The sequence below is a fragment of the Bos taurus genome, unplaced genomic scaffold (assembly GCF_002263795.3).
Source record: "Bos taurus isolate L1 Dominette 01449 registration number 42190680 breed Hereford unplaced genomic scaffold, ARS-UCD2.0 Super-Scaffold_1723_ScbfJmS_2085, whole genome shotgun sequence".
NCBI classification, from domain to species: domain Eukaryota; kingdom Metazoa; phylum Chordata; class Mammalia; order Artiodactyla; family Bovidae; genus Bos; species Bos taurus.
The window spans coordinates 8,511,949-8,584,037 of NW_020192292.1; the positions used below are offsets into that span (position 1 = coordinate 8,511,949).

General features: G+C 40.3%; 1 pseudogene; it reads right to left on the bottom strand.

The window, feature by feature from the left end:
- Positions 1-13,016: 13,016 nt before the first annotated feature.
- LOC112445818 (adhesion G-protein coupled receptor G4-like) lies at positions 13,017-57,663 on the bottom strand (annotated as a pseudogene).
- Positions 57,664-72,089: the final 14,426 nt, after the last annotated feature.

Sequence of the window (72,089 nt, forward strand, 5' to 3'; positions counted from 1 at the left end):
TTGCCTATTGTGATGAATAAGAACATTTCTGTTACATTAACATGAAATTAACAAGGATACAATGCCAAGAGCATCCATCAAACCAAATTAAACTTAGAGTAAAACTCCTACCAACTTACTGAAGAGCTAGGTATGTCACTATTGCATGGTCCCAGGAAAATGGAGGAGATTCCACATCCGATGTAGTTATAATCACTAATATCTGTTCGTTCACTGCATCCACTGCAGACCTGGATAAATCCTAGGGAATGCAATGTGTTGTATTTTATACATTTGGCTAGGCAAGTTTATTGGTAAAAAGTTTCCAGTGCCCACTAACAGTAGCTTCCCAGATGTACAAGCATCTCTGTTAAAGCTCTTATAAAACCAGAGTATGTAGATGGATATACAGTAAGACTGTATGTTGTTCATTGATTATGCCCTAGTGCAACTTACTGTGCATGGGGCATGGAGAGCCATCAACAGCACTGGAAGAAACATTTAGTCCTTGGTTTTATTGTCATTAACATGTTCCACACTTCAAATATAACCAAACTATAGATGTGAATTTGAGATACACTGTGAATTATTATCTGAACTGAGCGTTCCAAAACATTGCACAGAACATCAAAAAAATGTTCCTTTCCCTTAGACCTTCAATAATTTCATAAAATTAAAAGACAAAGTGGACCTTAGAGATCACATAAACCTGTTAATTTCTTAACCTGAGAAACTATAAAAGACTTGAAATGGTGTGCAAATTACTTGAATATATTTGAATATATTTGAAATTCAAATTATTTGGAATATATTCTGGGAAGACGGTCCATACTTTCCATCAGATGGCAATGGAGCTTCGTTGACTCCTAAAGGTTAACAAATTGCTGGTCTACTCTGGTAGTTCTCAACTGGACACAGTTTTACCCCTCCCCCTGGGTCATGTGGCAATCGTCCGGGGACATTTTTGGTTGTCTCACCTGAAGAAGGTGCTACTGGCATCAGTGGGTAGAGACCAGCGAATTGTCCTAAAACAACCTTGAATGAACAAAAACAGCACCGCACGGACAATAGAAATCATATGGCCCAAATAGCAATAGCAGCTAAGGTTAAACATCCTCATTCCCACTCCAATCTTTCACATTCCAGAAGACAAATTTAAAGATCCAAACAAGTGAAACAACCTGACCAAGATCACAATAGAGCAGCTAGTAACGAGAAGCTAGACTGTGGAACCATGGGCTTTTGACTCATGCTGTAGATGATCTAACCAATTGTGCAGGTGTTGGGTAAACAAAATCTTGACAGTTCAATTAAGTATCAATGGGTTTATACCTCTTATTGTTGAGTAGACATGGTTAAAAAAGAAAGAAAGAAAAGAAAAAGAAAACTATAAAACAGACTCTTAGCCCTCAGGGAGTTTACCATTAGTAGAAGAAACAACTCATACACAACATATTCATATACAGTATATAATATATAGCAGTACAGTAACTTAGGAGAACTAAGAAAGCAATTCAAGGGTGGGTAAAGAAGAAGGAAATGCATTTGAGCCATTTTGAAGGAAAACTCATCAAGTCCTGATGTTAGGGAAGACCAAAGGAAATTGAAGGAGGAAGGATTAACAATTACTCCCAAGGCTCTAAGCCTGGATATGCAAGTTGATCAGAAAAACTCTTGCTTGGTTAACTATCGCAAGTATTAAAAATTAAATATTTCTTTCTTAACACTGCAATTTGGCAATAATATTAAAATTTAATTATTCTAATTGGAAGCAATTCTACTTCTATCAATTTATTCTATAGAAATACACCAGTATTCAGATCAGTTCAGTTGCTCAGTCATGTCCGACTCTTTGCGACCCCGTGAATTGCAGCATGCCAGGCCTCCTGTCATCACCAACTCCTGGAGTTCATTCAAAACTCATGTCCATCGAGTCGGTGATGCTATCCAACCATCTCATCCTCTGTCATCCCCTTCTCTTCTGCCCCCCAATCCCCACCCAGCATCAGAGTCTTTTTCCAATGAGTCAACTCTTTCGCATGAGGTGGCCAAAGTACTGGAGTTTCAGCTTTAGCATCAGTCCTTCCAAAGAACTCCCAGGACTGATCTCCTTTAGAATGGACTGGTTGGATCTCCTTGCAGTCCAAGGACTCTCAAGAGTCTTCTCCAACACCACAGTTCAAAGCATCAATTCTTCAGCACTCAGCTTTCTTCACAGTCCGACTCAGACATCCATACATGACCACTGGAAAAACCATAGCCTTTGACTAGATGGACCTTTGTTGGCAAAGTAATGTCTCTGCTTTTGAATATGCTTGCTAGGTTGGTCATAACTTTCCTTCCAAGGAGTAAGCATCTTTTTAATTTCATGGCTGCAATCGCCATCTGCAGTGATTTTGGAGCCCAGAAAAATAAAGTCTGACACTGTTTCCACTGTTTCCCCATCTATTTCCCATGAAGTGATGGGGCCACGTGCCATAATCTTAATTTTCTGAATGTTGAGCTTTAAGTCAACTTTTTCACTCTCCTCTTTCACTTTCATCAAGAGGCTTTTTAGTTCCTCTTCACTTTCTGCCATAAGGGTGGTGTCATCTAATGAATAAAAATGTGTACTATAGCATTATTCATAATGGAGAAAAACAGTAACAACTCAAATGCTTACTGTAGCAGATTGGTTAAATTCCACTGTGTTAAATTCACACAGTGGAATACCATAAAAATATTTTTTAAAAATTTAAGTAGGTAGACATATATTTGCCTGAAAGGTGTCCAATATATATTGTTAAGTGAAAAGCAAGTGGTAAAACCAGTATGTATAATTTGATCCCATTTTAAAAAACCAAAAGATATATTAATATATGTATATAGGAAAAGAATCTGAAAGAACATATATAAAGGTGTTAATGTGATTTCTTTGGAGGGGGGTTATAGGGACCTTTTCTGTAAAGTTTGAATTTTGAGAATTGGCATTAATTTTACAAGAAAAAAATAAACATTCATTTCAACTTGCTCTACTTTGAATGAACAAGGTGGGCGGCTTTCTTCCACTTGCATGCCACTTTTCCATAACTTAATTCATACATATATTCCTAGTCTGTAATCTAATAAAAGTTGTCAAACTCTATTAAAGAGTGATTAAGAGGCAACCAGGCTTCCCTGGTGGCTCTGACTGTAAGGAATCTGCCTGCAGTGCAGGAGACCTGGCTTTGATCCCTGGTTTGGGAAGATCCCCTGGAGAAGAGAATGGCTACCCACTCTGGTATCGTTGCCTGGAGAATTCCATGGACAGAGGAGCTTGGTGGGCTACAGTCCATAGGGTTTCAAAGAATCCAACATGACTGAGCGACTAACACTTCACACACTGAGACAACTCACCATTAAGACTCCAGAATGGGTAAGGTGATCACATTGACAGTTTGTGTAACTTACATTTGTTTCCTTCACGTTACAGTCTGATGAGTTCCATCCACCTTGCCTATCTGCAAGTGACAGAAGGGAATTTCAAAGCAGTTTTTCTTTTCTCAGAAATGTTTAACTTTTCATTATATGTACCTTTCCAATGTGTGCTATGATTAGTATTGTTTGTTAAGACAGCAGGATAGCAGTATAATTGAGCCTGAAATTAAATTAATCCTAATAGGCAGAACTGACTTGTGGAGGACTTCATAAATGGCATAACTTCTTTGGTCCTCACTTTTCCTGTTCTTCTACAGATTAGGACAGACTTTAACGATGAACAACAGTCCTGCCACTATGTTGGAGTGACAGTAAGGACTGTTTTTTTTTAAGTAGCACAAAGAGGAAACAGATCTAGAACTTTTTGAAGTGTTTGAGCTATGGAATACAGATGACGCGTGGGGTTCCTCAATGGGACTGGAATAAACATTTGAAACAACCAGCTCAATCTAGAATTCAAATGGTCTCAAGTGTTTTGCATTCAAGTCAAATTATGGTCTAGAACTCCTTCAGATCAGTCATTCAGTCGTGTCTGACTCTTTGCAACCCCATGAATCACAGCATGCCAGGCCTCCCTGTCCATCACCAACTCCCGGAGTTCACCCAGACTCGGAACTCCTTAGGGCCAATTAAAGCCCCTGGTCTACTTGATACCTGCCTAGTTTCTCACTCCTGAGCACACTCAGGCTTCTAGAACTAAGCCACATACCTTGAGAACTTGTAGATCTTGGGTACTAGATGACATTTAGAGTTAAACCTCTAGAGTAGTACTAGAGCAGAGGGGTTCTCCTAGGGCAGCCAGCTAAGTGTGGTTAAAATTTGTCCATCCAGGATAACACTAAGAGATTCCAGAAGTTCTAGATACATGGACAGGGGGTGGGGGCAAAATATGACCTGGAACAAGCCCATTAATGGATATTAATGAACACACAGATCAGCTTATTGAGGCTGTGGGGGACAAAGCTTATCATTTTACAGAAATCTTACCGTGAACGACTTGAAGGGGACCAGGAAAGGACAGTGATATCTCTGTTGTAAGAAAGTAGTATTATCTTCCCCCACCCCAGAATTTCAAGGATACTAAAAAAGGAAACATCCCAGACAGAGTTTCTACAGGTGGAAGGACTGCTCCCAGAGACACTCCTGGCATTCCAGGAGCAATTGCTTCTGTGCAGGAATTTTCTGAGATTGGGCTACATCCTTACAGATTCCAATGGCAATGGCAAGCTTAAGAGGAACCCATTCAGCAATCCCTTTCCATCATCCCTTCTCTCTCTTTTTTAAAATTTTTATCAGAGTATAGTTGATTCACAATCCGTTAGTTTCAGATGTGCAGCAAAGTGAATCAGACATACATATACACATATCCACTCTTTTTTAGATTCTTTCCCCATATAGGCCATTACAGAGTATTGAGTAGAATTCCCTGCGCTATACAGTAGGTCCTTATTAGTTAACTATTTTATATATAGTAGTGTGTATATCAGAGAAGGCGATGGCACCCCACTCCAGTACTCTTGTCTGGAAAATCCCATGGATGGAGGAGCCTGATGGGCTGCAGTCCATGGGGTCGCGAAGAGTCAGACACGACTGGGCGACTTCACTTTCACTTTTCACTTTCCTGCATTGGAGAAGGAAATGGCAACCCACTCCAGTGTTCTTGCCTGGAGAATCCCAGGGACAGGGGAGCCTGGTGGGCTGCCGTCTATGGGGCCGCACAGAGTCGGACACGACTGAAGCGACTTAGCAGCAGCAGCAGTGTGTATATGCCAATCCCAAACTCCCAATGTATCCAGCTTACCCCCTGGTAACCATAAGTTTGTTTTCTACATCTGGGACTCTATTTCTGTTTTGTAGGTAAGTTCATTTATAGCCTTTTTTTTTAGATTTCACATATGAGTGATACCATGTGATATTTCTTTCTCTGTCTGACTTCACACATTTAGAGCTTCTCTTAGTCCATCTATGTCGCTGCAAATGGCATTATTTCCATGACTCCTTCTCTTACGGTCTCCAAAGAGTCATACTCAATCAAGTAGGGAGGGTCCTTAGAGACCAACCAGAATGTCTTATCCCCTCCATGAAAAGATAAAAAGACTGAAGCACCTAGAGAGTAAACGGACCACTCAAGGTCACACAGTCAATATAGAAGAGAAGAGGGAAAACAAGGAGACAGTAGGCCTGGCAGATCTCATGGGAAAGCTCAGATAAAGAGCCAGATCTTCACTCCTCAGCTTTCTTCAAACAGCTCAAGGCTGCTCTGTACTGCTGTCTTCCAACTTTCTTTCTTCCAGTTTGCTGAGTTATGTGCTTTCTTTCTAATCTCCCAAATAAGTCTTTTTTCAAAAAGAAAGTTTTAAAAATGAAACCCCCATGCCCTAATTAGATATGAAGCATATTCATATCTTGGTCATTCGGAGTTCCCTGTAGGGTCTGTTAAGACAGTGGCTTCAGTACAGCTTGCTCCCACGTAACGCCCAAATAGCAACAGGGTCAGGGACAAAGTCTCATTGAGAGTGAAAGCCAAAGCTTGCTATGAAAATTACTGTTATTCCCAAAGTCCCAAAAGGCACAGCGAACTTGATCATAATTCTAGAAAAAAGAAAAATCAGAGGCAAATAGCTTTCCTTGCGACTGTCACCAAATAATGACAACTACACACAAGTCTTTTCTTCTTCATGTTTTCTTAAAGAGTAGACACACACACACACACCATTTGTAAGCTGGTTTTAAAATAAACTCCAAGTATCTTGGGGTTTACAAGTGAGTAACAAAACAATATGTTACTGCTTCATAGTGATCTGGTATATATCCTTTAATATCTTTGGTAAATGGAGAATTTGCCAAGTCTTCCTGGTACAAGACCCAGGAGGAGGATTGGAGTGGCTCTGATGTGCAGTAGGTGCTACTTGTGAAATTCTGGAATTTGGGGCTCATAGCTGAGATCAAGCCTTATGGATACAATATTCAGATGCCTCAGGCTTCCTTGGTGACTCAGGGGTAAAGAATATGCCTGCCAGTGTGACACGGGTTTGATCCCTGATCCAGAAAGATTCCACATGCAGTGGAGCAACTAAGCCAATGAGCCACAACTACTGAGCCTACGCTCTAGAGTCCAAGAGCCAAAACCAAGCCACTGCAATGAGAAGCCCAAGCACCGACTAGATAGTGGCCCCCACTCACCACAGCTAAAGAAAAGCCCACACCACAACAAAGACCCAGCAGAGCCAAAAATAAAATAAATAAATTTAAAAATAAAAAAAGATTAATCCACCTCCTCATCAGGTCTAGTGAGCATTCCTGAAGCCTCACCAGCTCCTGCAATCTCCAAGGAGCTGGATGGCAATTAGAAATTGGTTACTGGGGATGCCTGGAGAGCTGTGGCCCCAGCCAGAATTAAGAGATCTTAACCGTTAGATATATTTCATTTGGTATCTTTTAAAAAGAACTCCTTCTCCCACTCTTCCTTTTTTCCTTCTAGAGTTAAGACCTGTGAAAAATATGCTGTACCATATGGTCTTTTAGATTGGCAATGAAGGAAGCTATTAAGACTCCACACTGGACATAGATTAACATCAAAGAACGGAGTAGTAGTTCATTCTTATATCATAGCTAAATTTGAGCATTTAGTAATATATACCTTATGTTATGCCATATGACTATGGTTTTAATTCTTTGGTGATAATTAATACATATTTTAATGCTCTTCATGGAAATTCAAAGGATAAAAATGTTTCACTATGTTGAATTAACTTGTTTGACTTTCTCAAAAATAAATGGAATTAAATATCATTTAGAGTGATGGGAAAACCAAAAGATCCACTTGCCCCCAGTCACTCCCCTGCCAATCTGCCACAGCACTGGAAACCTGCTGCTACTTATCCCTTTGGACTAAGGCGTTATTTCTAAAGTCCCCAATTACAATACACCTCTGCTACCTGGAAGGGAACAATCTTCATTATATCTTGGAATCACATCTGTTAAGTAGCCAATTATTTTTAACAGTAGAATCAGGGAGGGGTTCTGAGGCCTTATATTTTGAGATGAAAATGGATATGTTACCCGGTTTCTTTGAACATGCTGCAGAGTAATAACCACTGGGTCTGCCAAGTTTTGAATGGATATATCAGAAATGCTGGCACTCACGACATATGTGGTTAATGCTTTTGTGATGTTTTTGGTCTGCAGATGAAACATACAAGGAAGAGTTCAGGTCCTGCCTTTCTAATTTCTGGCATGTTAATCATCAGTCTAGAATTCTGAAGCACTGCATGCATTAGGTACAGACATGTGGAAAATAAAATCACAAGCTAAGAGGGAAGTTTCAGAGATAATTTAGTTCATCTCCTGTCTTCACATCAGGTCTAAATTATACACAGCTGGACCAATTTCCAGCCATATACCCAAATATCTATCCTATAAGCACTGGTTTTGCACCTGGAACAAAGTTCAGCTATTGCCTGCTAGTGCCTTCCAGACTCTGACATGACGCTGCTGCTGCTGCTGCTGCTGCTAAGTCGCTTCAGTCATGTCTGACTCTGTGTGACCCCATAGATGGCAGCCCACCAGGCTCCCCCGTCCCTGGGATTCTCCAGGCAAGAACACTGGAGTGGGTTGACCTGACGCAGTTTATCCCAACTCTAACCCTCACCCATCCTTACTTTCTTTGAGAGAGCCTCTCATTGGTGCTTTTGAACTGTGGTGTTGGAGAAGACTCTTGAGAGTCCCTTGGACTGCAAGGAGATCCAACCAGTCCATTCTAAAGGAGATCAGTCCTGGGTGTTCTTTGGAAGGACTGATGCTAAAGCTGAAACTCCAATACTTTGGCCACCTCATGTGAAGAGTTGACTCATCGGAAAAGACTCTGATGCTGGGAGGGATTGAGGGCAGGAGGAGAAGGGGACGACAGAGGATAAGATGGCTGGATGGCATCACCAACTCGATGGACATGAGTTTGAATGAACTCCAGGAGTTGGTGATGGACAGGGAGGCCTGGCATGCTGCAATTCATGGGGTCGCAAAGAGTCGAACGTGACTGAGCGACTGAACTGAACTGAACTCCTTATAAGGAAAATCAACTCATCATGGGTTAGTTACAACCTCTTCCTGTTGCATCCTCATTGGCAATGGAAGCTGGTTGATTATCATCCAGCTTGGAACAGTGTCCTCCCAGGACACCGTGACCTCTTAAACATAGGCACTGTGTGTCCTGGTGTCCCCTGCATGGCCTAGCACACAACAGGGGTTTTATCTTGTACCTACAGTAAGCCAGTTACTTTGTTAAGGGTGTTTCACATGCATTGTCTTCAGTTCTCACTGGAACAATGTAGGCATTTTTCAGGTATACTGGGGCTTGGGAAGGCTCAAAAGCTTGGACAAAGTCACACAGTTGGTGAATGATAGAGCAGGGATGCGTCATAAACATTGGTCTAAAGGAAATGCAGCCAGTGAGATGCAGAGCTTGCTAATGCAGAGCCATTGAGATGGGCCTTGGCCCGTGTGCCACAGGCCAAGGTTCTAGGCGGCCAGGCAGCTGGGAAGGAGCTGCTTCTGGGGCTCACCTGAAGAGATGAGAGGTGAGGCGGGTACAGGACAGGATAGAGAGGAAGCAGAGCCTCTGAGGACTCATCAAGAAAACCTAGAAGTGGGGTGCCCTGATGATGTCTCATGAAGAACCTGCTGGGCCACTTTTAGAAGATGCCAAGCCCTCAAATTTCTTCAAATTTTCCAAAATCACTGCAGATGGTGACTGCAGCCATGAAATTAAAGACGCTTGCTCCTTGGAAGAAAAAGCCATGACAAACCTCAACAGTGTATAAAGGTCCATGTAGTCAAAGCTATGGTTTTTCCTGTAGTCATGTATGGATGTGAGAGCTGGACCATAAAGAAGGCTGAACACTGAAGAACTGATGCTTTTGAACTGTGGTGCTGGAGAAGACTCTTGAGAGTCCCTTGGACTGCAAGGAGATCCAACCAGTCAATCCCAAAGGAAATCAACCCTGAATATTCATTGGAAGGACTGATGCTGAAACTGAAGCTCCAATACTTTGGCCAGCTGATGTGAAGACCTGATTCATTAGAAAAGACCCTGATCGTGGGAAAGATTGAGGGCAGGAGGAGAAGGGGATGACAGAAGATGAGATAGTTGGATGGCATCACTGACTTAATGGACATGAGTTTGAGCAAGCTTCGGGGGATGGTGAAGGACAGGGAAGCTTGGTGTGCTGCAATCCATGGGATTGCAGAGTCAGACACGACTGAGAAACTGAACAACAAATCATTTCTGAGCCCTTAAGCCACTGAAAAATGAGGAATTATGAACACAGCCTGGGGCTCCCTAAGGAAGCTACTCACTTTCTGTTCGTGACCAGCTCTGTTCAACCAAAGCCAGCCTGGTGGGTCAGTGCTTCCCCTCCCAGAGGAATCCCCCTGGGCAATTCTTATGTAGAGGAGGGTTTGCAGCAAGATCCAGAGGAAAGGGTCCTGGCTGATGGTCAAAAAAAAAAAAAAAAAAAAAAGTCCTAGCCCAGGCCCTCTTGTTTCTTGAAAGTCCCTTCCCCTTTCTGGGACACTGGCAACATGAAGGAAGGTGGACCAAATACCTAACATCCCTCCCAACTTAGTCTAAGAGATGTGGTTTTCTGTAGTGAGAAGGCCAAAGGGGGAAACGCATAGTGACTTGGGACTGAATTAACCTACTTTCTGGCTTTCTTTCCTTGACCTACAAAGTGGCAGCCATTCAGGGAAAGGAACTAAACCCTTGCTGACTCTTCTGCCCTCTAGTTCTAGGCTCTGATTGGACCGATTTCCACTTCTGAAGCTTTACAGAAGCGGTTTCCTCTGCCTGAAACAGCCCTCCTCCTTCTCCTCACCCTTTTAAATCTTCTAGCTGGTACTCGACCTCCATCTCAGCTGACACCTCTCCTACAGAGGCCTTTCCTGAGCTCCCAGGCAGCTGGGGTGCTGGGGCTCTGTGCTTCCGGAGCCCCTAGGCCATATTGAACTTGCCTTGGGCTCTGGCCCTCTCCGCAAGAGCCACCGCTAGTGGAAGGGTGGAAGAGGAGACACATGTTTTCCAAGAGTGGTGTCTTATTAACAATATGGGGCTTCCCTGGTGGCTCAGACAGTAAATATTCTGCCTGCAGTGCAGGAGACCCAGGCTTGATCCCGGGGTTGGGAAGATCCCCTGGAGAAGGAAATGGCAACCCACTCCAGTATTCTTGCCTGGAGGATTCCATGGACAGAGGAGACTGGTGGGCTACAATCCATGGGGTCTCAAAAAGTTGGACACAACTGAATGACTAACACTTTTACTTAAGGTAATATGTTGCAATGACAGTTAAGGTTTTGACCAAAAGATGTTAGAAGAAATAGTGTGAAAGCAGAGCTGTGAGACTTGGAACTTGGACGGGGGAGGGTTTGTAGTTAAACTGTGGCATTTCTTGTATGTGCTTACTCCCCCAAAATGAGTGGCTCAGGTCCCAGCCTCAGGTCACCCCTTTGCATGTGAGAACCCTCTCCCATACAGCACCACACAATACACATAGTAGGAATTTAATAAATATTTGCTAGTTGAATAAATAACTGGGTGAATAAATGAATACACTGTGTCACCTCCAGCAGGTCCCTTCTCCTCTCTGAGTCTCAATATCCTCATTGGTAAAATGAGGAGATGGGACACAATGAATTATAAGGACCCTTCCGGTTCTGAAATTGATGGTAGGTTACTTCTAATCCTTCTTCATCTGCCACTGTGACGTCTGAAGGCTAATATTGGCAAAGATCTTTAATCTTTTTCAGTAGAAGGTGTTAGTGAATAAAAATGACTTATTAGGTGTGAAATTTATGCTAAACAGGTTTATCTTTTATTTTACAAAACAAGCACACCTCTCTGAAGAAAAGAGAGAAGCTAAGACCAAAATAATGGCATCTAAGGTGACAGAAATTACAAGCTTGCCAAAAGGGTTTGAGTGCTATGAATCACATTCTTAATTTTTATTATAATTATTTGTTCATTAACTGGCTTGTCCTGGGTCCAGCTATTTTTCTCCATTAAAAATGCCTAATAAATATATAGCTGGTGAAAGCATGTTGAGTACCTAGCCCTATGATAGGTGCTATGAAAATAAAACACGTCTGAGCCATGACACATGCCACAACCTCCTTGGGAATACCAATCTAGAAACTAGGCCGAAGTGTAACACAAGAATACAAGCACAGGGTAAGGAAGAGAACAGAGGTTCATGAACTTTAGGCAAACTTCCTGGGTAGAATTTGAGCTAAGCCCATAGGAACAAATAGAATTTATACATAGAGGTGAGCAATTACAGAATTCCAGGAGAACAGCATCCTGGAGATATAGCTGGAGATAATGTTATAATGAATTGATATGCAGTATGTTTAAGCTGGCTCAATACAACCGCCTCCAAATAACTGTGGAAATTTAACCATTAGAAATTCATTTGTTTGGATAGTCTTTTTTAAAAATATGCACACCCAGGCACTAATGCATGAACCTCATAAATACTTGAACTTTGGAGTCAGATATCCTGGATTTGATTCCTAGCTATGCCACTTCCTAGCTGTGTGACTTTGGGCAAAATTACTTAACCTCTGTGTCTTAGTCTATTAGGGCTCCTATAACAAAGTCCAGATTACATGGCTTATAAACAACAGAAATTTATTTTTCACAGTTCTAGAGGCTGCAAGTCCAAGACCAAGGTGCCTACATGATTGGATTCTAGTGAAGGCTTGCTTTCTGGTTGACACCTTCTTGCTGTATTCTCACATGGTGGAATGGGTGAGAGAACTCTCTGAGGCTTCTTCCATAAGAGCACCAATCCCATTCATGAGGGCCCCATCCTCATGACATAATCACCACCCAAAGGACTCACCGGGTGATACATCACCTTGGGGGTTAAGATTTCAAACAAGAATTTTGAGAGGATACAAATGTTCATATCAGAGCACTCTTTGAGTCTTGGAGTATAAATACTAACAATTAAGAGTGATCATCAGCAACATCATGCCATCTCTGATTGCTCTCTTTCCAGCGGCTAGATGGGACAGAGCAGGCTGAAGAAATGGGCTTTTCATCAGGCAGAGCCCCAAGATAATCAAATAGTAAAATCAATGCAAACACTTACATGGTGTTAATGTGTACAAGGCACTATTCTAAGCATTTTATATGTATTAAGTCCTTTAATCCTTCAACAGCCCAGTGAGGTACTACTATCCTCCTGTTTACATAGGAAGAAACAAAGGCACTGGGCGTTGAAGAATTTGCCCACGAGTTCACGTGGGTGGACAGTGGCACAGCCAGCTTTAAATTCTGCATCCGGCCCCAGGGTCCCTGCTGTTAACCACATCCTACTTCCTCTCTGTTTAATAACAGGTGAGGACAGAAGCCCTTAGAGAAAGTTCTGTGGAGGCGGTGGGGAAGAGCAATGATGTCTGCACGCAAGTGTCCTACTGGACACCACTCAGCTTCAAATAAATTGGCCTGAGAAATGTGCATGTTGGCTTTGAAGATACAGGGGAGATATGGGAGGGGAGCACAGATAAGCTGAAATGGCATTTCATCAGGAGAACTCGCTGTTCTTTTCTGGTTTTGAAACATCTTGAGGCCTCCGTTTGGTCACCAGATAATCCTTAAGGTCCCTTCCCAAGCTGAGAAGCTGTGAAAATGAAAAACTGAGGAACATCATTAAAGTAGACGTTGATTCATGCTGAGAGCCAGGGGTTGTGCTGGAAGATTTGCAGAATAAATCAGAGAGCATATTTGAGAATAAACAGCACATCATGAAAATAACAAGAGTTCATAATTACAGTGAGTCACCATATGTCAGTTCATGACAGTTACCAGAGGCAAGAACTTACCTTAAAGAGTGAAGTTTGGCCAAAAAAATTTAAACAAGATGGTGTGTAAGCTGCTAAGAGGAATTCTCTCCCTCAGTGACTTAGGTAAATATATGGAGGCCAAAACTCTCCCCAGAGGGACCTTGTCTAGGGAAATCTGTCAAGAAAAAACAGGAAATAAAAAACAGAGTCATCATCCATCAGCTTGAAGTCCTCCCCACTTTCTGCCCCAACCCCAGCCTTAGCCCTGGAGGATCACACAGAGGGCTGAAGGGTGAGAACTAGCTCCACCAGCTATGCAAATCTTTTACTGAGTGGACCAAAAAGCTCCTTAAGGTTTTTGAACAATGTTATTGAAAAACTTTTGTTGTGGCTGAACGAACATTTTGGCCAACTCAATACATGCACACACTCAGATTACAGGCCAAGATGTGACCCGGGGGAAACACAGACCCACAAACACACACGCACATGCACACACACCACTTTTCCTTTCTTGACCTATCCTTATTTCTATCCCTTCGATCTGCTTCCACCTGGGTATTCGTAGAGGTGGAAGAGGGATGATAAATAAGGTGATTTGCCATAATTCTCAGGAATAAAGGCCCATCTTCAAAAGCAGGCTACCTTCTCCCATACAGTTCTGAGAGAGGAAGAAAAAAAAAAAACCAGAAAAAAAAAACCCAACACAGTGACATTAGGCATTGTCTTACAGTTTCTTGAGCAACACTTTTCTTAAAAAGTGGGGCAGGGAAGTGAGGCATTAGGCCTTAGGAATTAGAGGCTCACTATTAGAAGAGTTTGCTGATTTGATTGGTGCGTGTGAGTATATTAAGTCGCTTGTCCGAGCATATTGTCTGACTCTTCGCAACCCCAAGGACTATAGCCCGCTAGGCTCCTCTTTCCATGGGATTCTCCAGGCAAGAAGACTGGAGTGGGTTGCCATTCCCTTCTCCAGGGGATCTTCCCAACCCAGGGATTGAACCCAAGGTCTCTTATGTCTCCTGCATAGGCAGATAGGTTCCTTATTACTAGCGCCCCCTGGTAATAGTATTTGCTAAGTACAGGTATATTTTTGAGAGTGAAAGAGGGCTTTATCAATAATTACACTGGAACCACAGTTGCAAACCTGGGCTCTCCCAGGAAAAACAAGGGTATATGAGACACTTACATGCATCCTGTCATTGAACCCCCTCTATTGACTCTGAAAGATATGTAGTATTATATCAGGAAATGAAGGCTCAGAAAGGTTAAGTGACTTGTCTAGGGTCACACAGCTGGGATGAAGCTGAACAAACATAAATGTAATCTGCACCCACATTTTCCCCATTATCCATTTTGCTTTTCAAGGAACTATTATCTTGCTGGGTATATCATGGGGAGATGAAAGTTTGTAATATTTCTGAAAATGAATTGTGAGCCCAAAAGCCATATGGCTCTTCTCCTGGCACAAATGAATTTTGCTACAGCAATCAAGTACTATGAAGAGGTGATGATTTAGCTTCAACATGCGAGCGATTTTGGTACCAAGAAGTTCATTGGGGTTGCTTGGCTTTTTTCTTGACCAGGGTCTTTAATAGAAAACCCTATATGTAAACAAAATGCAGTGGGAAGACATTTACTTCCAGTATGGTTGAGTAGCTCCAGATGGACTCAGCCTTCCTACATATAACAACTATACAGAATACAATGACTTGAAGACACTGGAAAATGAACAAAACCAGGCAGGTTCTGAAGAAGAGTAGACACTTGGGAAAAAGTGGCATCACAAGATGAATTAGCTGTTTTTACAGCTGTTAGCCAGATGGCAGCCTGAAACAAACACTGTGAAGGACACTCAAAATTCTGATAGAAAACCTTCAGTCTTTGTGGCATGAAGAACCAGAAAACAAAGGTCAAAGTAACTACAGCCATCTCCCCTTGGGAGGTCAAGAAGAGATCTTGGAAAGGAGAGAGCTAGTGATGGGCAGCCAAAATTCTGAGTGTAAACTGAGCCTGACCTCGGAACCACATACATATAGGACAGACTTCAACTAAGGATAAAGGAATTTAACCCACATTTGAGCTGCCATCCAAGAGATGGAATCTAGTTTGACTCCAACCATGTTAATTGTCTGGTATAACAAAAACAAATACTTTTCAGAGAAATACAGAAAAATCCAGAGTTTCCAAAATATACCATTCACAAAAGCCAGGACATAATTCAAAGTTACCCTATATGTTAAGAGAAAATGAAAATGACCCATTTTCAAGTAAAGACAATCAATGGAAATCAATCTTGAGATTACTCAGATGTTAGAATTAGCAGACAAAGATTTTAAAGTAGTTAGTATAATTATGCTCAAGTGTTTAAACATAATTTTTGCAATTATGCTAAAAGAGTAAATAACAGAGAAACAGAAGCAAAAAAGAACAAAATGGATATTTTAGAACTAAAAATACAATATTGAAATTTTTAAAAATTGCGCTCAGTGGACTCAGTAGTAACATGAAGATGACAGAAGTCCGTGAACTTGAAGAGAAATAAATAGAAATTATACTGCTGCTGCTGCTGCTAAGTCACTTCAGTCGTGTCTGACTCTGTGCGACCCCATAGACGGCAGCCCACCAGGCTCCCCCGTCCCTGGGATTCTCCAGGCAAGAACACTGGAGTGGGTTGCCATTTCCTTCTCCAATGCATCAAAGTGGAAAGTGAAAGTGAAGTCGCTCAGTCGCATCCGACTCTTAGCGACCCCATGGACTGCAGCCCACCAGGCTCCTCTGTCCATGGGGTTTTCCAGGCAAGAGTACTAGAGTGGGGTGCCATTGCCTTCATACTATCAGAAGACTAAATAGTAAAATGATTACAAACATGAATACAGTCTCAGGGACCTGTGGGGCAGCATCAAAAAATCTTACATCCATGAAATCAGAATCCCTAAAGGGGAGGAGAGAGAGAATGGTGAAAAACCAATATTTAGAAAAATAATGGAGGCAATCTCCCCAAATTTGGTGAAAGACATAAATTTACAGATTCAAGAAACTCAGCAAACTTCAAATGGGAAAAATATAAAGAAAAACATGCCTAGGCACATAATAGTCAAACTGCAAAAAAAAAAAAAAAAAGAGAGAGAGAGAGAAAATATTGAAAGCAAAGAGAGAAAAATGACATATTACACATCACAAATAGAGAAACAAAATTCAAATGATTACTGATTTCTGATCAGAGAACATAGAGGCCAGAATAGAATGGAACAACATCTAAAATGCTGTCAATTCAGAATTCCATAGTAAGCAAAAATACCCTTCAAGAATAAAGGCCAAAAAAACCAAAACATTTTCAGATAAATGAGAGCCAGGAAAATTCATTATCATTAGACCATATACTACAAGAAGTGCTAAGTGAATTTCTTCAAATTGAAGGGAAATGTCACCAGACCTTCAGGAAGAAATGAAGAATATTGAAAATGATAAACATCTCGATAAGCATAGGGCTTCCCTGGTGACTCAGATGATAAAGAGTTTGCCTGCAGTGCAGGAGACCCGAGTTCGAGCACTGAGTCAGGAAGATCTGCTGGAGAAGGGAATGGCAACCCACTCCAATATTCTTGCCTGCAGAATCCCGTGAACAGAGGAGACTGGTGGTTTCATGGGGTCACAGAGTCAGACACAACTGAGCAACTAAAACTTTCACACTTTCCCTGGTGACTCAGACAGTAAAGAATCTGCCTGCAATGCAGGTTCAATCCTTGAGTCAGGAAGATCTCTAGGAGAAGGGAATGGCTACCCACTCCAGTATTCTTGCCTGGAGAATCCCATGGACAGAGGAGCCTGGTGGGCTATAGTCCATAGGGTCACAAAGAGTCGGACACAACTGAAGTGACTGAGCTTGCAAACATAAAAGGCTACATTTACTCTCAACTTCATAAGACCCTTTAAAGCAATGATTATAACACTGTCTAGTGGTGTTTCTGATCTTGTTACTAATAACACATATGACAACTGTAACATAAAAGACAGAGGGTATAGGGACTTCCTTGGCAGTCCAGTGGTTAAAACTCTGTGTGTCTGCTGCAGAGGGTGCAGGTTTGATCCCTGGTCAGGGAACTAAGAGCCTGCATGCCATGCAGCCAAAAAGAAAAAAACAGAAACAAAAAGAGAGAGTGAGAGAGAAAATTTCTTGAACTGAATAAAAATGAAAATACAACATATGAACCTAAAAGCATTTTTAAAAAGACAGAAGGTGTATATAGATATGTATGGTTAAAGTTTCTACATTTTCCATGAAATGGTACAATAGTACCTCTAAGTAGACTGCAAAAAATATAAGGATGTATACTGTAATCTCTAGAGCAACCATTAAGAAAATAATGCAAATAGACATAACTAAAGAGGCAGAAAAAATTAAAATTCAATTATAAAAAATATTAAATCAAAAGGAACAAAAACCAGAAGGACAGATAGAAAATAAAATCAAATGGTAGTCCTAAATACAACCATATCAAAAATTATGTTAAATGTTAAAGAAGTACACACTCTATTAAAAGGCAGATACTTTCAGATGGATAAAAAATGAAACACAAACTGTGTGCTATCTATAAGTGCACAAATACAAAGTAAGTGGTTGAAAATATATATTATATATGTACACATACAGTAAGTATAAGAAAGCTAGAATGACTATATTAAAACCACTTAAATAGATTACAAGACAAAGTATTATTTGAAATAAGAAAAGCTATTTCATAATGATAAACAGGTTAGGATTAGAGGTATAATCAGGAAGACATGACAACATAAATGTATATTCACTTCATAAACAAAGTAAAATTTGATGCAACTAAAGGGATAAATACACAATTTCACAATCCAAGTTAGAGATCTTAGCACCCCTTTAAACTAGGGAACAACTAAGAAAAAATCAGTAAAGATGTAAATGATCTGAACACTATCAACCACCTTGAGATCTAATTGATATTTACAGTACAGCATATCCAACAACTGTAGAATGCACATTTTTTCAAGTGCACACGAAGTACCAAGGTTTTCAAGTGTATGAAACACCAAAATAGATCATACACTGGGATATAAATCAAATGTCCATAAATTTAAATGGATTGAAGTTATACTGAATATATTCTGTAACCAAAATGAAATAAACATGAAATCAACAGAAATAATATATCTTAGATATATCCCAAATATTTGGGACTTAAGGAATACACTCGTGGGACTTCCCTGGTGGTCTAGTGGTTAAGACTTTGCCTTCCAATGCAGGGGGTGTAGGTTTGATCCTTGGTGGAGGAGCTAAGATCCCACATACCTCATGGCCAAAAAACCAAAACATAAAGCGGAAGCAATATTGTAACAAATTCAATGAAGGCTTTTAAAAAATGGTCCACATCCAAAAAAATCTTTAAAAAATAAACAAAAGAATACACTCCTGAATAATTCATGGATCAAAAAAGAAAGTAGGAAATATTTTGAACTGCTGATGACGAAAATACAATGTATCAAAAACTGCAGACTACAACTTAAAAGCAGTACACAGAAAGATATTTATAGCTTTTTATGACTACATTATTAATAGAAAAGAAGAAAGGTCTGAAGTCAGTGGTCTATGGATCTACCTTAAGAAGCTAAATAAGGAAGAACAAGGTAAACCCACAATAAATACAAGGAAGGAAATATTACTAATAAAGATAGCGAGAGCGAGTGAAGTCACTTCGGTTATGTTTGACTCTTTGCAACCACATGGACTACAACCCACCAGGCTCCTCTGTCCATGGGATTTTCCAAGCGAGAATACTGGAGTGGGTTGCCTTGCCCTCCTCCAGGGGATCTTCCCGACCTAGGGATGAAACTTGCATCTCCTGTGGCTCCTGCATTGCAGGCAGATTCTTTACCACAAGAAATTAACAAAGCCAAAAATTGGTTCTTGGAAAGGATCGACAAACTTGAAAATATCCCTAGTTATACTGATCAAGAAAAAAAGAACTAGAATAGAAAGTTATCAATATCAAAAATGAAAGAGATTATCACTATAGATCAGAGACTGACAAACTGGTGAGCAGGGCCAATCGCACCAAGGGCCTATTTGGTCTAAATATGGCTTTTATAGTTCATATTTTAAACGGTGTGAAAAAGAAAGAAGGAAGGAAGAAGGGAAGAAAGGAACCAAGCAAAGGAAAGAAAAAATGTGCAGCAGAGGGAGACCATTTATGGCTTACAAATCCTAAAGTATTTACTATCTTCCTTCTACAGAAAAGTTTTGTTGACCACTCATAAATGTTAAAGATGTTAAGAAATAATAGGAATGTTATGCACAACTTCTGCCAATAAACTTGAAAAACTAACTGAAATAAATTCTTAGAAAAATATAACTAACCAAAATAGACATGAGATGAATCAGAACATTAGAATGGCTCTACATCCATTCAACAAATTGGATTTGGTATCACAATACTTCCCATAAAGAAATGCTATCAAGCATTTAATGAAGAAATAACACCAGTGTCACCCAAACTCTTTCTGAAAGAGTTTTATAAAGTTGGCAACACACCAACCCAAAGTCTAATAAAGAAACTAGGGGGAAAAAAACTTTCAGGAGTTTCCCCAGTGGCTCAGTGATAAAGAATCTGCCTGCCAATGCAAAAGATGTGGGTTTGATCCCTGATCTGGGGAGATTGCACATGCCTTGGAGCAACTAAACCTGTGCGCCACAACACTGAGCCTGTGCTGCGGAGCCCGTGCTCTGCAATGAGAAGCCACCACAATGAGAAGCCTGCGCCCGCAACTGGAGAAAAGTCGGTGTAGACCCTAAGACCCAGTCCAGCCATAAACAAATAAATAATTTCAAACCTACATCCTTCATGAACATAAGTGCTAAAATACTTAACAAAATATTATCAAGTCGAAAATACCACTGTATAAAAATGATAATACATCATAACCACTAGGGTTTCTTCCAAAAATGCAAAGATTGGTTTAACATCTTAAAATCAATGTAATTTACCATATTAGATAATGGACAAAAGCCAAATGATGATTTCAAGAGACACAGAAAAAGCATTTAACAAAATTCAACAACCACTCACAGTAAAAATTTTCAGCAAACTAGGAACAGAAGAAAACTTCCTTAATCAAATAAAGGGTATCTAAAAAACAAAACAAAAACATGGCTAATATCATAGTAATAGTAAAATAGTGAATACTTTTCTCCTGATATCAAGACAAGACATTCACTTTCACCACTTAGTCAACATTTTATTGCAAGTACTAATATCAAAATAAGTCCAAAAGAAGGAAAAAAAGGAATAAAGATTAATGAGAAACATGGCTAATGTCACTATTTTCAGATGGCATTACATAGAAAGGCCCAAATAATCTCTAAAACAACTACTACAGCTAATAAGTGAGTTTAGCAAGTTTATAGAATACAAAATTTATATATATGATAGATGGATGGATAGATAGTGAGAGATTGGTGATAGATATAGCTTATCAATTTTATTTTTATTTTTTTTTCAATTTTATTTTTAAATACTTGCAGCAGATAATTGTAAAATTTAATTTTAAATGAAATTTAAAAATAATTTCACTTGTTCAGTTCAGTCCAGTCACTTAGTTGTGTCTGACTCTTTGTGACCCCATGAATCGCAGCACGCCAGGCCTCCCTCTCCATCACCAATCCCGGAGTTCACTCAGACTCACGTCCATTGAGTCAGTGATGCCATCCAGCCATCTCATCCTCTGTCGTCCCCTTCTCCTCTTGCCTCCAATCCCTCCCAGCGCCAGAGTTTTTTCCAATGAGTCAACTCTTCGCATGAGGTAGCCAAAGTACTGGAGTTTGAGCTTCAGTATCATTCCTTTCAAAGAAATCCCAGGGCTGATCTCCTTCAGAATGGACTGGTTGGATCTCCTTGAAGTCCAAGGGACTCTCAAGAGTCTTCTCCAACACCACAGTTCAAAAGCATCAATTCTTCGGTGCTCAGCTTTCTTCACAGTCCAACTCTCACATCCATATATGACCACTGGAAAAACCATATCCTTGACTAGACGGACCTTTGTTGGCAAAGTAATGTCTCTGCTTTTGAATATGCTATCTAGGTTGGTCATAACTTTTCTTCCAAGGAGTAAGCGTCTTTTAATATCATGGCTGCAGTCACCATCTGCAGTGATTTTGGAGCCCCAAAAAATAAAGTCTGACACTGTTTCCCCATCTATTTCCCATGAAGTGATGGGACCAGATGCCATGAACTTCGTTTTCTGAATTTCACTTGTACTAAGTCAGAAAAAGAAAGACAAATACCATATGATATCACTTATATGTGGAATCTAAAATATGACACAAACGAACCCATCTATCAAACAAAGAATCATGGACATAGAGAGTAGACTGGTTGTTGTCAAGGGGGATGGGGTTGGGTGAGGGTTTGATTTGATGTAAATTGGTATATACAGAATGGATAAACAACAAGGTCCTACTGTGTAGCACAGATAATTGCATTAAATATCTTGTGATAACCATAATGGAAAAGAAATGAAAAATAATGTACATATATATAAAGAGATATAACTGAATTGTTTTGCTGTATAGTAGTAATTAACACATTGTAATTGGATGTGAGAGTTGGACTATAAAGAAAGCTGAATGCCGAAGAATTGATGCTTTTGAACTGTGGTGTTGGAGAAGATTCTTGAGAGTCACTTGGACTGCAAGGAGATCCAACCAGTCCATCCTCAAGGAGATCAATCCTGAGTGTTCATTGCAAAGACTGATGTTGAAGCTGAAACTCCAATACTTTGGCCACCTGATGCAAGGAGCTGACTCATTTGAAAAGACTCTGATGCTGGGAAAGATTGAAGGCAGGAGGAGAAGGGGACGACAAAGGATGGGATGGTTGGATGGCATCACCAACTCAATGGACATGAGTTTGGGTAAACTCCAGGAGTTGGTGATGGACAGGGAGGCCTGGTGTGCTGTGGTTCATAGGGTCACAAAGAGTTGGACACGACTGAGTGAATGAAATGAGCTGAATTCAACTATACTTCAATAAAAAATTTTTTAATTCCATTTGCAACAGTACCAGAAAAAATACTTAGGATGAATTTAACAAAAGACAGGCAATACCTCTCCATTTAGCACTCATGGCTGATTCATGTCAATGTATGGCCAAAACCACCACAATATTGTAAAGTGGTTAGCCTCCAATTAAAATAAAAAATTAAGTTAAAAAAAAAAAACATTGCTGAGAGAAATTAAAATAGACCTGAATAAATGTTCCTGGATAAATATTACAAGATCCAATATTACTAAGAAATCAATTCTCCAAAAATTGTGCAATCCCAATTATAACCTTGGCAAGGTTTTTTTCTACAAATTGACAAGCACATTTGAAAATTCACATGGGCATACAAAAGGCCTGGAATAACCACAGCAATCTTGAAAAAAAAAAAAAAAAAGTTGAAGGACTCCCACTACCTGATTCAAGACTACAGACATAAAGATAGTGTGATACATATATATATATATTTTTTTTCTTTTTTACAAAAAATCAATAGAATTGAACAGAAAGCTCAAAAATAGACCTACACAAGGAATTCCATGGAAGTCCAGTGGTTAGGACTCTGTGCTCTCACTACCAGGAACCCATGTTGGGGAACTAAGATCCCACAAGCCATGCAGTGGGGTCAAAAAAAGAATTTTTTTTAAAAAAACAGACCTACACATACATGAGTATTTGATATTTTGTCAAAGGTGCCAAAGTAATCTATGGAGAAAGGAAAATCTTCAGTAAATGATGCTGGAATAACTAGATTTCTAAATGGAACAAAATTAATTCCAAACCACACACCATACCACACCTCATACCATGCAAAAATTAAGTTCAATTAATTAGGACTCTCATCCTAAATGTAAAAACTGAAACCATAGATCTTTTAAAGGAAAGAGAATCGTCATGATCTGTTGATAGGCAAAGATTTCTTAAACAAGTTATATATTGTTATTCATGAAAGAAAATAAAAACTGATGAATTATACCTCACCAAAATTACAACTTAAGCTCATCAAAAGACACCACTTATCTAATAGATAAACCACAGAGAAAATATTTTCAAAACATGTATCTGACTTATATCCAGAAGTTGTAAAAAAAAATACTTTCAACTCAATAAGAAGAAGACAAACAATCCAACTGAAAAATGGGCAAAAATTTTAATAGATATTTTACCAAAGATATAGAAAAGGCCAATACAAAAATGAAAAATTGCTCCATATCCTTAACCACTTTAAAAAGGAGTATGGTTGGTTTTTACAAATTTAAACATATAACTTATGAACCAGCAATTCCATTCATAGGTATTTACTCAGTTCAGTTCAGTTCAGTTCAGTCGCTCAGTCGTGTCCGACTCTTTGTGTCTCCCCGGACTGCAGCACGCGAGGCTTCCCTGTCCATCACCAACTCCGGAGTTTACTCAAACTCATGCCCATTGAGTCGGTGATGCCATCCAACCATCTCATCCTCTGTTGTCCCCTTCTCCTCCCGCCTTCAATCTTTCCCAGCATCAGGGTCTTTTCAAATGAGTCAGCTCTTCGCATCAGGTGGCCAAAGTATTGGAGTTTCAGCTTCAACATCAGTCCTTCCAATGAACACCCAGGACCGATCTCCTTACTCAAGATAAATGAAAATATATATCCACACAAGGACTTTTACCTAAATCTTCAATGCAGCACTAAACATAATAGCCCCAAACTAGAAACAATACAAACAATCTGTGATATATCCATACAATGGAATATTACTCAGCAATAAAATGAATAAACTACAAAAACAGAAGAATGAATCTCAAAAAAATCCTACTGTAGTACATAGAAGAAGACTTATACAAGACAGTACATATCATATAATTCATTTATAGAAAGTTCTAGAACAGGCAAAACTATGGTTAAAAAAAATCAGAACAGTGATAGGCAACAGAGGTAGCAGTCACAGGGATTGACGGGAATGGCCACAGGAGGACTTTCAGGAGTGATAGCAGTGTTTTATATCTTGACAGGGGTTTGAGTTACACAGATACACACATTTGTCGAAAATCAGAGAAAGTATACTTCAAATTTATGCTTTCCCCATATGCAAACTTCATAATTTTTTAAACTATAAATTTAAAAAGACTGCTCTCCCGAACTTTTCTGAGCCAGGGTTGGTGGACAAATGAGGTTGTGTGGAGTAGAGAAAAGGGTTCAGACTTTAAAGCCAGCCAGACATAAATTTGACTTCTAGCTCAGCCATTAGGCTGTGTGTCTTTGGGCAAATTACTTAATTTCTCTGTTTCCTTATGTGTGCAGATGAAATAGTAGCACAATGCCCAACATATAGTATGTGCTCCATAAATGGTTTGTGTTAGTTGCTCAGTCATGTCCGACTCTTTGTGACCCCATGGACTACATCTGCCAGGCTTCTCTGTCTACTGGCTTTCTCAGGCAAGAATACTGGAGTGGGTTGCCATTTCCTTCTTCAGGGGATCTTCTGGATCCAGGGATTGATCCCAGGTCTCCTCCATTGCAGGCGGATTCTGTATCCACTGAGCCACCATAAATGGTACTTATTGATAAACTGACATTTGAGATGATTTGGGATCACAGGGCCAAAAGAGGTATTATTGCATACCTCATGAATGCTGTTCCAACCAAGCTATTGGCCTACTAAAGGTTATACGTGAATCTTCCCTGGGATATTTGTATTTTCATAAGGCTCCATGAAGGTTAAAAAAGTACCCCATCTCCTTCCAAGGAGTAGATGAATGAAGATTTGGAGCAGTGTTTGGCTGATTTGCTCTCAGTACCCTGAGCTCCACTCACCTCAGGCTCTATGCCTTCTTCATAGGAGCGAATGCTGAAGGCCATGCCTTCAAATGTGTGGTCCACCCATAGGACAGCCAAAGTCAGCCTGGCCACCGTCAGATTTGCTGCGCTCCCAGGAAACTCCATCTTGTGACCAGCATGTTCAATTATCCTCAGAATTCTGCAAGGAATGACAGGTAGAGAAGAGTATTCCTAGTTTTTGAATGTAAAACCCATCCTCCTTACAAAATTTCCTCTACATAAAATTTTCTTTGAGTTTTAATCACTATCTTTATATTGCTTAGAAATTAGTAGATAAGAGTATAGGCTTTGAAGTCAGAGCAGCTGAAATTTAAAGCTTAGTTGCTCTAATTTCTAGCTGTGTGGGAAAATCAAATGACCTCATCAACCTTCAGTCTCCTCACTTGCAAAGTTAATAATATGAGCACTCATCTCAAAAGAATGTATTAAAGATTAGATGAAATTGATATATGTAAAGCCAGATCCTGCAGGGTCTCATAGGCCAAGAAATTTGGATTTTAGTCTATATGTAACAGAAATCTACTGAGTGGTTTTAAAAGCAAGACAATAACATGATCTGATATATGCATAAAAGATTATTCTGTAGAAGAGAGACCACAGAGAGGCAAGAGCAAAGGTTGGGAGATCAGTTAAGAGGTTATTGTAGAAGATCAGTTGAGAGAAACGGAGCTAGGCCTAGAGTAGTACTGGTAGCAATGGAGAGAAGTAGATGGTTTCTAGGAAAAATATGCCAGCAAATTTGGAAACCTCAGAAATGGCCACAAGACTGGATAAGTTCAGCTTTCATTCCAATCTCAAAGAAGGGCAATGCCAAAGAACATTCAAACTACCACACAATTGTGCTCATTTCACATGCTAGCAAGGTAATGCTCAGAATCCTTCAGGTTAGGCTTCAACAGTACAAGAATCCAAGAACTTTTAGATTTACGAGCTGGATTTAGTAAAGGCAGAGGAACCAGAGATCAAATTGCCAACATCCATTGGATCTTAGAAAAAGCAAGGGAATTCCAGAAAAACATCTACTTCTGCTTCATTGACTAGGCTAAAGCCTTTGACTGTGTGGATCACAATAAACTGTGGAAAATTCTGAAAGAGATGGGAATACCAGACTACCTTACCTGCCTCCTGAAAAACCTGTATGTGGGTCAAGAAGCAACAGTTAGAACCAGACATGGAACAAGGGACTGGTTTCAAATTGGGAAAGGAGTACGTCAAGGCTGTATTTTGTTAGCCTGCTTATCTACCTATATGCAGAATACATCATTGGAAATGCCGGGCTGGATGAAATGCAAGCTGGAATCAAGATTGCCGGAAGAAATTTCAATAACCTCAAATATACAGATGACACCACCCTTATGGCAGAAAGTGAAGAAGAACTAAAAAGCCTCTTGATGAAGGTGAAAGAGGAGAGTGAAAAAGTTGGCTTAAAACTCAACATTCAGAAAACGAAGATCATGGCATCTGGTTCCATCACTTTATGGGAAATAGATGGGGAAACAGTGGAAACAGTGTCAGACTTTATTTTTTTGGGCTCCAAAATCACTGCAGATGGTGACTGTAGTCATGAAAGTAAAAGATGCTTGCTCCTTGGAAGGAAAGCTATGACAAACCTTGACAGCATATTAAAAAGCAGACACATCAGTTTGCCAACAAAAGTCCATATAGTCAAAGCTATGGTTTTTCCAGTAACTGTGAACGGATGTGAGATGGTGCTATGTCGCTTCAGTCATATCTCACTCTTTGTGACCCTATGGACTGTAGCCCACCAGGCTCCTCTGTCCATGGGGATTCTCCAGGCAAGAATACTGGGGTGGGTTGACATGCGCTCCTCCAGGGGATCTTCCCAACCTAGGGATCAAACCCGTGTCTCTGATGTCTCCTGCATTGGCAGGTGGGTTCTTTACCACTAGTGGCACCTGGGAAGCCTGGGATGTGAGAGCTGAACCATAAAGAAGGCTGAGCACCGAAGAATTGATGCTTTCAAGCTGTGGTGCTGGAGAGCTCTCTTTAGAGTCCCTTCCTCAGCAAGGAGATCCAACCATTCAATCGTAAAGGAAATCAACCCTGAATATTCATTGGAAGGACTGATGCTGAAGCTGAAGCTCCAATACTTTGGCTACCTGATATGAACAGCCAACCCACTGGAAAAGACCCTGATGCTGGGAAAGATTGAGGGCAGGAGGAGAAGGGGGTGACAGAGAATGAGATAGTTGGATGGCGTCACTGACTCAATGGACATGAGTTTGAGCAAACTCTGGGAGATAGTGCAGGACAGGGAAGCCTGGTGTGCTGTAGCCCATGGGGTCACAAAGAGTGGGACACAACAGAGGGAAGTAATTAGTGTCCTCAAGTTTTTTGCTTGAGCCTTGGGTGGATGCATTATGTAGAAATGGGGAACATTGGGGGAACACCAGGAAGCAGATTGAACGTTTGACTTGGGGTAACTATTTATTTGGAAAGTTGCTGTCATTAAGGTTCAGTTAGAATTTGAATGCATTCTTTCGCAATTGGGATTCCAAGAGGATGACCCCCAGCATGTTGTGCTCACAAAGCAGTCAACGCATAACTACCTGACCTTTAGAACTGGCAATGCCTGTATGCAAAGGAATTAACAGTATATATTGTAAATATTTTGAAATAACTTATTTTACCAAAGTACTAGTATTTACTCATTGCTTACTCCATGCAGATCAGATGCTGAATGGTTTTGCTTTCCCAAAGCAGCACTGATTATTTGTAATATAGTCTGGGTTAGGTTCATACTTATCTCATCACACTGAAATATCAGATACTTTCGAAACAATAATCTTTGTTTCTTCTTCATCCAGAAGAGGGGATTCATTGATTAAATTTAAAATGTGTTCTGCAACATCATTCACATTTTCTGGGGAAAGAAAAGTGAAATATAAAAGCTGCATTACCTAGTTTTGGGCCATGCTGGTCTGTGTCTTTCCATTTAAAAAGTAAAGGCAGTAAAATGGAAACATATACCAAGTTAGCAAAATTTGTGAAGGAAACACTGGACTTCAATTTCTACAATTGATGGAGTCCCAGAAAGTAGCACATAAGTCAAATTTTTATTCACTAAATCCTTTTTTAAATACTTCCCTAGGGAAACCTTTCTTGTCACTAAAGATTATCTTGCAATTAGATTCTAATTAAGTTAAGACTTTTGAGTATTGGATTGAGTTAAGTAGATCCCATCTGTACTCAAATATCACACTCACTCTATGCTTTCATAATCAAGGATGGTGATTATGTTGTTCTGTCAAGAACCAGCAACGTGCAGAACAAAAGCAAATATGGACCACATAACAATAAAGAGCACTTCAGGTTTTTCTAGAGAGTAAGCACAATAGATATTAATTCACCCACTTTTTTCTTCACTTTTTATTATGGAAATTTTAAAATATGCACAAAAGTAGAAAGAATAGTATAATGAATCTCAGTGTACCTCATGAATCACCTAGCTTCAACAAGTGTCAATGAAGAGCTAATCTTATTTTATCTACAATTCCGCCTACCTTCTCCCAACCCCAGATTATTTTAAAGCAACCCCCAGACATCATATCATTTCATCCATGAACACTTCAGAATGCATCTCTAAAACAAAGGACTATAATTATCCTCCAATTAAAAATAAAAAATAATAAAATAAAAAACTTTGTCAGAACCACAATACCAGTATCATATCTTTTAAAAGTTTATAATAATACTCAATATTATCAAATATCCAGTCAGTGTTCAAAAGTCCTCATGTCTCGTAAGTGCTTTTTAAAAGTAGTTTTTTGTTGGGATCATCACCCACTGTTAAACAGCTTTATTAGACAAATACAAAACTAGGCTTAAGTTTGATATAACCTATATGAAGCAGTATTCTTGTCTGGAGAATCCCATGGGCAGAGGAACCTGACAGGCTATAGTCCATGGGCTCACAAGAATCGGACACGACTTAGCAACTAAAGAGAGAGAGAGAGATGAAGCTGGGCTCCCTTGTGGTGCCCTCCCAGCTTAGAACACTCACATTCAAATCCAGTAACCAAAATATAATGGAAAATAATTGAAAAATAATGTGAAAGCCAACAATAAATGATTTTTGAGAAATTTCTTTTAAAAAGAAAAATACAGTCTGTTGGGAAAAATTCCAGAGAGAGATTACATTCATAACACACTTAACCCAAGTTACATTTCAAATGACCAACTCTTTCTCTCACTGTTTCTCTCTCTCTTTGCATCCTCCACAGTTGGCAGCATCTCTCCAAACCTCTCTCTCCTACCCCAAGTGCCCCACAACTTTATCCCCAACATAGCTTACAAAGGCCATTTTTTTCTTTCTCCCATTTTCCTCATTTCTTGCTTTAATCTCTGTCTGTCTGTCTCTCTCTTTAGTCTATTCTTATCAACATAAATTAAATAATCTTAACTGAGATCCTCTCAATTGTCTCTCTTTAACCATTACCCCAATCCGTCCAGCAATGGCAGAAAAATAGAGCATTCTCAGTCACAGATGTTTCTACTGCTCTTATTAAATTGTCCAGGCTTTGCTGTAAATGGGAGCTGCCTCCCTGGGTCATTATTCTTTGCGTTTCAGTGATGGGACTTCACTTCATGCACTCCCTGCTGTGGCCAAATGAAAGTAAACAATAGGCCAATGGGAGACTATTATATATTGTAGAAAGTAACTACAGACTTTTCACTGGGGGTTGTATGGTTTTTAAGCAAAATTCAAGACTAATTACATGCATTGTGTAAAAATTCTAAGTTCCCAAGCAAAAGCAATAAAAGGAATCCTCCTTTATTAGCTGTAGAATAACCTCCATTGCTTGAAGTAGTTAAAATTAATCTGCCAGTAATTACAATAATGAAAACAGTAACATCGGTTATTCATTGAGCAACTTCTATAAGCCAGTGTTCTAGTTATCTACTGCTGCAGAACAAACAACCCCAAAACTTAATGACTTAAGACAACAGTTTATTGTTCTCTCTCATTGTTCTCTGTGTTGATAAACCTCAGGTGAGCACTTCTCATTTGGAGTCTCTCATGTAGGTGCAGTCAGATGACAGGTGGGACTGGAGTCATCTGAAGGTTAGACTGGACTGGAAGTCTAAGATGGCTCCCTCACATGCCTGGCAGTTGAGGCTACCATGGACTGGTCAGTTGAGGTTGTTGCCTCTTGAGTCAGTTGAGGCTCTTCCCTACACATGACCTCTCCCGCTGGCTTAGGCTCAGTGGTACGCTGATCTGGTTTATGGTGTACTGGAGCCAGCTTGTGTCAACTATTGAGAACCAACTGTTACATTTTCAGGAATTTTGTGAGCCATTATTAAAAGTTAAATTACATAAACTTCCAATTAAATAAAGCATATTACAAATAATAGTGATAATCAGAACTCATTACTTCCTAATTATTTTACTGCATTTTAATAATCTATGCTCTTGTGATTGTTCACATCTACTGTGTTCATGCATCTCTTACCAACTTTATGTTCAGTGCTATATGTTGTAGTTTGTGTTCAGCCTTGGGAGGAGTATTACAGCAAAGAAATCAGCAAATGCTACAAATTTATTACTTTTCCCCCATAGAGCTTGCCATTAAACATTTTCCAGCACACCGCTGTTTGGGCTTTGGAGTCTGGGTTCTAAGAGGATGAGAACGTACCAATAGAAAGGAAGGAGAAGATTCCAGTCTTCTTAAAAGTTAGTTCCATAAATGGTGCAGTAGTCACTACTGCCCAATTCTATTGGATTAAGCAGTCACAAGCTAGCTCTGATTCTACTCTCAGTTGACAAGGAGGGAATGAATCGATGGTGGCTACTTTGGAGACAAGATACCATAGCAGGGCCGTATACATTCATTTCTTTTCATCTTATCATCACCTTAAACCTATGTGGTGGGTACTAATATTATGTCTTTTATATAGATTAAGAAATTAAGACACAGAGATCCTAATCCAAATTTTAATCCAGGCCTGTTTGATTCCAAAGCTAGTGTTCTTCAATATCATTTCCTACTACAGCATTTGTGCCTTTGTCCCTTTTCTCCATGGTGTTGGGGGTTGGAGCAGCTGTATTTTGCAGGCCTTCTCCCTGACATTCTGAGAATTAAATAATTCTCTATCAATCACATACTCTTCTACCCTGATGGTGGAATGAACACAGACAGGAGACAGTTTTGTGAAAAGTTCTAGCCAACTTCAGAGAGTGATGCAGCCTCAACATCCTAGAGGTAACAAAAATTCAGCACAACGACGAATCTACAGAACTTTGAAATAAGGGTGGCTTTTCTACCTGTGATATTAAGGAGTTTTGTGAATTGAGAATTTAAGTGGGGAACTTATGAGTTTTCTCCAATCAAGATATCTCACACTTGTCAGCAAGATTGAAAGCTAAAGAAAAATTGTTTCAACGTGAATGCATTTTTCTTTCCTTAAGTGTACTCATTTGTCATTAAGCTTCTACCTTACAAGGTGAAGGATTCCTCCAAAGCTAATACATTTGATAGTTTATTTTTCAGTTATATACATTAGAGTCACCCTCTCACTCTTCTGTTTCTCTGCAGATTTTTTTAAATAAAGTGACTTCTGACAGTTAATTTTCTAAAAATCTCAATCCAACGCCATGCTTTTGTTGTTGTTACGGTTGTTTGTTAACTTTTTCTTCCACAGAGAAAATTCTATTAGCATGTATAAGAAAAATGTGTCACTCAAAAGGAGAGAGGCCAGCAGGAAACACAGACCTTTCTATCTTGTCACCCACTCACTTCAAGCTGCAACACTCTCTCTTGCCCGGACTCATGATTTCAGATCCAGAAACCATCAGAGATGTGCTTGCTTTTCTAATTCCTCTAGGTATTCCTTGGCAAGGATCTCAAACTTAAATCTTCTGCAAAAAGACAAGACTCAGAAGTTCACTGCCTCGGGGCTCTTCCCTGGCCCTTTTGCAGGGTACTGGAATGCCTACATCTCAATTTCTAACTCTTCATGATGGGAGGAAACCACTGTATGCAGTAGAGCAATGCTCGACAGGATGTGCATAAACCAAAACTCTGTGTGGAAAACTTTATGCATAATTTAAAAAACACTGAAAAGCAGAGGCAGGACTTTCAGGATAGTGTAGTAAGGAGAGGCTTAGGGAAACGTTCAACAAGAGAGATCTCTAATGCTGGTCAAAGTTAGCTAAGATAATCATTCAAAGTCTCCGGAGACTGATGGGAGAGCTTACAGCAGACTGACAAGCATTTATTGAAGAAAATCTACAGAAATTTGTCAAGTGCAGTGGCGGGCCATGGCATCTGAGCTAGGAACTGCACCCATCCTCCACAGATCTGCCTTGGGAACGAATTGTTCCACTGGGCTAGGCAGCTGAGTGGCACTTAGCATCTCCCCCAGGTCCCTGAGATGGAAGAACTATTCTGAGTGGATTTGATGGCAAGTGAACATTTGCAGTTCCCACCTTTCCAACTCTGAGCTGTTGAAGATCCATACTAGGCAATGGCAGCAGCTGAGTGTCAGCAATAAGTCCCTCTTGTGCCCAAGCTCACACACACAGCTCCTGTTGCATAGGGAAGACCCTAGTGAAGTACCTGGTGAAGGGCATATTCACCACCATCACCACCCCCAAGCTCTTGCCCCATAGGACAGATATTTTGCCCAGAGGAGGATAGAAGAAAGCCTCAAAGATTGGTAATACTCTTCTCCTAACAAGGGCACAGACTTTAATTGGATCAAACTGTGGAGCAATTTATACCCTGCTAAGTCGCTTCAGTCGTGTCCGACTCTGTGCGGCCCCATAGACGGCAGCCCACCAGGCTGCCCCTTACCTGGGATTCTCCAGGCAAGAACACTGGAGTGGGTTGCCATTTCCTTCTCCAATGCGTGAAAGTGAAAAGGGAAAGTGAAGTCGCTCAGTCGTGTCCGACTCTTAGCGACCCCATGGACTGCAGCCTACCAGGCTCCTCCACCCATTGGATTTTCCAGGCAAGAGTACTGGAGTGGGGTGCCATTGCCTTCTCCATTTATACCCTAGGGTTTTGTAAAAAATGACAGAGCAATCAACTATCAACTAGGATGTTAACAACTGGCTGTGATACCAACAGAGTCAGGCCAGCCAGAAGCTTAGTGGGGAAATCAGAGAAACAGAGATAACTCAGCTAGAGCCACAGTCATTCCTAGTGCTCAAGGAAAATGTGTACATCTCCAAGGCTTCATCTTAAGGAGCAGCATCAAAGGATGTACACTGCAGGGGAAACAGACTTCACCAAACTCGTCTAACCAATGGCATTTTTTACAGAGATAGAGTAAACAATTCTAAAATTCATATGGAACCACAAAAAAGATCTGAACAGCCAAACTGACCTTGAGAAAGTAGATCAAAGGCATTGCACTCCTTGATGTAAAAATATATTAAAAAGCTACAGTAATCAAAACAGTATGAAGTTCATATGAAGACAGGCATATAAATCAATGGAATAGAATAGAAAGCCCAGAAATAAATCCATATATCAACTGACGTTCAACAAGGATGCCAAGAATATACAGTGATGTTCAACAACAATGCCAAGAATATACAATGGGCAAAGAGGGTCTCTCCAACAAATGGAAAACTGGATATCCACATACAAAAGAGTGAAATTGGACCTTTATCTTATACCACACACAAAAATCAACTCTAAGTGGATTTGAGACTTAAAACTTTAAAAGTCCTAGAAGAAAACATAAGATAAAATCTTCATGATACTGATCTTGGCAATGATTTCATGGATGTGACACCAAAAGCGAAGATGACAAAACCAAAAGTAAGCAAGTTGGACTACAGCAAACTAAAAGCTTCCCACAGCAAAGGAAATAATCACTAAAGTGAAAAGACAACCTACAGAAGGGAGCGAATATTTGCAAACCATGTATTTGATAAGGGGTTAATTTCCAAAATATACAAATAACTCCACCCACTCAGTAGAAGAAATCCCACAGAACTGAATTTAAAAATAGGGTAAGAACTTGAGCAGACACTTCTCAAAAGAAGAAATACAAAAGGCCAATGGTATGTGAAAAGGTGCTCAACATCATTTGCCGGGGTCCAGCCCCGCTGGATCCAGGGAATTCGAAGCGGGGACGGCGTCGGCGAGGATCGGGAAACAACTGCTTAATTAAACGTTAATTAAGGATATAAAGAGTAATAGAATAAGGATAGCTCAGTGAGGAAATTCAGTGGAGAAAAGAGGCTGAATAATTCAGCCAGAAGGTAAGAGAAAGAATGACATGGTGAGACCAAGTTTCGGTGAACAAGGCCCGCACTTTATTTTCCAAAGTAGTTTTTATACCTTAAGTTATGCATAGAGGATAATGGGGGAAGGGGTAGAGTCTTGCAGCAAGCCAGGCTTTCTTCCTGCAAACTTATCATATGCAAAAGCTTAGGTGATTTGCATCATCTTCTGGCCCGGAGGCCTGTTAACATTTTAAGACCTTTTCTTCAGAAAACTTATTTTTCTCTAAAGGTGATTGGTCAGGAGCCACCCTCCAAAAGCATTAGATAAAGTTGCATTCCTACAAAGCAAAGGTGTGGTGGGCTATAACAAGAAAAAGAATTAACTCAAGGGTCCCAGGTTACAAACATTAAAGCTACTATTTACACCAATTATATTAATCAATACACTGCCAGGGACACAGCAGGTAAGGGATATGGAGACTTAACAGCAAACATTGGCCCAACAAGTGAAAATCCCTTCACCAATACAATTTCTAATCAATCTTTTAACTGCTGAAAGGAATCTGTATTTAGACAGTTTAGAACATCTCATGCCTCTCAGTTTGGAGGCTCTGAGCAATCACATGTGGCCGAAAAAACCTATTCAGGCAGGCTAGAGGACTTCCAAGGGAGTTTGTAGGTTGAAACACTGTCACACCCAGGAATTATTAACTGGAGCTGTAAGCTAACTCTTTTTTCAGAGAGAGGTAGTGGGGGACAGCCCCCCATAAAGTCAGAGGTGTAGGTGAAAGCACAAAGCAGAAAGTAGGCAGACTCTGGTTTTGGGGGTAGATTGCTCGAGAATTTCCAGGGAGACTCCTGAGGCTTGATCCCGCCTTTGCGTATGCCAAGCCTCCTTCCTCATGACCTTTGCCAGGGGCGGAGCTCGCTCCCCACAATCACTAGTCATCAAGGAAATGCAGATCAAAACCACAATGAGATGGTAATTATTAGAAATAAATAGATAACAAGTGTTGGCAAGGGTGTGGAGAAAAGGGTACCCTTATACACTGTAACGCTGGGCTGGAAGAAGCACAAGCTGGAATCAAGATTGCCAGGAGAAATATCAATAACCTCAGATATGCAGATGACACCACCCTTATGGCAGAAAGTGAAGAGAAACTAAAAAGCCTCTTGATGAAAGTGAAAGAGGAGTGTTACAAAGTTGGCTTAAAGCTCAACATTCAGAAAACTAAGATCATGGCATCTGGTCCCATCACTTCATGGGAAATAGATGGGGAAACAGTGGAAACAGTGTCAGACTTTATTTTTTTGGGCTCCAAAATCACTGCAGATGGTGACTGCAGCCATGAAATTAAAAGATGCTTACTCCTTGGAAGAAAAGTTATGACCAACCTAGATAGCATATTCAAAAGCAGAGACATTACTTTGCCAACAAAGGTCCGTCTAGTCAAGGCTATGGTTTTTCCAGTGGTCATGTATGGATGTGAGAGTTGGACTGTGAAGAAAGCTGAGTGCTGAAGAATTGATGCTTTTGAACTATGGTGTTGGAGAAGAGTCTTGAGAGTCCCTTGGACTTCAAGGAGATCCAACCAGTCCATTCTGAAGGAGATCAGCCCTGGGATTTCTTTGGAAGGAATGATGCTAAAGCTGAAACTCCAGTACTTTGGCCACCTCATGCGAAGAGTTGACTCATTGGAAAAGACTCTGATGCTGGGAGGGATTGGAGGCAAGAGGAGAAGGGGACAACAGAGGATGAGATGGCTGGATGGCATCACTGACTCGATGGACGTGAGTCTGAGTGAACTCCAGGAGATGGTGATGGACAGGGAAGCCTGGCGTGCTGCAATTCATGGGGTCGCAGAGAGTCAGACACAATGGAGCGACTGAACTGACTGACTGACTGATACACTGTTTAGGTAAATGCAAACTGCTGCACCACTGTGGAAAATAATAAAAAGTTAGACATAGAACTACAATATGATCCAGCAATACCACTTGTGAGTATATATCCAAAGGATATAAAATTATTATCTCAAAGAGATATCTGAACTTCCTTGTTAACTGCAGCATTATTCATAATAACAAATATATGAGAATAACCTAGGAGTCTGTAGAGAGGTAACTGAATAAATAAAATTTTATTATATGTATATATGTATACATACATATTAAATGGAATGTTATGCGGCCTTCAGTCCAGCTCAGTTCAGTCACTCAGTTCTGTCCTACTCTTTGCGACTCCATGAATCGCAGCACGCCAGGCCTCCCTGTCCATCACCAACTCCCGGAGTTCACTCAGACTCACGTCCATCGAGTCGGTGATGCCATCCTGCCATCTCATCCTCTGTCGTCCCCTTCTCCTCCTGCCTCCAATCCCTCCCAGCATCAGAGTCTTTTCCAATGAGTCAACTCTTCGCATGAGGTGGCCAAAGTACTGGAGTTTCAGCTTTAGCATCATTCCTTCCAAAGAAATCCCAGGGCTGATCTCCTCCAGAATGGACTGGTTGGATCTCCTTGCAGTCCAAGGGACTCTCAAGAGTCTTCTCCAACACCATAGTTCAAAAGCATCAATTCTTCGGCGCTCAGCTTTCTTCACAGTCCAACTCTCACATCCATACATGACCACTGGAAAAACCATAGCCTTGACTAGACGGACCTTTGTTGGCAAAGTACTGTCTCTGCTTTCCAATATGCTTTCTAGGTTGGTCATAACTTTCCTTCCAAGGAGTAAGTGTCTTTTAATTTCATGGCTGCAGTCACCATCTGCAGTGATTTTGGAGCCCCAAAAAATAAAGTCTGACACTGTTTCCACTGTTTCCCCATCTATTTCCCATGAAGTGATGGGAAGATGCCATGATCTTCCTTTTCTGAATGTTGAGCTTTAAGTCAACTTTTTCACTCTCCTCTTTCACTTTCATCAAGAGGCTTTTTAGTTCCTCTTCACTTTCTGCCATAAGGGTGGTGTCATCTGCATATCTGAGGTTATTGATATTTCTCCCGGCAATCTTGATTCCAGCTTGTGCTTCTCCAGCCCAGTGTTTCTCATGATGTACTCTGCATATAAGTTAAATAAGCAGGGTGACAATATACAGCCTTGACGTACTCCTTTTCCTATTTGGAACCAGTCTGTTGTACCATGTCCAGTTCTAACTGTTGCTTCCTGACCTGCATACAGATTTCTCAAGAGGCAGATCAGGTGGTCTGGTATTCCCATCTCTTTCAGAATTTTCCACAGTTTATCGTGATCCACACAGTCAAAGGCTTTGGCATAGTCAGTAAAGCAGAAATAAATGTTTTTCTGGAACTCTCTTGCTTTTTCCATGATTCAGCGGATGTTGGCAATTTGATCTCTGGTTCCTCTGCCTTTTCTAAAACCAGCTTGAACATCTGGAAGTTCACAGTTCACATATTGCTGAAGGAAATCCTGTCATCTGCAGCAACATGGATGAAACAGAAGAGTATAATGCTAAGTGAAATAAGCAAGACTCACAAAGATCAGTATGCATGATCTCACTTATATGTGGAATCTAAAATAGTCAAACTCACAGAAGCACAGAATAAAATGGTGATTACCAGGGTTTAGAGAAGAGGGAAGTGAGTAGTTACTAATCAACAGGCATAAACATTCAGTTAAGCAAGATGACTAAGTTCTAGATATATACTATAAAACATTGTGTCAGCCGTCAATAGTAATGCATTGTACATTTTAAAATTGTCAGGAAAGTAGGTCTCACGTAAAGTGTTCTTACAACAATAAAATTAAATTAAAAGAAGAAAGAAAGTAGATTGGGCTAGGGGAAAGAGGGAATGGAGAGTGATTGCTAACATGTATGGTGTTTCATTTAGGAGTGATTAGAATGTTCTAGAATTAGTGGTGATGGTTGCACAATCTAGTGAATACACTAAAAAGCACTGAACTGTACACATTCCATGGCTGAATTTTATGTCAATATCTCCATAAAATTTTAATTACATTGAGATTAACTTATCAAATCACAAATATCCAAAAATCTGATAACATGCTGTGTTGATTTGAAGATGTTCAGAAACAGGCACTTTCACACCTTGTAAGTGGGAGTATAAGTTGGTGCAACTATTACAGAGAGCATTTTGATATCATGAAAAGTACGATTGATTTGAAAAGATACATGCACCCCAATGTTCATAGCACTATTTACAATAACCCATACATGGAAGCAATGTAAATATCCATTGACAGACGAATGGATAAAGAAGATGTGGTGTATATATGTGGGATATTACTCAGCCATAAAACAGAATGAAATAATGCCATCAGCAGCAGCATGGGTGGATCTACAAGTTATCATACTAAGCTAAGTAGTTCAGACACAGACAAATATCATATGATATCACTCATATGTGGAATCTAAAATACGAGAGAAATGAACTTATTTACAAAGCAGAAACAGACTCAGAGACAAAACAAATTTATGGTTACCAAAGGGGAAGCAGGGAGGGATAAGTTAGGAGTTTGGGATTAACACACTACTATATACGAAATAGATAAACAACAAGTTCCCACTGTATAGCACAAGGAACTACACTCAATATTTTGTAATAACATACAATGGAAAAGAATCTGAAAATTTATATATACGCACACATATAACTGAATCACTTTCCTGTACATTTGAAACTAACACATTGTAAATTAACTATACATGCATGGATGCTAAGTCGCTTCAGACATGTCCGACTCTGTGACCCCATGGACTGTAGCCTGCCAGGCTCCTCTGTCCATGGGATTCTCCAGGCAAGAATACTGGAGTGGAATGCCATGCCCTCCTACAGGGGATCTTCCCAACCCAGGGATCGAACCCATGTCTCCAACAGCTCCTGCATAGCAGGCAGCTTCTTAACCACTGAGCCACCAGGTAAGCCCAAATTAACTATACTTCAATTTTAAAGCTTCCCTGATAGCTCAGTTGGTAAAGAATCCGCCTGTAATGCAAGAGACCCCAGTTCAGTCCCTGGGTCAGGAAGATCCACTGAAGAAGGGACAGGCTACCCACTCCAGTATTCAAAAATGCCAGAAGAAATAAAGCAAGCAAGAAAAAAGAAATGCTAATGTAAAGTACAGTGTTATCAATTCAAAAAATTTTGGCATAGCAAATAAAAATAATTTATCTTAAAAAAGGTATGATTGACCCAGCAATTCTACTTTTGGGAATTTATGCTTTGAGCATACCATACTTACACAAAATGACATGCGCACAATATCCATTACAGCAGTTTTTTAGAAAACAAGGTGTAATTATCAAGTTAAATGTCCATCCATATGGACATCCATAGGCAACAGTTTAAAGAAATCAATTGGGGCATATCTGTGTTAATACAATGCAGTGAAAAAAAATAAGGAAGCTCTTCATACATTAATACGATAATTTCTGCAATATAATATTAAGAGAAAGAAGCAGGGTACAGAACAGCATGTATATCACTTTCCACTATGTGTACAAAAAGGGAAGAAGAATATACATACACGTGCACATTTCCTTATAGATGCATAGGTATCTCCATGGATACTAACTAAGTGGCTGGGGTCAGCTGTGGGAGGAAGAGGTTTTACAGCATATCCTTTTTAATTTTTTCAATATTGAACTATATGAAGTATTATCTACTAAAACTCTTAAAAATTAAAATAAACAAAATAATAACTAACCAAACGTCATAAAATAGAAAATACTATGAAACAAAAATCACTGACAGTTCTGACTTCTCACGCTCCACTCCCACTTTCACCACCAATAACTACCTCATTTCTGAAATTGGATTGTTGTCAGGTAGATTTTCCTATGGGAGGTTTGCCTGTATTCTCTCTGACCTCAGGTCAAGTAGACAAACTAACTGAGGATCCATTATTTCTCTAATGTGTGCAGAATAGTCTTACCATCACTTATTGTAATATTAGCAAGATCCACAATCTTATTAGGAAGCGCTTGAAGCAATTTGCATTGTTTAAACTTTGGTTTTTCCCAGTGAGATTTGCCAGTGTCGATACTGATTGAGCTGAAAAAGAGAGGAGAGACGAACAGAATCTTCATCGTTGGAGGATGAGGTCAAAATAGTTTGAAAGCGAATGGTGAAGGAACTGGTATGTCTTTGGCATGCCTCCCCTAAGCCTACTGCCAGATTCCTAGCTGAGATGGCAAAGGTAGGAACCCAGTGTTTGTACAGTGAAGAAAACTTTGCTCTTGGGGAGCAAGTGAATCTAGGGTTCCCATAAAGGAAGCATAGGCAACAGAGCCCCACATGGGGCAGGGCCACGTCCACTAGACCAAGAGTCAAGGCAGAGATTTTTGCCGCTCTGGACGTGACTCCTACCCTCACTTTTGCCTCTTACCCTCATTTTAAGAGAAAATTCCTGTTACAATTGTGGTCTTTATTTCAGCATATTCAATCACTCAAGACAGTATAGCCCCCACTGTGGATCATTGGCCCGCATCATCCACCCTCCACTATGCCCGATCCAGTTCAAGCCAGTTCATTGCAAATCAGCTAACCCATTTATCAGGAGTCTTCTGTGTTCTAGGACTGGTAGTAGGTACTACAGACAAGCAAGACAGCTCCTTGAGGAGCTTGCAACTTGGTGCTTTGAGATTGTAAATGTAACTACATTTATTAGGCAAAATATGAAATGGAAAAACTGTAGAAATGAAACTGAATCTATTGAAACACCAAGCAAGGAGAACTTATTTGTAACTTTTGAGCTGAGCTGGGCACTAAAAGAACAGAGATGGAGAAAGTGCCCCTTCCCCACAACCAAAGAGAGCAAATAGCACAAGCAGAGAAAGAGATGCAAGTCCAGAAGGGCAACGGTCCATCTGCGGGGGAAGGAAAGGGGCCTGAGGGTGTTAAGTACTTTATTTAGGGTTTTGGATTTAATCCTTAAAGCAATATAGAACTGGAGTGGGAAATCGGCATGTTGGCAGCCATACTTCAGGAAAATTATGCTGGTAGCAGTGTGAAGTAGAGCTGGGGGTGGGGAGGTAGTGGGCAGTTAGAAGGCCAGGAGAATGCTCTAATTGTAGGCACCCAGGGAGTGGCAGTGGGGTCAGAAAGGAAAGGGCAGATGTGAGCTCTGTTTGTGACCATAAAAGCTGCATGACTCACTAAGTGACTAGGCATAGGGAAGAAGAGGTAGGACTCAGTCACCTTCCAAAAGACAGGTTTTACATTTTTGTCAAAACCTGCTGTCCCTCCCGTCTGCACACTTAAGTTAATGGCATAAACCGGTAGCAAAGAGCAAGAAAAGAGGGGCTGATGAAAAAAGGAAAATGTTAAAGTAAAGAATAGTAGAGTGATTTAGTAAATTATTATGGGCCATCAATGAGGTAGCTTTTGAGGCAGGTTTTTGAAAAGGTCATTAAGACAATAAATGTAAAGCATGGAAAATGTTTGATAAACCACTGAGTGAAAGGTTAAATAACATTACTGCTATAAGAAGGGTGAATACCAATACATAAAATTTAAAATGCATTAAAGGCTATGTGGGAAAAAAATACCACCACCTAAAAGCAGCTGTGTTCAGGTGGTAGGATCATGGGTGGTTTTTTTTTTTTTTCTCTTCTGTCTTCTTGAAATTTTTTTCTGAGTTGTTATTATGTGGCATGTGTATGCTTAAGCAGACCCAAAAAAGTGAAAGAAAGGAAGATGGGCACTAGTGAGGGAAGGAGGAGGTGTGCTCAGACAAAGGACTTGGAAACATGCTCCCAATTAAGCAGATCTTTGTGTACCCAACTAGCAATTAGAACTTAGCCGGTGCATACCAGAGTCTAGTAGCACTTCCATCTTCATTTTTTATGCATCTAGTTTGGGCTGTCTCAGTAGGGTTGGTTAAGAGCCACTTATATGTCCCTTTGTATTTAGAGGCTGTTTCTTCGGCTTTGCACTTTCTAGGCTCTACAGAGAAAATGAATGCGCATTTGAAAGGGCAAAAGGCACTTAAAAGTTTCATGAACATCCATTACCACCCATCATTATTACCCTGCACATAAACATCAGCAAATAAAAGGGGAAACTTTTCTACCAGGCGATTTAAAGCAGGTTGAAAATAAACACTAAATTGAATCTTTTTTTTAAAAATAAGGCTCCCAGTCAGATCTCACATTTGGTCCTTTGCTTTAAAACTACCACTTGACAGGACAGTTTTTCTGCTTTGGTTTCATTAAAACGGTACATACGCAATGAAAAACGTCAAGCCACACAAAGAGATGTAGAGTAAAAATCGAAAGTCCCCACCTGCCGACTGCCTTCCTCTTGAGTGCAGTTGTTAATAGTTTGGGGTGCAGTGACCAGACACTAAAGGCTGACTTCTCTTTCTTAATGGACTTTGGGCTGGACTTGGTTTTAATAAATTCAATGTATTCATCATAAGTAGTATAGATCAGGATGCTCTGTTCTGATATTGATGTTAAAAGCAAAGTTTTGCTGCCAAGTGTTGTCACATAAAGGGAGATGTGTCCTGAGCTGTTTTTGTTAGAAAGTCCCAGTTTTTACTGACCACCCACTTGGTTTGTTTGATTTCAGAAATCAGGTGGCCAGAGAAGCAGGTCAGCAAGCCTTGCCCAGCCATCCCAGTCTCCTCTCTAAGGACATAAAACACCTTCCTCTCCTTCTCTAAGTATTTAAGCAAGAGAAAAAGTGGTCCCACTCCACTGATGAACTGGCTGCTGCTAATATCCAGAGCAGGTCGATGGTCTCTGGTAAATCCTCTGGTACTCTGGATTTTTTTTACAAGCTCTTCCAGGTAAAAAGGCTGTCAGGGCACAATGAATACCAAGGATGTGGAAAGGAACTTAAAGACAGTTTCTCTCCCCCTCTGAAGGCAGGGCTTCTTGCTATGCATGCATTTGGAACTTTATTAAAAAAGGGAATTAATTCGTATGAAAACACTCACCCAAATTACCTAGTTTTCTCATTGCAGCATGTCCAGACTTTACTGATAATATCAACTGATCTTGTGTGAAGTTTCCATGCATGAAGTTGCCATGTATTTTACTTTTGATCCTGCTAATCAATTTGGTGGGTGCTAAAAAAGAGGTGGCCTTTATGATGCCCTGACAAAGACAGCTAAAAAGCAGAGCAAAAGAGAAAGATGTTGCAGTTACGGCCACAGAGTGCAACTTGGCCTGCGGTGCTGAAACTCTGTGCAGATGACTTAATTAGTACTCCATAAACATCAAGCATTTTACAGCTATTAAGTGGAAATCTTCAGAAATGATGGAGTATAGCACATTGAAGTCATCTGATAAATTTTCTCATATCCAAAACAAACAACTCAAAACCCATTTTTAAAAGAACAGTCAGCAACATTTGCATTATGTTGAAATTGACTAGCTATGCAATTTCTAGGGGTTTGTGATAATTAATAGAGAAGATGGAGCATTCAGAGAAAACCTTTTACTCTTCTGGTCTCTAATTTATCCATCATTACCTCAATAATAAGGCAAATAGGCACATGCTCAATTAGTCTAGAAAACTGTGCTCTGCAGAAGGCCTGTTTCTATAATAAAATAATAATGATGATAATAATAGTAGCCAACATTTGTAGAGCTCTTGTCTGCATGTTTTAATTCATGTTATCACAAGAACCTTATGAGGTAGTGCTATTATTACCCCCATTCTGCAGATGAAGAAACTGAGCCTTAACCAAGGTCACAAAGACCTAATATCTTATTTTGGAATGTTCTGTCCATTAAAGATATGATGTGAAAGAACAGGGCTGTTCTTAACTTCAAGCTCTATAGCGAGGTCCTCAGACATTCTCAGTACTCTATCTTCCATTACAAAGCACATTTCAGACTCACAAGTTTACCTCTGCTTTTTCTCCATTTCCGTTTGTAGATCCATCTTTTGGAGGAATACTCTCTTATATTTCCTATCAGCTCTTAAAAGTCAGATGTGCCTGTGTTTACTCAGAATTTCTCTCTATGTCCAATCGAAGCCACGCCTGCCCCATCCCCACCGCTGATCCGTATTTAGGGAAGTCCTTGTTCATACTACCCGTTCCACTGGTAGCCAGTCTCTTCTCGGCTTTCATCTTCTCAGTTTGAAGAGGACTTTTCTTTTTAAACCTCTCCTCTTTCTGCAAGAGTAGAGCAGACCCTCTACCGTTCACACCCTGAATATTTTAATGACCTTCCCATGAAACTTCTGTAGTTATATGTCCTTTTATTTCTTTCTTTCTTTTCTATTGGAGTATAATTGCTTTATAATGTTGTGTTAGTTTCTGCTGTACAACAAGGTGAATCAGCTCTATGTATACATACACTCCTTCCCTCTTGAATCTCCCTCCCACCCACCCCCATCCCACCCACCCCCATCCCACCCCTCTGGGTCTATATGTCCTTCTTGGATTGCATCAAGCAGAACAACAATAATAGCCAGCGTTCCAGGAGGACCTGGACCACGAGCCTGAACAGGACCGAGGCTGCTTTCCAGGTTGTTTTGCAATTTCCCTGCTCAGTATTTCGTGAAGTTTTTTGATGACAACACTATATTGCCCTATCCCCAAATTATGACCACTTTGGACCCCATTTTCTCTTCACTACAAAGAGGCAGCAGGCAGGCTGCTAGGCTGTGCCATGACCAACTAAAGCAACTTATTTCTTAAAGGCAAGAGCCCAATTACAGCATCTGCAAAATAACCAGCAGGTACTTTGATCTCCCTCTGACAGCTCTGACCAACAGGCTACACATACAGAATTAAATGGAAAGAAAATTAAAAGTAGATGTACCAGCTCTGAATAAACTCAGCTCCTACCTGTATGGTACGTGGGAAATTGTAGCCAGTCCTTGCCCTTCTCTGTTTCAAATAACGCAAAAAAAAAAAAAAAAAAAAAAGTACATAGTCACTGAAAACTTTAAACAAATGTCACAATCGACTACAGGCCTATTGTTAACAACTACAATCATAATTATACTTTATATCTATGTAACCCATTGCCATCTACAAAGCACCTGCCAAACATCAATGCATTATTCCTGACACCAACACTGTAGGGTGGATAATGCACAGATGTGTACCCCATTTTCTAGTCTCAGAGAAATTAAATGATGTGCCCAGTATCCCACAGCTGACGGGTCACAGAACTGGCAGCAGAATCAAAGCCTTCAGACTCTGGATCGAAACATGGTGATGACAAATAAAACACTACCAGGATTTCATGCTCTACGTCCTGTACTAAGCACTCTATGTGGGTTATTCCATTCCTTCTTTCCAAACATCCTGGTGAGGAATGGTCATATTATTATCTCCATTTTACAGATGAGGAAACTGAGGCACAGGGAGTTTAATTAAGTTGCCCAAGTTCTCATAATCAGGAAGTGGAAAAGCAGGGAGTCTAACTCAGGCAGCCTGACTCTGGGGGCCACATTACCACCCAAAGGCTTTTACACCTATTATTTGAGAGGAATTTTATTTTATTTTATTTTATTTTATTTTGGCCCCGCCTCCAGCCTAGGCTTCCGCCTCGCCGGGACCGCGCTGCCCGGGGGCGCCACGCTTCGTCCCGGCGCGCCCACCCACTCCGGAATTTTAGTTATGTCACATTATGTATACTGTTTTCAATTTTTACATTCTGACTCAGGTATTTACATCATTTTAAGTGATGGCAGATAATTTGGAATGCACTGTAGGCTTGACTATATTTTGTGTAGTCAAAATATTTATCTCAGATTTAAATAACTTAAAACCTTGGTGCATACTAATTCTTTCAGAATCTAACATTGTAAACCTTTAAGGCACTGGAACAAATAATGGGAGATAGTTTTGTCACATTGACTTGAATTCCACACAAGAGTGGATTTATTACGTGAACGCCCATTTTGCAAATAATTGTGTCACTCTTGGAAAAAACAGGTTTCTTTGCCAGATGCCTACAACCAAGAACTTTCATTTATCATTTGCAATCCTCAAATCATTCCATACTCCCATAGACCCCAAAATGTGCCTCAAAAACTTACCACATAGACAGTTCAGAGATGCAGAGATTGGTTTTCTTAGTGGATTCTTGTGCAGATCCCAAAGAAAGTAATGTAATTTGCCCTTCAATTATTACAGCTGAACCTTGCCTGATAATATGCACTTGAATGGAAGAGCTATTTACCTATATATAATCAGGTATAGGGTGGGTTACAAGTGGATTTGTTTTGAAAAAATACTTACAAATTGGTCCATGGTTAGTTCTTCCCCAGGAATGTCTCTGTACCAAAATCACCAGAAAATTATAGGAAAATAAACCACAGTACCAAATACATGAGAGAACAAGTTCAGGAGAAAGACAACTGTGGGTAGAATGGTAGAATCCCCCTGCTTGAAATTCAGATAATACTAGGGCTTTAAGGAGACACTTTAAAATTAGAGCTGGGTCTAAAATGCCTGTTCAACCCTCCTGAAAAAAAAAAAAGAGCTGGGTCATTATTTGCATACCAAAATGGTGGTAAGCCTTTGACTCAGCGATCCCACTTCTAGGAATCTATTCCGTAATAGTATCAGCAGGGGTGTATAAAAAATATATATACAAAGGTGAAGAAAATCAAATGTCCAATTGGATAAATACACCACAGCACATCCATACAAAAGAATTCTATGCAGTCATTAAAACAAATGAGCTACATCTGTAAGTATTAGCTGGAAAGGATATACATGATATATTCTAAGGCAAGAAAAGAAAGTTGTAAAACAGAATGTGGTCCCATTCTCTTAGTAAACTCATGACAACAAATCTAGAGAAATATGTAAATATATAAAATAAGCCATTAACCAGAGTTCTTAAAGTAGGTGGGGAAAGGCAGCTTTCTGGAGATTTTTGCTGTCCATGTCATATATTTCTGTAAAGCTCTAAGTTTTTACATTGACCACATATTACCTCTGTAATAAAGAAAAATCATAGACATAGTTCTTTGAAAGAATGGTGTATACTTTAGACATTTCCAATTTTCTTTTAATAACCTATCATGGATTTACTTCCATTACTTTCTGTGAACTTTCTTGAACCCATTTATGTTTGAACATGCAAAAGAAACAAAAATCCCAGTGTATGGAAGACAGGCAGTCACACTCAGTGTTTTTTAAAAAATCAGCTAACCATGGTGTACCAGAACCATGCTTAGTTTTCAAAGGGATTCTTTGGGATTTTCCTTTAACAGAGGACTAGTATATGTGCAGGACAAGAGCAAAGAAAATCCTCCTCAGATGACCAGTTAACTTTGTTACGGCCTTCTGGGTAGTACTCAGCACCTGCCAATTTCACTGCAATCACCTCTCCAAATCCCCAGGCAATTCTGGAACTAGCTAGCATTCCTCACTTGAAACATTGCAAGTGCCCTTAGAATTTCTAATTCTTGAAAGTGCATTATCCAAAAATAAAAGGACTTATCAATCCTCATACAATGGCCATCCTTAACCTTTCATCCCTTTAAGACATGATTTTTTTCCCTAAGTCACAGAAGCATAGCATTTTAAAGCTAAGAGGGGTTTTAGGGGTAACTGAGTCCAATTCCACTACTTCCCCTATTTACTTTTTTCTGTTTTGTTCTCTCATTGACTTTATACCTTACAGTAACAATACAAACCTCTTTATCAATCTGAAGAGAATCTATAGTCAGAAGGGAAGATGCAACTCAAAATGCAGCAGTCTCAAACAAAAACCAAGGATATACCTTCCAGATAGGAACAGACCCACAGCAGATGACATTCACATACCTGCTTTTAATTTGAACAGCCAGATTAGCAAGAACAAATGCACTGTCTTGAAATATAGAATTCAACTGTAAAAGATAAAACATTTGTTTTAGTACTCCTGCTCCTCTTTCTTAACCCAGCCAAGTTACCTGAGATGATGTGATCGTTAAGCTGCATTTATTATTTCAGTTGGTTTAACATTTCCATCTGCTCCACTCAGCTTTTTGATTTACATTTTACCTATTGGTATGGGATGAACTGCATCCCTGCAAGATTCGTGTTGAAGCTCTAACCCACGAATGTAACTGTATTTGGAGATAAGAACTTTGAGAAGGTAGAGAAAGTGCAGAGTGTTAGTTGCTCAGTCATGTCTGACTCTTTGTGACCCCATGGACTGTAGCCCACCAGGCTCCTCTGTCCATAGAATTCTCCAGGCAACAACACTGGAGTGGGTTGCCATTCCCTTCTCCAGGGGATCTTCCGGACCCAAGGATTGAACCTGGGTCTCCTACATTGCAGGTGGATTCTTTACCATCTGAGCCACCAGGGAAGCCTTTAAGAAGGTACTTAAGGCTAAATGAGGTCATAGGGTGGAGCCCTGATCTGACAGGACTAGTGTCCTTATTGAGAAGAGGAAGAAACACTAGAGATCTCTCTGTGTACACACACACAAAAGGCCATGTGTGAGGACACAGTGAGAAGCCAAGGACAGAGGCCTCACCAGAAACCGACCTTGCCAGCACCTTGATCTTAGACTTCCAACCTCCAGAACTGCAAGAAAATAAATATCTGTAAAATAATATATACATAATTTAATCATTTTGCTGTGTGTGTGAAATTGGCACAGTATCATAAATCAACTATACCTCAATTAAAAAGAAAAAGAAAAAAAGTCTGTCATTTAAACCACCTAGTACATCATGTTTTGTTATAGCAGGCCTGGTGGATGAATACACCAACCCATTTTCAAGCACTTATAATCATGTTGTATATACTTGAAAATAAATGCTGATGGGGAGAGAGGGGAAACAGACATCATCAGTTACTGTTGGTGAGGGTGCAAGTTGGTACCACTTATCTGGGAGGCCACTTAATGATAGTGATCAAAATGTAAAATATTCATGTCCTTTGACCTAGCAATTCCAGTTCTAGGAATTTATCCTACAGAAATATTCAAGTACACCCCCTTCAAATTTATTGCAAGAGCATTACTGTCAGCATTGTTTCCAAATAGAGAAAAAAAATAGAAACAAACTAAATGTCCTCCAAAGGATGCCTGGATTAAAGCTACCACATTACAACCTCCTAAGGAAATTGTTTTAAAGTGTATGCTGCTGCTGCTGCTGCTAAGTCGCTTCAGTCGTGTCCAACTCTGTGCAACCCCATAGACGGCAGCCTGCCAGGCTCAGCCATCCCTGGGATTCTCCAGGCAAGAACACTGGAGTGGGTTGCCATTTCCTTCTCCAATGGATGAAAGTGAAAAGTGAAAGTGAAGTCACTCAGTCATGTCCGACTCTTAGCGACCCCATGGACTGCAGCCCATCAGGCTCCTCCGTCCATGGGATGTTCCAGGCAAGCGTACTGGAGTGGGGTGCCATTGCGGTAGGTCTATGTTTACTAGCATGAATGAGCCTAAAGACACATGGTTAAGTGAAAAGAAAGCAAGTTGCAGAATAGCATAATTAGCATGATTCCAGCTACTTTTGCAAAAGAACATGTATGAATCACTGTTAATATATATAGAAAAAATCTGAAAGAAAATGCTTCAAACTGTTAAGAGGTGTTAATACAATAAGTGATATTAGGGAGGACATTTATTTTCTGGATTTCAGATTTTAGTGTCTGAATTTTTTACAGAGAGTAGGTATTACTGCTTATTATCAGAAAAATGTAAGGATAAATAAAACATTTCTTGTGTAAAAGAGAGAAGAAATGAAAGTACAGAAAACAAAAATATTTAAGTACAATGGCATACACTGTTATCACAGCTCTCCTAGGTTCCCCAAGTAGGGAAACATGGCAAAGGTGAAGAATTCATATCAGTGGAGAGACATGGACAGTTCTAAACCAATTAATAACACCTCATAAAAAGCTTTCCAGCATTGACACTATAAAAGACAAACCACATACATCTTCATGGTGTTGCTTAGAGAGTGGATAAATTTGCAGCAAAAAGAAAAATCAAAACCAATGTGCTGTAACGTATTATGCATAGAAAAAAGTGAAGCCTAGTTTTATATATATCGGGTTGGCTAAAAAGTTCAAGTTTTTCTGTAAGATGTTACATATTTATATACATATATTTATTCACTTTTTTTAGATGTAGCATAAATAGTCAATAGATTATTTACCCATTTTTTTGCAAATTCTTTTCCAACACTGGTAATAGGGATCCTTGGCTCTTCATCAAAGACAGAGAGGCTCATTTCAATATTATAGAAGGAAACTGTAAAAATAAGGAGATCAATTTCATTCCTTTAGTTCAAGAAATTTAACTTCTGCAACTCTGGTCAAAACTGCTCTTCACTTTAAAGAAACCAAACAATGAAACCTCATTCTTAAACTCGGCTTAATTTAACTCCAAGGTCAAGAACCAGTACTTTTGGATCCATAAACCAAAGCAAACCAGGATGTACCCTGGCAATTTTGCTTTAATTTTTTGGGCTGTTCCTTGATTTCTGCACAACTGACAGATATTCTACAACTCCTCCCAAATCCTAGTTTTCATTGGCCAACAGATTTCTAGTCCTTTTAGTGGCCAAGCTGAACATTATCTCACAGGTTCATTTGTACTGAGCAAATGTTTATTTCTTCCTATGCCCTTCTTTATGCTTCTGGCTTTTCTCTTTATTCCCTTGTTTCTCTTGTCTGTACTATCAAATTTCAATTTAAAAAATTTTCTATTTTAGAATATTAAAGTTGAGAAAATGGATTTCCCTGGTGGTCCAGTGGTTAAAGCTCCATGTTTCCATTACAGGGGGCATGAGTTTGACTCCTGGTTGGGGAAATTCTGTATGCCGTTGGTGTGGCCAAAAAAATATCTATGTGTATGTCTATATCTATATATAAAAGTTGAAGGAACATCCAATATTTGAATTATTTGGAAGCCAAATACTCCCTGGTCACAGATAAGCATTAGAAGCCAGCTGGAGGTGGGAACTGGAGAAGACTGAAACCTGCATTAACGGAATTCAAAAAGAGCAAGCTAGAGTATCTTCTGGTGTTTTCTGGTATGTGGTCAACATGTTGGACCTAAGGCCATATAATCCTCTTATAGGGAAGGGGGTAAGGTTCCTGACCCATGTCCACACTGGCAGAGTCAGAGCATTCGGAACAAAATGGATGGAAAGGAGGCTTAAAAATGTCATACATTTGCATTATATGTCAATAAAGGAAAGGTAAGAAAGATGGCTAGAGAATTGTGTTTGGAATAAGGTACCCACTGTAGATACTGTCTGAAGGAGATAAGAAACACCTGTACCCTTCTTTTGCCCTTTCTGCCTTCAGAGAATTGGCTCTCTTTGAGAACACATATCCCATTGTGCATACATTCTATTATGCGACATACATTGCAGAACGTATCTATGGACTTAACGGCAATAGGTGAAGTCAAAGTTTTGGTAGATAAAAAGGAAGGTGTGGAGTCCAGCCAGGTTGTCTCAAAAGAGGAAGAAGGTGATGAGGACACATTTGCTGTAAAAGGATGTGTTACTCCAGTGGAGATGAGCGGAAATAGGGCTCCAGTAGCAGCGGATGTAGTGGCAGCTATATTTAGAAGGGAGTCCTGTGTGGGCTTAGGAAGAACTAACATAGCGGGTGCTGATGCAGCTGGGATTCTGCTCCATGCAGATGTTGTTGTAGGGCTAGGTAGAAACATGGCACCAACAGATGGGGTATGGTCAACTGGAGGTGATTTACTCATTCTGCTAAAGGATGGAGCTTGAGGCACAGTCCTGGAGTTGGCAGTCACAGTGATTCTGGAAAATGCTTCAGAAGATTTGGAAATGTAGGGACTGTCATCTGTGATTTTTATAGACACAGGGAAAAGACTTGGGAAGCCCGTAGTGATACCGCCCATGGTAGGTGTAGGGGTGGTTTCGGCGAGTACAGCACTTACACCAGCAAAAGATCCTATTGTAAAGTGAGTGTGTGGGTGTGTTGGTGTGATGTCAGAAGTCAGAAATGTCAGGATTTTAAAATCTCTTCTAAGCCATGCACTGTGAGGCCACCCAAGATGGGCAGGTCATGGTGGAGAGGCCTGACAGATGTGGTCCACTGGAGAAGGGCACGGCAAACCACTTCAGTATTCTTGCCTTGAGAACCCCATGAACAGTATGAAAAGGCAAAATGATAGGATACTGAAAGAGAAACTCCCCAGGTCAGTAGGTGCCCAACATGCTACTGGAGATCAGTGGAGAAATAACTCCAGAAAGAATGAAGGGATGGAGCCAAAGCAAAAACAATACCCAGTTGTGGATGTGACTGGTGATAGAAGCAAGGTCCGATGCTATGAAGAGCAATATTGCATAGGAACCTGGAATGTTAGGTCCATGAATCAAGGAAAATTGGAAGTGGGCAAACAGGAGATGGTAAGAGTGAATGTCGACCTTCTAGGAATCAGCAAACTAAAATGGACTGGAATGGGTGAATTTAACTCAGATGACCATTATATCTACTACTGCAGGCAGGAATCCCTTAGAAGACATGGAGTAGCCATCATGGTCAACAAAAGAGTCCGAAATGCAGTACTTGGATGCAATCTCAAAAACGACAGAATGATCTCTATTCATTTCCAAGGCAAACATTCAAAATCACAGTAATCCAAGTCTATGCCCCAACCAGCAATGCTGAAGAAGCTGAAGTTGAACGGTTCTATGAAGACCTACAAGACCTTTTAGAACTAACACCCAAAAAAGATGTCCTTTTCATTATAGGGGACTGGAATGCAAAAGTAGGAAGTCAAGAAACACCTGGAGTAACAGGCTAATTTGGCCTTGGAATATGGAATGAAGCAGGGCAAAGGCTAACAGAGTTTTGCCAAGAGAACACACTGGTCATAGCAAACACCCTCTTCCAACAACACAAGAGAAGACTCTACACATGGACATCGCCAGATGGTCAACACCGAAATCAGATTGATTATATTCTTTGCAGCCAAAGATGGAGAAGCTCTATACAGTCAGAAAAAAACAAGACTGGGAGCTGACTGTGGCTCAGATCATAAACTCCTTATTGCCAAATTCAGACTTAAACTGAAGAAAGTAGGGAAAACCACTAGACCATTCAGGTATGACCTAAATCAAATCCCTTATGATTATACAGTGGAAGTGAGAAATAGATTTAAGGGACTAGATCTGATAGATAGAGTACCTGATGAACTATGGACAGAGATTTGTGACATTGTACAGGAGACAGGGATCAAGACCATCCCCATGGAAAAGAAATGCAAAAAAGCAAAATGGCTGTCTGAGGAGGCCTTACAAAATAGCTGTGAAAAGAAGAGAAGCGAAAAGCACAGGAGAAAAGGAAAGATATAAGCATCTGAATGCAGAGTTCCAAAGAATAGCAAAGAGAGATAAGAAAGCCTTCCTCAGTGATCAGGGCAAAGAAAACAACAGAATGGGAAAGACTAGAGATCTCTTCAAGAAAATTAGAGATACCAAGGGAACATTTCATGCAAAGATGGGCTCGATGAAGGACAGAAATGGTATGGACCTAACAGAAGCAGAAGATATTAAGAAGAGGTGGCAAGAATACACAGAAGAACTGTACAAAAAAGATCTTCATGACCAAGATAATCACGATGGTATGATCACTCACCTAGAGCCAGACAGCCTGGAATGTGAAGTCAAGTGGGCCTTAGAAAGCATCACTACGAACAAAGCTAGTGGAGGTGATGGAATTCCAGTTGAGCTATTTCAAATCCTGAAAGATGATGCTGTGGAAGTGCTGCACTCAATATGCCAGCAACTTTGGAGAACTCAGCAGTGGCCACAGGACTGGAAAAGGTCAGTTTTCTTTCCAATCCCAAAGAAAGATAATGCCAAAGAATGCTCAAACTACTGCACAATTGCACTCATCTCACACGCTAGTAAAGTAATGCTCAAAATTCTCCAAGCCAGGCTTCAGCAATACGTGAACCGTGAACTTCCTGATGTTCAAGCTGGTTTTAGAAAAGGCAGAGGAACCAGAGATCAAATTGCCAACATCTGCTGGATCATGGAAAAAGGAAGAGAGTTCCAGCAAAACATCTATTTCTGCTTTATTGACTATGCCAAAGCCTTTGACTGTGTGAATCACAACAAACTGTGGAAAATTCTTCAAGAGATGGGAATACCAGACCACCTCTTGAGAAACCTATATGCAGGTCAGGAAGCAACAGTTAGAACTGGACATGGAACAACAGACTGGTTCCAAATAGGAAAAAGAGTACATCAAGGCTGTATATTGTCACCCTGCTTATTTAACTTATATGCAGAGTACATCTTGAAAAATGCTGGGCTGGAAGAAGCACAAGCTGGAATCAAGATTGCCAGGAGAAATATCAATAAACTCAGATATGCAGATGATACCACCCTTATGGCAGAAAGTGAAAAGGAAATAATAGACTCTTGATGAAAGTAAAAGAGGAGAGTGAAAAAGCTGGCTTAAAGCTCAACATTCAGAAAAGGAAGATCATGGCATCTGGTCCCATCACTTTATGGGGAATAGATGGAGAAACAGTGGAAACAGTGGCAGACTTTATTTTTTGGGGCTCCAATATCACTGCAGATGGTGACTGCAGCCATGAAATTAAAAGATGCTTACTCCTTGGAAGAAAAGTTATGACCAACCTAGACAGCATATTGAAAAGCAGAGACATTATTTTGCCAACAAAGGTCCACCTAGTCAAGGCTATGGTTTTTCCAGTGGTCATGTATGGATGTGAGAGTTGGACTGTGAAGAAAGCTGAGTGCCGAAGAATTGATTCTTTTGAACTGTGGTGTTGGAGAAGACTCTTGAGAGTCCCTTGGACTGCAAGGAGATCCAACCAGTCCATTCTAAAGGAGATCAGTCCTGGGTGTTCTTTGGAAGGAGTGATGCTAAAGCTGAAACTCCAGTACCTTGGCACCTCATGCGAAGAGTTGATTCAGTGGAAAATACTCTGATGCTAGGAGGGATTGGGGGCAGGAGGAGAAGGGGACGACAGAGGATGAGATGGCTGGATGGCATCACCAACTCAATGGATGTGAGTTTGAGTGATCTCTGGGAGTTGGTGATGGACAGGGAGGCCTGGCGTGCTGCGATTCATGGGGTCGCAGAGAGTCGGACATGACTGAGCAACTGAACTGAAGTGAACTGAATATCTCTTCTGGAGAGGAAGATATAATGTGAAGAGTATTGGATCTAGTTGCCAGGGCTGAACCTCAAGGAAGACTAGTTAAGATCCAAGTCAACATGGGTGAAGCAGCAGCCTTTGAAATGATAGATTATGAAGTGGCATCTGAAATATTTGATGGGAGTGTGGTCCCAGGAGTTACAGATGTAGTTGTCTTCTCAAATGTGTGCTTAATGTCAGCCAAAGTAACAGGTATAGATTTTGAAGATATTGATAATGAAGGGGCTCTCAGACATCCTCAAGGTAGGAAGAGTTCCTGTTGCGGAAATTGATGACATTGCCATTACATCTCCAGGTACAAGACCAGTCTAAGAGACTGGGAATGTTGACAAAGATTCTAGACTAACGTAAGGACTCTCTGTTTGCTTCTTGTGGGATGTAGGTACATGAGTAGTGGTAGAAGCTGAAAATTGAGAATCTTCAGCTGTGGGTGTGTTTCAGGAAGTCAAAAGCAGAGACTGGGCATTACTAGATGTGGTTTTTGTTTGTAGAACTGGAAATCCAACTCTTTGGGACATAGGAGGAAGAGAAGTCTTTGGAGTAGAGAACTTGGCTTCAGTACTTTGAGGTGAAAAAAGAATTGATGTCGAAGAGGGTGAAGTTGTACCGGATGGAATCCAGGGAGGGTATGAAACAGGTATATTCACAGACATGGCACCTTTTGTCAGTTCAGCTGTTGAAGTATTTTCTGATGAGGAAGTCTTCTTTTCTGTATTTGAAGAATGATAAGTGGTAATTTTTACACTTTTTGTGGATCCAGGAGTGCTCTTAAAGCCAGTCAAAGATGGGGAAATTTGAATGTTCAAGGAAGTGTGGAGATTTTCCAGAGTAGATGAAAGCACACTTTCAGGGGCACCAGTTCTGGAATGAGTACTTATGAGAGCTGTTGCTTTACCACTGCTTACAGTTGAAAGAGAGCTGTTAGTAATCCCAGGGAATATGCTCAGAGTGGTGCTCTGATATCTTTGTGATGATTGTTGGGTTGTTGATAGAAATGATGAAAATGTGGTCTTTGGAATGGAAGAAATAGCTTCTGTGTTCTTAGAACTGAGTAGAGGAGAGACAGGGATGCCTATGAATGGAGTCACTGTCCCAGCCATGATAGTGGTTGGAATGGTTTTCCCAGAGGGAAAAGTTGGCTCTGCTGGGGAGGAAAAGGATGTAGGTGTGATGCTGGATGACACTTTAGTTATTTCTGAAGTAGTGAAAGCAATGGAAGCCACTGCATTTTTTGAAGCAGACCCAGCATATGTCAAAGGTGTGACATCTAATGACAATGTTTGCATGGTCATAGAAGGCCTGGGGGTAACTGAAGACAATGAAGTATGGAATGATCCACCTGTTGTGGAAGCATCAGAAGAAACAGTAGGAGGTGGAAAAGCAGAGACATTAACTGACATTGAGGACATCTCAGACCCGGCCCAGAAGTGGCTACAGAGGTACTTTTCAAACAATCTGAATGTCTGTTTTAGAAAATCCAGTCATTAGTACAGTAGGAGTGCCCAAAACACTTTTAGAGGTGAAGGGAGTGACACTAACTGGCCGTGAGGACATCTAGTAGATATGAATGGACGTTATCATAGAAGTTTTCCCAAGAAGTGCTATAGATACATTTGAAGCAGAAAGGGCTGTAGTGATCCTGTCAGTAGACACAGCTATAAAATTGGCCCTAGATAGTCGAGCTGTGGAAGGAGATGGGGACTCAGGGGAAGTTTGTGTGCTTTCAGAAATGAGAGAGGCAACTGAAGACACCTCAGGCTGAGTCCTAGGTGAAAGCAAGTGTAAAAAAGTTGTTTTATTGTTTATAGGATTTGATATGCTGGTTGTCCCGGAAGTTATGGTATCTACAAAGGAACTGTCCTGGCGGTGTGAGAAAGGGTGAGTCACGGAGGTGGTGCTTACTATCTTTTTCTCAGTCCTGGGAGTATATACTGAGAGGGCACTCATGCTCCCTTTTTCAGGAGATATAAGTGTGGTAATTGTCAGAGCCCGTGAAGGGAGAGCTGTTTTCCCAAGACCAGTAGACATTTCTGAAACATGGACCTCCTCTGTGTTACTCGTGGTTGAGGTAGATGGAGTCTTTGTGCTCCCAGAAGTGGGAGATGGAGCTGGATTCCCCTCAGGTGGAGTTTCTGAAGTCCAAGGTGCTATGTAGATGTGGGTGGAATTAAAGATATCTGTAGTTTCGTTGTATGAACTCTTAGGGGTCATTTTCATTGATTTTGTAGAAAACCAACTTTTTCTCACCTCAGCAGTTGTTGTATTTTCCAATCAGGTAGTCAGCTTCTCTGCATCAGGAAAGGGGGAAATAGACTCATCTGTTGCTTCCAGCATTGTTGCAAATGGAGAAACCTTGATCATCACTGCTAGAGGCGATTTTCCCTCAAGATAATGGGAAGTTGTTTCTTTCCTTGTCACAGTAGCAATGAATCTTTGTATCATTGCAGAGTCTGGAAGGAGGGGGTGGGGGGCGGTTGTCTCTCCAAATGCAATTGTACCATTTGTCTCTGTGTGTTCTCAGAAGCACTCTCCTCAGTAGAAAAAAATTGGTTCCACATCAGCAAGGGTAGATATTCTATCTACAAGTGGAACAACTGTCTCCCTTGGTGTGGGAAGAAGTTCATTTCCAAGTACTGTGAATGCAGGGGTGGTTTTTAGTAGTAAGGTGCTAAATTTAGACTCAGGCAGTTGGGTTACAGATGTGACTCCAGAAACCATGGAGAAGTTAGTGAGCCATGGAGATGTCAATTTGGATAGAACTGTTATATATCTGTCTGTAGTAGTATTAGCGATAGTGGTGGCCTTGCACTCTGGATGCTTCTGGTTGGATGATAATATTAGTAGTTGTGGATTAATGCTCTGTATTAGAAGTACTCCCATGGAACACTGATGTCAACAAGGTCTGATCTGGCCTGGAAGTCCAAGTGATCTCATTTGTGAAGAATAGATGGACACCTTCATCACTTGTTGATGTGGAACCAGACTCAGATTCCTTGGATGTGGAAGCTGATCTAGTGGAAATCAGAGGAAGCATGTTTCCACCACCTGTGGGTATATTCTATGCATATACTGGCCCAGTGATTGTGGAGGAAAATATAGTTTCAGCCACTGTAGGTGCAAGTGTTTTCCCAGGAGTCAAGGCTGTATGTGTTGTCTCAACATCACTAACGATCTGTACACCCTGAGCTTTGGTGAATGGAGAGGATGTTCTGAAAGAAAGTGCCATAGAAGAGGCCTCTTTTGGTATGAAGGTAGATATTGCGTCTTCCACTGTGGGTGAAGAGTCAGCCTGGAAATTTGTAGATGGTGATTCTATTTCAGCTGTTCTTAGCACAGGTGTCATCTCAATAGGGAGAAGGCAATGGCACCCCACTCCAGTACTCTTGCCTGGGAAATCCCATGGATGGAGGAGCCTGGTGGGCTGCAGTCCATGGGGCTGCTAAGAGTCGGACACGACTGAGCGACTTCGCTTTCACTTTTTACTTTCATGCATTGGAGAAGGAAATGGCAACCCACTCCAGTGTTCTTGCCTGGAGAATCCCAGGGACGGGGGAACCTGGTGGGCTGCTGTCTATGGAGTCGCACAGAGTCGGACACGACTGACGTGACTTAGCAGCAGCAGCAGCAGCATCTCAATAGACCTAGTTGAATAAACTGAAAATGGTATTTCCATATCAGTTGTGGCCAATATGGATGCTATCTGCTGCTGCTGCTAAGTCGCTTCAGTCATGTCCACCTCTGTGTGACCCCATATACGGCAGCCCACCAGGCTCCCCCGTCCCTGGGCTGTCTGATTTCTAGGAAATACAGAATCCATTGAAACAGCTGTGGAGATAAGCACAGACTCAGGTGGCAGTGTTGATGCAGTCCCAATGGGAGTAGCTGTAGTTGAAGTCGGATCCACTGTGGACTGACGTACACTTCTAGCAGCTGTAGATGCAGGAAACTCCTGGCTAGCTGTGGCAATAGGGAGTGCCCCAATACCTGGGGATTTGTGTTTGGGCCAAGATGTTGTAGACATGGATTTTGACTCAATCGGTGAGAATAAAGATGCTGTCCTCATAACAGCCGACTGAGATCCAGTTACTGAAGGTTTGGATACAATTGAATTGTTGGTAAATCTAGATGTGTACAGGAAATTAGTAGCTACCGCTGAATGAGAAGTCTCAGTAGCAATGGATTCAGCCATTTTGGTTGTCCTTGTGCTCTCTGAAGACGGGGATTTAGTTATTTTCATGGAATTGGTAGTAGGGCCTACGAAGGTACTCTTGGTAGACAGAGCAATGGCTGCTGACGTAGACAAAAGGTCTGCTGCAAATGTAGCTGTTTCAGCTATGGAAGTCTTTAAAAAAATTGGCGTAGGACTCATGTTGATATATGGCTAAATTTTATTAAAAAAAAATCGGTGCAGTCATTGTTTTCAGTGGTGGAGATGTTGTATTGGAATACGGTCGAGTTGTATAATCAGTTGCAAATACAGGCATGCTTTTAGACACCACTGTAGAAGAATATCAGAGAAGGCAATGGCACCCCACTCCAGTACTCTTGCCTGGAAAATCCCATGGATGAAGGAGCCTGGTAGGCTGCAGTCCATGGGGTCGCAAGAGTCGGACATGACTGAGCGACTTCACTTTCACTTTTCACTGTCATGCATTGGAGAAGGAAATGGCAACCCACTCCAGTGTTCTTGCCTGGAGAATCCCAGGGACGGGAGAGCCTGGTGGACTGCCATCTATGGGGTCGCACAGAGTCGGACACAACTGAAGCGACTTAGCAGCAGCAGCAGCAGTAGAAGAATATGCAGTCTTTTGTGGTTTTAGTCCAGTAACTTGGGATGGAATTGTCAAGTCTATTTGTTGTGAAAGAGTGGAACTTGTTTCTTGAATTATTATATTTTCAGAAAGAACTGGAAAGTTACAAAGCATATGTTAGTTTGGATTCAACTTTAGAAGTCAGAAAAGATTCTTTAAGGAAGAGCTCTATAATGGCTTTTCATATTCTTAAGAGGAAATAAGTATCAGATATAAATCAAATCATGTGGTTACAATTGACCATTGAATAACAGGGGTTGAGCTGTGTGGGTCCACTTACACATGGATTTTTTTTCCAATGGTATAAACTACAGTAATTCACAATCCACGGTTGGTTGAATCCTCAGGTGTGGAACAGCAGATACAGAGAAACAACAGATACAGAAGGCCAGTTGTAAGTTGTAATGGAATTTTCACTGCTCTGGAGGGTTGACATTCCTCACTTTCCCTTGTTCAAGGGTCAAATGTACCTGGTTTTTCTTAAGATGATTTTCTACTTTCCAAAAATCTATATATGGTTCTCATAATGCCCTGGTTAAGTAACAAGTCAAAGGACATCAATTCCATTATATCTTCATTAAAAAAAAAAACAAAAAAAAAAACAGGCATTCCTAACAGAGGGATGCATGGTAGCACACTGATTAAGAGGATTACCTTTGGAAATGAATCAATCTCTTGAAAGACACAAGTTATAAAAACTCACTTAAGAAGAAATAGATAACTTTGAATAGTCCTGTATCTATTACAGAAGTTGGATTATGTCTTTAAGTCTTCCAAAAAAGAAGATTGGCTTTGGATTCAAACAGATGTATTTTTAAATCATGGTTTCCTCATTTATTCATTATGTAATCTTGGACTAGTTAGTTTACCTTTCTGTGCTTCACTTTCCTCCTTTCTAATAAGAGATAATAACACTGACCTTAAAAATTGTTTTTGAGGGGATTTTCCCTGGTGGTCCAGTGGATAAGACTCAGAGCTCCCAATGCAGGGGGCCCGGGTTCAATCCCTGGTCAGGGAACAAGATCCCACATGCTGCAACGAAGACTGAGCATGCTACAACTAAGACCCGACACAGCCAAATAAATAAAGATTTTTTTTTAATTGTTTTGAGAATTGAGTTAATGCATGTAAAAACTCTTAGCATAGCCCCTGGGGCACAGTAAGTGCTCAAAAATGATTAACTTGTCAACTGCTTATATTCGTCTCAAAACTATAGATTGAAAATGTTTTGATCTGGGACACCAAGATTTAAATTTTCTTGAACATATGCCATTTATGTATATATATTTACAAATAATGTGTGTATATATATAATAAATTTATACTATGTATATTATAAACATAGTCAAAATATGTCAAAAGAATGATAAAAATAAATAGAAACTTTCCAATATTTTCTTCCTGCACTCTAATGTATTATCTGTATGCTCCCTAGAATTGTGCACCTCACTTTGAACACCACTGGAGCCTATCTTATGTCTCAATTCAAGTCAATTAAATTGAACAAGTATTGTAAATACTATTGTAGATTCTGTGAGAAATGTATAGAGTTTATGGCATGATTTTTTTCCCTCAGAGAGCTCACACTTTTATTGGAAAATCTTATATTACTGAAAAATTTTTAGACAAAATGTAACATAATATTTTAAAAACAAAACAGTAAAAACACAATGAAATAATACAGTTGATGATAAAGTGAGCAATGGAATATACTCAGGTTTCACGTCTCTAAAGTAATGAGTTGGCCAAAAAGTTCGTTTGGATTTTTCCATAAGATGTTACAGGAAAACCTAGGTGAACTTTTTGGCCAACCCAATACAAGGGGCAATCGGTGCACTAGCTCCAAGCTAATGAGGAAGCTTTTTTTTAGAACATGTGGGCCTTTTGAGAAATGATAGGGTTTGGATAGTGAAAGCAAACTCACACAGCAATGAATACAGAGGCATTGAAAGGACCAGTCTAACTGGAAGGGAGTTATGTTGGATAGGGGTACAGAAGAATGTCAGACTAGGATGGGCGGGCAGACAGAGAAGAGAAGAGAAGATAGTGGCTTTACTTACTACAAGCCAAGCACTGTGCTACTTGCTCTCACATTTAATGCACCTAACAACCTTATAAGGTAGATATCACAATTAACCACATTTTAGAGTTGAAGAAACAGAGTGTCAGAATCTTCACATGAATTACTTGCTCAAATTCACACTTGGAGGTTTATCATCCATAGTCTTAATCACTATACCATTTGCAAAGATGTAAATTCTTGAACAAGGAGATTGAGTTGATAAAAAGTAAATTTAAAAAGGTGACTCACATGGTAAAGAAACTGCCTGAAATGCAAGAGACCTGGATTCAATCCCTGGGTCGGGAAGATCCCCTGGAGAAGGGAATGGCAACTCACTCCAGTATTCTTGCCTGGAGAATTCCATGGACAGAGGATCCTGGTGGGCTACAGTCCATGGGGTCGCAAAGAGCTGGACACGCCTGAGTGACTAACACTTAGACTTAGTCTTTAAGGAAAATGGATTCTATGGCAGTGTACAAGATGGATAGGAATGGGAAGAAACTGAGGGCAAGGAGACTTTTAAGAACACTGATAGAGTCGTCCTCTCCACCTCACTCCCACCAACCCAGCCATCCACTCCACATGCACTTGAGCAGACAAGCACTGCTGGACATAGCCATATAGGAGGGTGAATTAATATTTCTATAAATTCATGATCACCAACCTCAAATAAGCCTTTCACGCGTGCATCCAGCCTAGTACATTTCTCTGGTCAATTTATGCTCCTACTCTGCAATAACTATTGATAGTCTTCCCCATTCTCAGACTTTACCCTCACATGTTTATCAAGTAACCTTGCCTCTTACTTCATAAAAAAAAACAATAGAAGTCATTGGACAGAAACTTAGCTGTGCTGACTTCCCCTCCTGATTTTAAACACGTTCCACTCTCTTGCAAAGAAAACAAAACCCCTATATCCTTCTACAGGTACTGTCCTCTCACTCTTCTCCCCGTCACACCCAAACTTTTTAAAAAAAGTTTATCAGACATCCCTGGCGGTCCAACGGTAAAGACTCTATGCTTTCACTGTAGAGGGCTCAAGTTTGATCCTTGGTTGAGTTCAGATGGTAAAGCATCTGCCTGCAATGTGGGAGACCTGGGTTCGATCCCCAGGTTGGGAAGATCCCCTGGAGAAGGAAATGGCAACCCACCCCAGTAGTCTTGCCTGGAAAATTCCATGGATGGAGGAGCCTGGTAGGCTACAGTCCATGGGATCGCAAAGAGTCGGACATGACTAAGCAATTTCACTGGCACTGAGGAACTAACATCCTGCATCCATGCAGTGCAACCATAAAATAAAATAAAACTAATAATAAGCCAATAAAATAAAACTAATAATCTTTAAAAAGTTTATCGATACTGGCTATATCCATGTTCCCCTGACCCATTCTTTCACCCACAGTAAGCTGGCTTCTGCCGTCATCATTCAACTGAACAGCCCTCACTAAGGCCACCAGTGGCCTCCATGTAGACAAATACTATGAATCCAAATACAATACAAATACTATGAATACTTTGTCAGTCCTCATCTTACTTGACCTTTCAACAGCTTTTGATAATGTTGACCACTCCCTCCCTCTTAAAATACTCTTTTAATTGACTTCCAAGACATAATGCACTCTTGGTTTTTCTCCTACTTCTCTGGCCACTCCTTCTGGCTATCACCTTTGCAGACATACTTTATTTTACCTGGCCATTAAATATCAGGGTTCCCCAAGGATTGGTCCCAGCACCTCTTTTCTTCTCACTCTATGGTTTCTTCACCCCTTGGATTCGAAGTTACACCAATACACAGATAAATCTTGAAGTTATATTTCTAGACTAGATCTCTATTCCAAACTCCACACTTATATAACCAATTGCTCACTTGACATCATCTCTTGCATATATATCTCATTAACACCTCAACTCAATATGCCCCAATCTGAAGTCTCTCCAAACTGGGTCCTCTTTTAGTATTCCCTCAGTGAATGACATCATCATACATTACACTGTGCAAGTCAAAACTCTGTCCCTCTGTCTCCTTTGCTTTCTTTCATCTGCTATAGCCAATTCATAATCTTGTCCTATGGATCTTACCTGCTAAACATCTCTAGATTCCATCTTTTTCTCCATCATTATCACTTACAACTGTGCCAAAGCCACCATCAATCTCTCACCTAGACTATGACAGTAGCTTCCCAACTAGATTCTGCCTTCATTCTTGGTGCTCCTCCAATCTGTTCCATAATACGATCAGAATGATCTTTTTGACATGCAAATTTGATCATGTATCACACACACACACACCTTCACATACTTAGTTCCCTTTAGTGGCCTTGTGTTACTTATAGGATTAAAAGAGAAAAATTGTCAGGACTTCCCTGGTGGTCCAGTGGTTAAGAATCTGCCTTGCAATGCAGGGGATGGGGGTTTGATCCCTGGTCGGGGAAGTAAAATCCCACATGCGGCAAAGCAGCTAAGCCCGTGAACTGCAATAACTGAGTCCACACACCACAATGAAAGATCCCAGATGCTGCAGTGAAGATCCCACGTGCCGCAACTAAAACCTGAGGCAGCCGAATAAGTACATAAATAAAGTATTTTTTTTTAATTTTAACAGAGCTTAAATAAACTATGCATGGTTTGGTCCCTACCTACCTACATCTTCATTCTCAGTTTGTACTAAATTTCTCCCTTGTTTTCTGGGCTTCAACCCATCAGCCTCATTTTAATCCTCTAATACTTGGCATTATTCTCCCACCACAAAAGCATTGCATATGCTGCTTCTTCTACTTAGAATGATCTTCCCACCCTTCTTCATCTGATTAACATCTATTCATCCTCCAGATCTCGCTCATGCATCACTTCTTCAAGGAAGCCTACCTTCTTTTGCCTCCATGACTGGGTCAAACCAATCTATTCTAGGCTCTTATGACAACCTTCTTATGACATCCCTCATACCTCTTCTTCATAGTGCTTGTCACAGATGCAATTTTACATGTGCGCATGGGTGCTTATTAATATATGTCTTTCTCACTACACTGTATGGGTAGGGACCTCGTCTTTCTTTGCTCACTCACCATTGCATCCTCAGTGCCTAATACAGTGCCCAGCACATGGTAGATGTCCAATATATATTTGCTAACTAACTGGACAAGTGGAAATGATGAAGGTTTGGAATAAGATGAGAGTAGTGTGGGAAATCCCAATCCTACAGCTATTGGAAAGGAAGAATTGACAGGATATGTTAGCAAAGAGGTTTAAGAAATGAAGATAGAGAAGTCTCAGGGAACTTGACTTCTGCTTTTGAACTAATTGGAGAACAGTGGTGATATTCATAGAACTAGGAAAATTGGGAGAGCAGCCTCATTCAGAAGGAAAACACCCACTTTAGGCTTGGATAAGGGGAATTTGGAATGATGGCGGAAAATCTAAGTGAAAACGGTACATAGTAAAATTCAAGACTGAGTCATAATTTTTCTGCAGTTCAAATCACCCAAAATGAAATCATGCATATTTACCATTGGGAAATTATTATTTTGAATCTACCTGGGAAGCACAACATCTATGATATAGGAATAACTATGGTGGTAGACAATCTACTAACTTATTTCACTGTCTCAGGCATTAAAATTGCTTTTAATTTGCATGTACAGAAATTCTGAGATGTGTGTGGGATGTTCTTTGAGATTCTGTGGTCATCAGCAAATAGAATGAGTGACAATCAGAAACCTGCAACTAACTGTATAGATCAGTTGAAAAGTTAACACATTTATAAAAAGAAAACAAAATGGTATAAGAAGTGCTTTTTAACTTAATTTTACAACATTATTTCAATTATCAGAGATTCACATCCTATCAAGCTATAACAGCACAATATTTATTTCAAGCTTTCTGCCTTCAGATTTGACCATAACTGCAAGTAAAAGAATTGTCAGGATCTTGGCTCCCATTTTTACAGATGGCTTTATCACAGCCAATTGGCTTAGCAAACCTGTTAAAATGTCACTTATATCACACTGGAGGAGTGTGGCATCCCAGGGCCTTAATCACTCCCCGTGAATGCACTAATTATTGAGAGAAGGGTTCACAATTCCCATTCCTTAACAAATGATTTATGATTGAGCTGCATTCACTTTTAGGAAAACAATAATACACTAAATACCACAAAAGCCTAAGTTATGTTCTTTGATGCAGCATTCAAACAGCACTGTTACAGAAACCCTTAACAAGTAACAGGAAACTCTTTTAGAACATAGAGGACGGGAATTAGGCATGGTATTTTATCTAGAGAGGGCTGAGCTATAGATGTTAATTGTTATTAACACTTCTTGTAAGCATCTCAAAAAGAAGCAAAAGATTGAGAAAAAGAAAGACAAATGAGCTGAACAAAATTGCCAAGCAGGTGGCATTTTAAGTACCAGATATTGCTTAGGAAATAATGCAACTTTCATTTTAACTTAGGGGCTTCCCAGGTGGCTCGGTGGTAAAGAATCCACTTGCCAATGCCGGAGACATAGGAGATAGGGGTTCAGTCCCTTGGTCAGGAAGATCCTCTGGAGAAGGGAATGACAATTCACTCCAGTATTCTTGCCTGGGAAATCCCATGGACAGAGGAGCCTGGTGGGCTGCAGTCCGTGGGTTAGCAAAGAGTCTGAGCAACTGAGCACACACACATGCACACATTTTAACTTAAAACCTGGATTTGTATATTTAAGCAAACAAATCCCATTGAATCTTTCAGATGAAATGTTTTTAATAAAGACTCAAGTCTTCTGTAATTAAAGCACAGAATTTTAGAACTGCCTTGGAGATTGTATTCAATCCCCTCACTTAGAGATTAGGCGCAAAGAGGTGCAGTGTTGAAAAGATGAGATTTTCACAGGTGAAATATGTAGAGAAGAAATAAGACTGTGTGCGCTGGTGCTTCAGTTATCTGGTACCCATAAGTGCATGCCCTCAATTTACACAGAAAACCACAAACCCTGGAGAAAGAAGGGACTCTATCTAGAAGAATCAAGGATTGGAAAACTTAAATAATAAAAGCCAGGTTGTGCAGATGCTGAACTGCTCAACAGAAAGCAATCACCCAGAACAGTCAGATACAAACTTTAGAAGAGATCATCACAGTATTAAACCAAAACATGGAGACACCTTGCAAGCCTTGGCATTGAAACCCATTGGGAATCCCAAATTATAGCCATGCTCTGAAACAATGTTGTTTATGTTTCAACAAACATCTTGAAAAACATCTACTTCTGCTTTATTGACTATGCCAAAGCCTCTGACTGTGTGGATCACAACAAAGTGTGGAACATTCTTAAAGAGGTGGAAATACCAGACCACCTTACCTGTCTCCTGAGAAATCTGCATGCAGATCAAGAAGCAACAGTTAGAACTGGACATGGAACAACAGACTGGTTTCAAATTAGGAGAGGAGTACATCAAGGCTGTGTGCTGTCACCCTGTTTGCTTAACTTATATGCAGAGTACATCATGCGAAATGCCAGGCTGAATGAAACACAAGCTGGAATCAAGATTGCTGGGAGAAATACCAATAACCTCAGATATGCAGATGACACCACCCTTATGGCAGAAAGCAAAGAGGAACTAAAGAGCCTCTTGATGAAGGTGAAAGAGAGAGTGAAAAAGCTGGCTTAAAACTTAACGTTCAGAAAATGAAGATAATGCCCTCTTGCCCTATCACTTCATAGCAAATAGATGAGAAAACAATGGAAGGAGTGACAGACTTTCTTTTCTTGGGCTCCAAAATCACTGCAGATGGTGACCGCAGCCATGAAATTAAAAGACTCTTGCCCCTTGGAAGAAAAGCTATGACCAACCTAGACAGCATATTAAAAAGCAGAGACATTACTTGGCCAACAAAGGTCCGTGTAGTCAAAGCTATGGTTTTTCCAGTAGTCATGTATGGATGTGAGAGTTGGACCATAAAGAAAGCTGAGTGCTGAAGAATTGATGCTTTTGAATTGTGGTGTTTGAGAAGAGTCTTGAGAGTCCTACTGCAAAGAGATCCAACCAATCTGTCCTAAAGGAAATCAGTCCTGAATGTTCATTGGAAGGACTGATGCTGAACCTGAAACTCCAATACTTTGGCCACCTGATGAGAAGAACTGACTTATCTGAAAAGACCCTGATGCTGGAAAAGACTGAAGGAAGGAGGAGAAGGGGACAACAGAGGATGAGATGGTTGAATGGCATCACCGACTTGATGGACCTGAGTAGGCTCTGGGAGTTGGTGATGGACAGGAAGTCTGGCATGCTGCAGTCCATGGGGTCGCAAAGAGTCAAACAGAACTGAGTGACGGAACTGAACTGAAACAATATTTCTTGAATAATCACTCATATCCCAAACAGAGTCGATCTAATCCCATCAGAAGCTTTTTAACCAAGATTCATGGGAATTAAAGATCTTTTCAAACCCTAAGTCTAGCAACTAATTAGAATGGGCTAGCAAACCTGTTCAATTGATGCAGAAAAATCTTTTGACAAAATCCCACATCCATTCATGAAAAAAAATATCTTGGCAAGTTCGGAATGGAGGGTGTTTCTATTAACTTGATAAAGATCACCAAGAAACCTACAGCTAACATCAACCATAATGGTGAAAGGCTGAATGTCTTCCCACTAACACTGCGAAATAGGCAAGGATGTCAACTCTCACCACTCTTATTCAACATAAATAGTATGGAAAGTTAGAGGCACTCCAGTAAAAAAGGAAAAGAAATAGTAGGCATTGCAGATTAAGTGATTGTCTTGTCCATGCAGAAAATCACAAGGAAGCTAAAAAAAAAAAAAAAAACAAAAACCCTCCTAAAACTTAAAAGTGAGTTCAGTAAGGTTGGAGGACACAAAATTAACACAAAGTAAAGCGTTCTTAGACTTGACACCAAAAGCATGATCCACAAAAAGAATAATAATAAATTATACTTCATCAAAACTAAAAGCTTTTGCTCTGTGGAAGCCCATGTGAAAAGGATAAAAGAATAATCTACAGATTAGTAGAAAAGATTTGCCAAACATATGTTCAACAAAGGACTAAAATATATAAAGAATTCTCAAAACTCAACAGTAAATACATCCAATTTAAAAACAGCAAATAAATTAGTACTCCAGGATTAACATATATACACTGCTGCTGCTGCTGCTAAGTCGCTTCAGTCGTGTCCGACTCTGTGCGACCCCATAGACGGCAGCCCACCAGGCCCCGCCATCCCTGGGATTCTCCAGGCAAGAACACTGGAGTGGGTTGCCACTTCCTTCTCCAATGTATGAAAGTGAAAAGTGAAAGTGAAGTCGCTCAGTCATGTCCGACTCTTAGCGACCCCATGGACTGCAGCCCACCAGGCTCCTCCATCCATGGGGTTTACTACATATAAAATAGCTAAACAATAAGGACTTGTATAGCACAGGAAACTATACTCAATATCTTGTAGTAACCTATATGGAAAAGAATCTGTAGAAAAATATATATGTGTATAACTGAATCACTTTGCTGTACACTTAGAAGTAACACAACATTGTAAATTAACTATACTTCAATTTTTAAAAAAAGAGAAATTAGGCAAAAGACATGAATAGTTCATTGAAGAGGTTATATAGATAGCAAATAATCACAGTAAAAGAGGTTCAACATTCTTAGGCATCAGGGAAATGCAAATTAAAACCACAATATGACATCACTACACAATTACCAGAATGGGTAAAATTGAAAAACAGTGACAATACTCGATGCTAACAAGAATGCAGAGAAACTGGACCACTCATACACTGCTGGCAGAATAGAACATGGTACAACCACTTTGGCAAACAATCTGACAGTTTTATATAAAATGAAATGTTCAACTATTACACTTTGGGGCATTCATCCCAGAGAAACAAAAACCTATTCTCACGCAGAAACCTGCACACAAATACTCATAGCAGAGGTTTTTTTGGTAATAGCAAAAAATTAGAATCATCCCAGATGCCTTTTAACAGGTGAATGGCTAAACAGTGCTATATCCACACCATGGAATCTCACTTTGCAGTGGAAAGAAATGAACTATGGGTAAACACAACAACCTGGATGACTCTCCAGGGAATGATGCGAAGTCAATGAAAGCCAATCCTGGGCTTCCCAGGTGGTTCAGTGACAAAGAATCTGCCTGTCAGTGCAGGAGACGCAGGTTCAATCCCTGATCCGGGAAGATCCAACATGCCGTGGAGCAATTAAGCCCATGTCCCACAACTATTGAGCCTATTCTTTAAAGCCCACAAACCACAACTCCTGAGCCTGTGTACTGCAACTACTGAAGCCCACGCACTCTAGAGCCCATGCTCTGCAACAAGAGAAGCCACCACAATGAGCAGCCCAGGCACTGCGGCTAGAGAGTAGCCCCCACTTGCCACAACTAAGAAAAATCTGCACAGCGATGAAGACCCAGTACAGCCAACAATACAAATAAATAAATAGATAAACTTTTAAAAAGCAAATCCTTAAAGGTTACATATTGTATGATTCAATTTGTTAATGTTTTTGAAATGACAAAATTTTAGAAACAGAGGACAGATTATTTGTAGTTGTCAAAGGTTAGGGATGCGAGAAGCAGAGATGTGGGGAAAGGGAGGAAGGTGGGCATGTTTATAAAAGGGCAACATGATGGATCATTGCAGTGTTGAAACCATTAGCCATTCTGTATCTTGACTGTTGATGGACACACAAGCCAACACAGGTGATAGAACTGTATAGAACTTAATACACACACACACACACACACGAATGAGTACAGGTAAAACTAGAGAAATCTGAATAATATCAGTGGATTGTGTCTAGGTCAATATTCCGGTTGTTACGTCATAGCTTTACAAAAACGTTACAATTGGGGGAAACTGGGCAAAGTGTACAAGGGATCTCCAGCTGCACGTGAACCTACAGTTATTTCAGTGAAAAGTCATTAAAAGGAGCAAATCCAAAAGTCCACACCCTGCAGGCAGTTGAACAGTAAATGAATGTCCGTTTGTACTGGAGAGACCACAGAAGCCATGGAGAGTGGCCTCCATCTTTGAAGGGCTTACGAACGTGTTTCATCTCATTCACCTTTTGTGAACAAGAGATCACTTGTGCAAATGACCTGCATGAGTTTTGCTGTCTGTGTATTTTAAAGTGGTGATAATCCATACTAATTCATAGGGGCCTGTGGACTTAATTGCCATTTGCTCCTTCACTTTGGACCAAATTGTATTATTGTAACCATTGGGAGCTAGAGGACAGAGGTATGGAGTAGCTGAATATTCATGAGGCATTTTGTTGTGGATGTACCTGCCAACAGAATATTAAGTAGAACATTTGATAAGGTACCAAATTCTGCTTGTGATTTGGGTATATCACCTCATATTAAATCTTTGCATTTTTCTAGACCACATTTCACATCTGATTTTTTTTTAATCACGACCTCTGGAAATATAATTCAGAGTGTGTTTATTAGATTTGTGAGAGATAATGGTGACCAGAAACTGTCACAGACACATCTGCCTATGGGGTAGAAAAAATACAAAATGAGCATCTTTAAGATGATGAGGAAAAAAAAATTGTTTTCAAAATGGTGTCTGTATTCAGTTTCCAGGCAAGGACACAAAAAATGAATCCTGCAATAGAGAGAGAGAGAGGCTAGAAGTTTCCATCTCTGAATCCATAGACGAATGTCAGCCTGTACAGGAGAATACAAATAAGGAGGTTTGAACGAACTTCAAACAGCCCTTGCTTATCATTCATGATGAAAAAT